General features: G+C 39.9%; 3 long non-coding RNA genes across 3 annotated transcripts; all 3 read right to left on the bottom strand.

The window, feature by feature from the left end:
* Positions 1-20,777: 20,777 nt before the first annotated feature.
* On the bottom strand, positions 20,778-22,472 carry LOC108948938 (uncharacterized). Its single transcript, XR_001973722.3, has 3 exons — positions 22,338-22,472; positions 22,166-22,250; positions 20,778-21,038 (listed from the first exon to the last, which is right to left on the bottom strand). It is a non-coding gene; the product is annotated as an uncharacterized lncRNA (long non-coding RNA).
* Positions 22,473-33,451: 10,979 nt separating this feature from the next.
* Positions 33,452-35,271, bottom strand: LOC104106602 (uncharacterized). Its single transcript, XR_011415785.1, has 3 exons — positions 34,268-35,271; positions 34,074-34,179; positions 33,452-33,984 (listed from the first exon to the last, which is right to left on the bottom strand). It is a non-coding gene; the product is annotated as an uncharacterized lncRNA (long non-coding RNA).
* Positions 35,272-39,468: 4,197 nt separating this feature from the next.
* On the bottom strand, positions 39,469-42,304 carry LOC104106601 (uncharacterized). The gene is made up of 2 exons (XR_688610.3): positions 42,105-42,304; positions 39,469-40,093 (listed from the first exon to the last, which is right to left on the bottom strand). It is a non-coding gene; the product is annotated as an uncharacterized lncRNA (long non-coding RNA).
* Positions 42,305-72,089: the final 29,785 nt, after the last annotated feature.

The raw sequence follows: 72,089 nt of genomic DNA on the forward strand, positions 1-72,089 counted from the left end.
TTTATCTTGTACTCTATCAAATCGAAGCATGCATGAACATTTTTCATAGCTTCATCATGATTATTCGAGGTCAAGAGGACAAATGCATTGACTTTGGACATTGAAGCTTTGTCTGAGGGGTCTTTGCTTTCAACGGTTGACCTCTTTCCTCTCAGGTAAAATTTTCACTGATTTCCCCTCTGTCTCTTAGATTTTCACTCGTCTTCGTTTGCATCATCTGGTAGTCGTCACTCTCCACTACCATTGTTTGAATCCGCTGAAATCCTAACCTTTTAGTCCGCATAACTCTTTTGGCTGGACTGAGCTGTACGAAGTCGCTCCTGAATCACCTTAACGTTTTTGAAAGCCTCACGGACTAAATCTGTGCGCAATAATCTAGCCTCATAAGGCTCAACCAACCAACTGATGACCGACATCAGACTCCCATCCAAAGACTTGTACGGAGCTATTTGGATGCTCGACTAATAGCTGTTATAGTAGGCGAACTCCGCTAAAAGTAAAAACTGGTCTCACTGACCTCTGAAATTCATAGAGCATGCCCACAACATGTCCTCCAAAATATGAGTAATACGCTCGGTCTGTCCGTCCGTCTGAGGATGAAATGTGGTACTCAGCTTGACCTGCGTGCCCAACTCACGCTGCACGGCTCTCCAAAAATGTGATGTGAAATGAATGTCCCAGTCAAGAATGATAGAAATGGGCACGTCGTGCAGGCAGATAATCTCTCGGATGCAAATCTGAGCCAACCGCTCTTAAGAATAGGATGTCATCATCGGAATAAATTATGCGGACTTAGTCAACCGGTCCATCATAATCCAAACTGCGTCATATTTCCTCAAGGTCCGTGGTAAGTCTACCACAAAATCCATAGTGATGCGCTCCCACTTCCATTCTCGTATCTCCAATCTCTTAGTCAACCCACCCGGTTTCTAATGCTCATACTTCACCTATTGACAATTTAAACACCGAGAAACATGACTAACAATATCTTTCTTCATCTTCCGCCACCAATAGTATTGTTTCAAGTCACGGTACATTTTTGTGACACCTGGGTGAATGTAATATCGCGAACTGTGGGCCTCCTCAAGGATCAACCCTCTCAACCCATCAACATTCGAAACACAAATTCGGCCTTGAAGCCGCATAACACCATCATCACCAATCACAACCTCTGTGGAACCATCCCGATGCACCGTGTCTTTCAACACCAACAAGTAAGGATCATCAAACTAGCAAGCCTTGATACGTTTCAACAAAGATAAATGTGCCACAACACAAGCAAGAACCCGGCTAGGCTCTGAAACATCCAACCTCATGAACCGATTAGCTAAAGCATGAACACTGATCCGAGGTCGTTTACCAAAAACGTTGATCGTAGTCAACTCAAGTCGTTTTTAAAGCCAAAAATCATATTTTCTTCAAAATTCCACATAATAACTTTCCGAAAAATGACACGGACCACGCACGCAAGTCATAAATCATCAAATAGAGCTGCGGGAGTTCTCGGAACATAGAAAAAGGATCTAGTACTCAAAACGATCTATCAGGTCGTCAGATATATTTTTTAAATAAATTATTCGAGTAAGACAAAAGGCTGGCCAGATCCAACTTAACCTTATTAGGCGTGTAATACAATCTAGTAATACGAACTAATTCGTTATATCCCTATAGGCATAATTTCTTGATTGTGATAGAGGCTGATTGAGATTATATTAAATTATACGGACATAATTTCTAAATGTGAAAACATGTAGAACGTTGGAAATACACTTAGTCTTATAAGCATACATTCTAAATAGAATAAGAGAATGTTTGAAAAATCACCTTGGAATTGGATTTGTGTGTAATTGAGTGTAATTGCACAGTTTGATATGTTTTCTGGCCAAGTAAATATTTGGTTAGCATAGAATTTGATGTAATTGGGGGAGTGTAATCACACTCTTCAATTTTCAAGGGGAGGTGAGAATTGGTGGTAATTACACCATGTAATTATAATGTAACTTTTTAATCTTTTTTATTACAAATATATTATTTCCCTTTTATTTTCTTCTTCTCATTTTCCAACTTTCCAATTTCAGACGTGTTCTGCTTCCAGGTCTGCTTCTTCCTTTATTATTTTTCTTTTATTTTTTATAATTCTTAGTTGTGCTATTAAATATTTTATGAGTTTCTTAGCGCATTTTTTGCTTCTTGATTCGTTTTACCTTAGCTCTTGGAATGAAGAACTACATACTCTAAAGGCCTAATTAACTTAATTAGACCTTTCTTCATTAACTTAATTAGACCTTATTATTTCACTTAGCTAACAAACTCATAACAAAGCTTAATAAAGGTACTTGCATTTAATAGGTGGCTATTTTTCCTTGACCACAAATTTATCGCCTGCGAATTCACGTAAACATTAATAGTGTAGCAAATTAAACTTTCCTTCTAATAACACTCACTAAATAATTAGATAAAAGACGATCTTACATATTATTTAATTGTTTATCAGTTTATAGTTCTTTAATATATTTTTACAAAAATATTTATTTAAATACCTTATAATAAACTAATATTTGGTTATATATATATATATATATATATATATATATATTTGTGACACAAAACCGTATCTATATTTAATCTGAAAATTTTGTCTAAATATAATTACACTTGTCCAACCAAACATGACAGCGAAAATTACAATGTAATTATATTTTTGCAAATAAACAGGTCATTATAAATACTATACTGTGTATTATCTGGCTATGTAATTACTAGGATAGTAATTACACAGTCAAGTAATTACACGTAACTTTCCCAGCAGACTGTAAAAGAAATCCATTGAAGTTGCATTAGTTCCTACATATATGATTTTTAGGTGTAATTGAGGCTTGTTATATTGGGACCTTATAAGCAGGATATCTAAAAACATAACCACATAAGTTAAGTCCTATAGGCAGGATATCTAAACATGAAACATACACATTGAATTCTAAAGGCATAATATCTTGGGGCGCTTATCAGGTGGATAATTATGCTTAACGGTTCGACTTAACAGTTATCGGATTATAAATGTAGTAATCCGCTAGCCATCCATGAGACAACGGGCGGATTGGTATCATATTAACAATTATCGGGCGGCTTATCGGCTAAACCAAATAGAAAATTTTTTAGCAATCATTCAATCAATACCAAACAGTTTCAAATCAATACCAAATTTTTGATACCATCTAAGATCTAACCAAATGGTATTTTTTAATTGAAGAGTCTTCAAGACTACTCATTCTGTCATACACATATTAAATAAATTTTTAATACCATCGAGACTACTCATACAGACATACACGTATTAATCATTGAGATTTCAATTTTTCGACTTCTTAGTTCAAGAGAGACAAAACTGACGACTTCTCTGTCTCTAGTGGCTGCAGACAATTGAGAATTAGAAAATACAAATTAGAGATTTAGCCATTTAGGGTTTTAATAGTACTTTATATACATATGGATAAAAGTATAAATATAAAAATTCTTAACGGGTTAACGGTTTATCCGATAAGAAAATTGAGTAATCCGCCCCCAAACCATTAAGCCATTAATTATAAAATCTCAATCCGTTCACCATCCATTACCCCAATAAGCCAATAAGCCATCGGTTCAGTTCGGTTAACGGTTTTGGTTCGGTTTTGAACACCCCTAATGATATCTACCCATTTGAATCATGTAGTGTCACGACCCAAAATCATACCTGTCGTGATGGCACCTAACCCAACCCACTAGGTAAGCCAATTACCAATTATCTAATTCTAATGAAATTAATAAGGCAATTAATTAGAAGAAAATAGATAAAACTAATACATTTTCCCAAGAACTGGTAGTACAAATCATGAGCTTCTAAGATTAGAATTTACAAAACTGGTATGAAATAAATACATCATCTGTTTGAAACGTACATAAACAGATTTTTATAAATCTAAGGCTACCATGAACAAGAGGCAACTATAGCCAGAACACATGTACATCTTCAATTCCAGCTCCCGTCGAGTACAGCAACATCAACATCCAATATATACACGCAAGGTGCAAAAGTGTAGCATGAGTACAACCGACCTCATGTACTCAATAAGTAACAAACCTAACCTTAGGTTGAAAGTAGTGACGAGCTTGTACCAAGGTCGGGTCCTAACTTCAATAACCAATAATAGTTCATAACAACTTAAATAAGTAATACCAAAAGTAACTCAACAATCAAATGCTCAGCAAAAACATGATTTCTGAAAATAGTTCTGCCTTTCAAGTACATCAATGAAAACCCAAATCGTTTACCGAAATTACCAAAAATATGAATAAGTTTGAAAACAATAATTTTCCTAAAATCCTTTCAATAATAAATAAGATATTTTATTTTTCTTTCCAGATTACCAGTGTAAAACAAATGCATCACTATGCCCATCTGCCAACATGTGTGAGAAATCATGAATGACGTAATATCGTACAGCATGAGGAAAAATACATCTTTATGCATGTATGTCATGTGTGCATGTCAATGCAATATATCTCATAGATGAACTCATATGCATACTCTCAGAGTATCAATTCACTCAGTCCTCCCCATAACTCAGTCCTCCCAGTCACTCTGTCATCACAGTCACTCTGTCTTCCCAATCACTCGGCACTCGCACTCAGTAGATACCTGCGCTCACTAGGGGTGTGTACAGACTCTGGAGGGGCTCCTTCAGCCCAAGCGCTATAATCTGCACGGATAACTCATGTGATGCACGGACAACTCACGTGCTATAGTATCAATATATGTATCCGCACGGACAACTCACGTGCTATAATAAAACATATAAGACCTACTGCAGGCGGGCAGCCTCGATCCACATAATAATAAAGTATATAAAGCCAATATGTCTTGCTGCGGTCTGCGACCCGATCCCATAATTACCCTCACAATCAGGCCCTCGGCCTCACTCAGTCATCAATCTCTCCAGTCTCTCTCTCATGGGCTCACAATGTCATAAAAATAGCCCGAAAATGATGATATGATATATCAACAAATAACAACAGAGACTGAGATATGATATGTAATGACATGAATATGACTGAGTATGAATTTTCAATTTAAAACAAATAATTCACAGCAATATGACCTCTGTGTGTCCCGATAATACTGACACATAGCCTCAACATGATTTTTAATATGATTCTCAGCTCAATTTCTTCAACACATAAAATTACATAGAAAATGCCAAGATTATTTGACTACAAAATTTTACGGAACCAATTACGTCATAATTGTTATAGTGCACGCCCACACGTCTGTCACCTAGCATGTGTGTCACCTCCCAACAATTCACATAATACATATATTCAGGGTTCATACCCTCAGCTCCAAGATTAGAAGAGTGATGTACCTCTAACAAGACGAATCCAATGCCGAGCAAGCTAAACAATGCTCCAGAAATCTCATTCTGCGCGTATCAACTCCTAAACAGCTCGAATCTAGCCACAATAAATTTGATTCAGCCCACACAATTTATAGGAATTAATTCCATATCAAAATACTAATATTTTCCCAAAAAATTCGAAATTACACTCCAAAATTTACCCGTGGGGCCCACATCTCAGAATCTGACGAAACTCATAAAATCCAACCACTCATCTAATTTCAAGCACAACCATATAAATTTTACTCAAATCCGATATCAACTCGACCCTCAAATCTTCAAATTAAACCAAGAGGGTTTTCACAATTTTCCAACTTAATTCACCAATTAAATGTTAATAAACAACCATGGATTCAGGTAATTTGACCAATATTGAGTTAAGAACACTTACCCTGTTGTTTTTCTTGAAAAACAACCGAAAATTGCCTCTTCCCGAGCTCCAATCCGTCAAAAATGGAAAAATGGGACGAAGTCCCATTTTCATAACTTAAACTCACTGCCCAGGCTCTTCTTCTTCGCGAACGCGGTCAGTACCTCGCGTTCGCAAAGCACAAAATTGTTCCCGTCCAAATTCCTCCTTCGCGATCACGACATACCCCTCGCGTTCGCGAAGCACAAAGTGTCTCTGCCTCAATGCCTTCTACACAAACACGCTCAACCAATCGCGAACACGATGCTTCGTCTCCCCCTCACTACGCGATCGCGACACCCCCCACGCGAACGTATAGATCAAATGCCTGGGGTCCTCATCTGCTTCCTCTCTTCTTCTTCGCGAACGCGTAACACCTCTCGCGTTCGCGATGCACACCCTATCCACCCTTCGCGAACGCGTCCTTCTCTTCGTGAACACGAAGAACCAATATTTCCAGCCTCTCATTTCCTCTTTGCGAAGGCGAGGCTCCACTCGCGAATGCGATGAAGGAAACCAGATGATGCATCAGAAAAATTCCAGTAGAGTTCCAAGTCCAAAATCCAACCCGTTAACCATCTGAAACTTACCTGAGGCCCCCGGGACCTCAACCAAACATACCAACAAGTCTCATAACATCATACGAACTTAGTCGACTCTTCAAATCACCTCCAACAACATCGAAAACACGAATTACACATGGATTCACGCCTAAGAAACTTCGAAATTCCCAAATTCTACAAATGACGTCGAAACCTATCAAATCACGTCCGATTGACCTCAAATTTTTCACACAAGTCACATTTGACATAACGAAGCTATTCAAATTTTCAGAATCGGATTTCGACCCCGATATCAAAAAGTCAACCCCTCGATCAAACTTCCCAAAAATTTAACTTTCGCCATTTCAAGCCTAATTCCACTACGGACTTCAAAAAAGATTTCCGGACACACTTCTAAGTCCAAAATCATCATACGGAGCTATTGGAATCATTGGAATTCAAATCCGAGGTCGTTTACATATAAGTCAACATCCGGTCAACTTTTCCAACTTAAGTTTTAGATTACGAGACTAAGTATCTCATTTCACTTCGAAATCTCTCCGAACCCGAACTAACTAATCCGATGGGTCATAATACAGCTATAAAGCACAAATAGAGCAGTGAATAGGGGAACAGAGCTGTAATACTCAAAATGATCGGTCGGGTCGTTACATTCTCCCCTACTTAAACATACGTTCGTCCTCGAACGTGCCAAGAGTTGTTTCCAAGCCATCAAATCATTATTCCATATTACCACGCACGTACCCGGGGGTGATCCCATGTCACCCTATTCCACATAGGCCTGACAACACAATACAACTGAAGATCCTTAATTTAACCTTAGCCCAAAAACCTTGGAAATCAATTTCCAACATTCAGAATTTCTTTTCAAGACCCGAATCTCACATCTACTCACCGTATGAGTCTGAACAAGCTGTATCAAGCCATAACCATAACCCCAGATATAATCATGTAACGTACAACACAACTCACATGCTCGTAACACCATTCCCTGTCACAGTGACTATTCCAAACTGACCCGGTACTAGTATTAAATCCCATATCAAACAAAACTTCATTCCAAAACCTTTGTACACTGCTGATAATGAAAGAAACACGCAGAAATCTCATGACCCCTTATCGGATCAACAAGTCATGGATCTCTCTCGCCCCAACCAGAACCATAATCACTTTCAAAGCCGACTTTCAATAGTGTCCTCCCGAATATACCGTAATCAAATTGATAGCACCCATTCTAGGTCCAATAACCTTATATTATTAAATACAACTATCCCACTGACATGCCACATCAACATAACTCAAGCTGCATCTGCGCAATCCGTGCACCCAAGTATGGGAGATATCTCAAGGAAGAGAACCATATTACAAGTTCAACAAGCACCACCACAACCACAATGTTACAACCAACTCCTCAAATTTCATGAAAAGGATAACTGTAGGCGCATGTGAACAATTGTAGAGGAATAAAATTAATGAATTAGATAAATTATCATAGAAATAAAATTCCCACACACGGCACAGACAACTCACGTGCCAATAATATGAATCGCCCGGCATGGTCATAGGCCTCCAGTCCCAGCATATCATACAGGAGCAATTAAACAAGTACACTTGTATATGATAATGAAATAAGATCCTCATGCTCCTGGACTGGTATAAATAACACGTCATAGTGTAAGCATGTGCAAAGTCTGCTATCATACTTCAAATCGGCCATTTAACGCAGAAATAGTAACTACCCCGTTTATTCAGTGAATTATCCTCTTTGCAACCTCAAGTGTAGCCAGATAGTTCTCAAAAAAGGTAAGAACATGAGAAACATTATAATTTTACGCTTAACAGTCAACTCTAGGCATATCATAGCCTAAGCATTCTTTCGAGTATAAACACCTGCCACGATGCCCGCATATTGGCTCAAACCTCACATATATGCACACTTATAGCGCGTAGTTATCACAAATAATTAACACAACTAGTGCCTCCACTGAGTTAAAATAAAATACTCACCTCAAATAGGCCGCAACCCGAAACAATATACTTCTGAGAACTCCCAGTCTCCAAATTTATTGAACACATGAATCACCGTAACTTATCCCAACTCCAGCACTAAAATGACTAACACATCTTTCATTCACGATAATCCCATGAGGAATACTTTCATAATTCTTCCGTGCCACATAGCAATAATTTGAATATCAGCAGTCTATCAACCAGGTGAGTACTGCAAGACCGATGAACATTCGTAAGTCAAAACACAACGCGCCTTCTGAAATGCGCACCCTTCTCAGGAATTACCGAGCAGTTATAACATTCATCGAAATATCTGAAATTGACCATGTTGTCCAACATTCGTTATCTTCTCTTCAAGACTGAACTGTCACTTTGTACGGGTAAATCCTAATCCCGCACAACATACCACATCTATTACGCCATCATGTGACAAGCACAAGAATCTCATTATCAACTTTGAGTCACCAGCAAATTACATACCCGGTTAGTTAGAAACCTTCCTATTGCTTCCTTCTAGGAGGAAATCATAATACACAACACGTTCCCCACACCGGTAGAAAATATCTGGTCCAAACCATGGTAGAAACCATCGAGAACACTTTAAAATCCATTTGCACATAACCAAGCTATTAGAGCTGAATTCCTCTAACTCGACCTGGCCACGCAGGTCACCAAACCCAAGAATATTGCCACCAAGACATCTGTAAAGTCTTACCATATCGTAATTACCCAAAGGACCGATCCTACCATTACCATACTGGTCCATTCTACTATCCAGTTGTCCTATTTCTCCGAGTCCCTTTCGAATTTGTCTTCAGATTGATACTTTTCCTTGCTAAAACACCACGATCTTTAACCACAACTCACCCTGCAAACCTTAGCATAGAACCACAATGCTCTACGGTATATAAGCAACTGTATTTTTCTTAAGCACCTCCATAAATACCATAATTATAACACTCACTCTGAAAGACCTTATATAAATTTAAAATTGTCCCTCCTTTGCTTTCTTATACTGAGATATAGAATCCATAGTCATATAGAATTACCGCAAGTCCCGACACCATCCAATGTAAATAATCGATTCTAGCGATATACGAATCCGAAAAATTTTCAATTGTCACTTATACGTCTTTGAATCCATTAGCACCTTCTCGAGAGTCACCCATTTTGCTCAAATCTAAAAATTGCACCGCCCAAATGGGCCGAAAGACACATGCCCCATTAGCACAACAACACCCAAAGAAGTAATCATGCCTTAACACCATCAATCAAATTCATACTTTGTGCGCACTACATTCTTCAAAGTGACAACTTAATCATTCCATGAATGTTTTCATATTTCCATAAAGTGTAATGTACCCCGCATTCCAAAATTTTCCTTACTCGAGTCATCTTCGATCTCAACCTCTGCAAGTCATAACTAAGCCAAAAGTATGCCTCAGACCAAAACTAAACTTTTACATATAACCATCACTTGAATTGTCAATAGCAGGCTCCCCCACTTGGCTCAAAGCCATAGATTTATATACTCCATAACTCACAATTACCCATATTTTATTATTGCCATAATACTGCAGTCGGTCCAACAAAAATTCTTTTCAAGCTCATGCAACACCAACCATAAAATACCTCAATCGTCCTCTAAGTTCGCATTCATTCCCTTAACACTCAAGTCAACTTTCTCAACCTGATTCAAATTCATATCTCAACACATACGCCCCACTGGTAGCAAAGAAACTCTCCATTCACATTATAAGGAACACAGCTACGTAGATTACTCTGCAAGGGATAATCCACCTGCTTAGCCTCAAATTGGTATCTTGTTATACCCTTTCGCAATTATAATTACTATGAAACCACTTAACCTTTCTGAGTCCAAACTCATTAACCAGACATGAGAATTTAATTTGTCCCAAAATTTAACAACGTGAAAGATCCTACAAAATATTCATACTCGAGACTGTACGTCACATCAAAAATGAAAATCAGGCACCTAATGGCCCTTACATTTAAACTAAACACTTCTCGTCACATTTAAATCGTCTTAACTCATCCCACAATTACATCATACTCATCACATGGCTATTCCACTGCTCATCGAGCCATAAATTCCACTCTTAGGGACATTACCAGATATATGATTCCAAATGTACAAATTACAACTAAAGCTACCGAGCCTATGTTGCGGTCTAAACGTGGCCTCAAGTCCTCCAGACTGGCCCATCACCGAAACACATAATACACATCTCGAACCTCATTCATAGAATCACAAGTCAGCAATGCATAGCTGATACCGAGCGCTCATGTGCGCATACGAATGTGTGGAAGGAATTCAAAGAGTTATGTTTCAAGCTGAATCAATTCTGCACGATAAGGAAAGAAGATGGGAAGTATATATCCTAAATTCCATGTAGCCTCTCGAAGATAAGTATGGACGTCATCATACCGATCCACAAGACTCTACTAGACACTTGCTCATGATTTGTAGAACCTATGAACCTAGGGCTCTGATACCACCTTGTCACGACCCAAAATCTCAACTGTCGTGATGGCACCTAACCCAGCCCGCTAGGTAAGCCAATTACCAACTATCCAATTCTAATGAAATTAATAAGGTAATTAATTAGAAGAAAATAGATAAAACTAATACATTTCCCTAAGAACTGGTAGTACAAATTATGAGCTTCTAAGATTAGAATTTATAAAACTGGTATGAAATAAATACATCATCTGTTCGAAATGTACATAAATAAATTTTTATAAATCTAAGGCTACCATGAACAAGAGGCAACTACAGCCAGAACGCAGGTACGTCTTCAATTCCAGCTCCCGTCGAGTACAGCAACATCAACATCCAATATCTACACGTAAGGTGCAGAAGTGTAGCATGAGTACAACCGACCCCATGTACTCAATAAGTAACAAACCTAACCTTAGGTTGAAAGTAGTTCTGCCTTTCAAGTACATCTATGAAAACCCAAATCGTTTACCGGAATTGCCAAAAATATGAATAAGTTTGAAAACAATAATTTTTCTAAAATCCTTTCAATAATAAATAAGATGTTTTATTTTTTGTTTCCAGACTATCAGTGTAAAACAAATGCATCACTATGCCCATCTACCAACATGTGTGAGAAATCATGAATAATGTAATATCGTACAGCATGAAAAAAATACATCTCTATGCATGTATGTCATATGTGCATGTCAATGCAATGTATCTCAGAGATGAACTCATATGCATACTCTCAGAGTATCAATTCACTCAGCCCTCCCCATAACTCAATCCTCCCAGTCACTCAGTCCTCACAGTCACTCACTCCTCCCAATCACTCGGCACTCGCACTCGGCACTCGTACTCATTAGGTACCTGCTCTCACTGGGGGTGTGTATAGACTCCGGAGGGGCTCCTTCAGCCCAAGAGCTATAATCTGCACAGACAACTCACATGCTGCACGGACAACTCACGTGCTTTAGTATCAATATATGTATCCGCACGGAGAACTCACGTGCTATAATAAAGCCTATAAGGACTACTGCAGGCGGGCAGCCCCGATCCACATAATAATAAAGTATATAAAGCCAATATGGCATGCTGCAGCGTGCAGCCCGATCCCATAATTATCCTCACAATCAGGCCCTCGGTCTCATTCAGTCATCAATCTCTCCAATCTCTCTCTCATGGGCTCACAATGTCATGAAAATAGCCCGGAAATAATGATATGATGTATCAATAAATGACAATAGAGACTGAAATATGATATGTAATGACATGAATATGACTGAGTATGAATTTTCAATTTAAAACAAATAATTCACAGCAATATGACCTCTGTGGGTCCCAATAATACTGGCACATAGCCTCAACATGATTTTTAATATGATTCTCATCTCAATTTCTTCAACACATAAAATTACATACAAAATGCCAAGATTATTTGACTACAAAATTTCACGGAACCAATTACGTCACAATTTCTATAGTGCACGTCCACACGTCTGTCACCTAGTATGTGCGTCACCTCCCAACAATTCACATAATACATATATTCAGGGTTCATACCCTCAGCTCCAAGATTAGAAGAGTTACTTACCTCGAACAAGACGAATCCAATACTGAGCAAGCTAAACAATGCTCCAGAAATCTCATTCTGCGCTTATCAACTCCTGAACGGCTCGAATTTAGCCACAATAAATTCGATTCAGTCCACATAATTTATAAGAATTAATTCTATATCAAAATACTAATATTTTCCCACAAAATCCGAAATTATACTCCAAAAATCGCCCGTGGGGCCACATCTCGGAATCCGACAAAATCACATAATCCGACAACCCATCCAATTACAAGCTCAATCGTACAAATTTTACTCAAATCCGACATCAACGCGACCCTCAAATCTTCAAATTAAACCAAGAGGGTTTTCACAATTTTCAAACTTAATTCACCAATTAAATGTTTAAAACAACCATGGATTCGGGTAATTTTGCCAGTATTGAGTTAAGAACACTTACCCCGTTATTTTTCTTGAAAAACTCCCGAAAATTGTCTCTTCCCGATCTCCAATCCGTCAAAATGGAATTCGTCCCATTTTCAGCACTTAAACTCACTGCCCAGACTCTTCTTCTTCGCGAACGCGGTCAGTGCCTCACGTTCGCGAAGCACAAAATTATTCCCGTCCAAATTCTTCCTTCGCGAATGCGACATACCCCTCGCGTTCATGAAGCACAAAGTGCCTCTGCCTCAATGCCTTCTACGCGAACGCATTCAACCAATCGCGAACGCGATGCTTCGTCTCTCCCTCACTACGCGAACGCGACACCCCCTACGCGAACGCATAGACCAATTGCCTGGGGTCCTCAGCTGCTTCCTCTCTTTTTCTTCGCGAACGCGTAACACCTCTCGCGTTCGTGATGCACACTCAGTTTCTCTTCGCGAATGCGAGGCTCCACTTGTGAACTCGATGAAGGAAACCAGATGGTGCATCAGAAAAATTCCAGCAGAGTTCCAAGTCCAAAATCCAACCTGTTAACCATCTGAAGCGTACCCGAGGCCCCCGGGACCTCAACCAAACATACCAACAAGTCTTATAATATCATACGAACTTAGTCAAATCTTCAAATCACCTACAACAACATCGAATACACGAATTACACATGGATTCAAGCCTAAGAAACTTGAAATTCCCAAATTCTACAAACGACGCCGAAACCTATCAAATCATGTCTGATTGACCTCAAATTTTGTGCACAAGTCACATTTGACATAACGAAGCTATTCAAATTTCAAGAATTGGATTTCGACCCCGATATCAAAAAGTCAACCCATTAGTCAAACTTCCCAAAAATTCAACTTTCGTCATTTCAAGCCTAATTCCACTACGGACTTCAAAGAAAATTCGAACACGCTCCTAAGTCCAAAATCACCATACCGTATGGAATTATCAGAATTCAAATCCGAGGTTGTTTACATATAAGTCAACATCCGGTCGACTTTTCTAACTTTAGTTTTAAATTACGAAACTAATTGTTTCATTTCACTTTGAAATCTCTCCGGACCCGAACTAACTAATCCGATGGGTCATAATACAGCTATAAAGCATAAATAGAGTAGTGAATGGGGGAACGAATCTGTAATATTTAAAATAACTGGCCGGATCGTTACAGTTGGCATGATATCTAATGGAATAAAATAAAGCGCACAACCCCAATTTCGATATACTCTAATAGTCGTTTACAAGTAATTAATACAGAACAAATGAATATAAGTGAAAAATGAATTAACTTTGGATCTATTGCCGAAATTTACAACTCCAGCAACTTCCAGGGACGCAATGAGATGAGGCAGGCAACCCTATATTCCAACCAAATACCCATTCTGGCCCAACACTTTTTAGGGCAATTCATTATACCCTTTTTACTAGTTATGCTCGACTAACCAGTAAAAATAGGGAGGTGAAACAGATTCTCTAGGTGCAGTTTGACTCAAACACACCAGTTAAAGCAAAGATAGACATTTATACATGTAAGGCTTGCTTTCTATTCTACCAAATTAGCCAATCAACAAGAAAGAAAGAAAGAAAAGAAAGAAAGAAAGAAAGAGAAGGTATCCTTTAACTTATAGTAAATACATGTCAAAATAGTAGAGGGAAGAACACATGGAGCTTTGCAGAACTCACATATATAAACATAGATGAGCGTAGAATCTTATGGATAGGGTTTCTATTAAATTCAAAGATAGCATAGAGAGGATGATAAAATTCCAATATAAACACAAAAGGATCTTATAGGCATGAATTCTAGCATGAGTTGAAAGCCAGGATAGAGAGGATATTCAAAGATGCAAGCTTCAGGCATAGAAGAACCCTAAGTGCATGCTTTCTAACATGAATGTGAGAGAAACACCAGTCGAATATATAGGATTCAATCATATAATACCCCTAGAGTCATAATGTTTAATGTGAACTTAAGGAAAGTGATCTAAATATGCAGGGTTTTAATCACACAAGAAACTCCACAATCATGATTTTAACAGAGGTATTACTGCAAAGAGTATTAATATCAAAGATGACTAAATTTCCTAGTTAAAGGGCTAGACTCGAACAATATGGCATAGTTAAAGTGATACAAGAAGAATTAGATTGAACCAAAATCCCTCAAGTTCTAAATAAGCAATATAGCTGTCAAGATCCCAAATTCCACTTTAAGGATCGTGATGGCACCTAGTCTTTACTAGGTAAGTCTATCACACAACAATATTGAACAAGATATAACAACTTGATATTAAATAAAAGTGAGAAAAATGCTCAGATCATAAAATTTATAGTAATACAACAATCAAATTCCAAAACCCGGTAATACGAAGTCATAAGCTCTACTGAGAATACACTAAAAGTCTTGAAATACAACATTGTTTGGAAATAAAGTAAACAGTAGTAAAGAAACTAAAGAAGGTGACTTTGAGGCCTGCGAGCAGACAGTAGGTATACTTTGAAGTCTCTGCAACTCTAGCTCAATTCAAAACTCTACCATCCGGCACGATCCGAAGTACCTGGATCTGCACAAAATTGTACATAAGTGTAGTATGACTACACCACAACCGGTACCCAATAAGTATCAAGACTAACATGGTGGAGTAGTGACGAGGTTTAAGTCAAGACACTCACTAGACATAAAACTTGTGCAGAATATCAATATAAAGCTAACAACAGAAAGCAAAACCAATAAATACCAACAAAAAGTAACATGTAGTAACATAGCGAATTAACCCAAACATACTTAAAATGCAAGTGAATTTAAGAAAAACAATGATAGTTCAAATCCTCAAGTTGTTCCAACATAAGAATTATATTAAGAATCATCCTGAGGTACCACACTTCATAATCACAAGTCCCCCTTATGACGCTGCGTGAGTTTCACATTTCTAAAATATTTTCCCGAAATAGCTTCACGCGTATAAGCCCCCTTATCTCGCCGCGTGTGCTTCACAATAAAGTATTTTCCCTTATTAGCAACACGCGCATAAGCCCCCTTATCTCGCCGCATGCACATCAATATACACATCACCCTTATTTTGTTGCATACGCATCTCAATCACAACACAACAATAACAATCACCAGCACCTCACATATACATGTGCCACAACATTATCACAATAACAATACCAATGCTACAACAAGATATAGCCCAAGGTTCAACAACAATGTGTACAAGAGTCATCACCAATAATATAAGGGTGTGGGGAGTAAAATATAAAATAAAAGAATGTTTCATATGACAAACATCTCCAAATCAATGCATATTAATAGCCTAAGGTCTAATCTGGTCATAACCAACACATCTGCCTGTGTACACACTCGTCACCTTATGTACATGTCGTTTCACATAACACAAATATTGCAAATCAGACCAAATCCTAAGGGAAATTCCCCCTATCCCTTCCCCACAAAGTTAGGTAAGATACTTACCTCAAATAAGCTAAATCAATCCACTAATAAGTCTGTCACGTGCAAATCAACCTCCGGACGGCTCGAATCTAACCAAAATAACTTAATATCATAAATAAAAGTCATAAAAAATAATTTTGGATAATAATACTTCGATATTTAACTAAAACCAAAATTCAACCCGAAGCCCGCCCTCCAAAATCCAACAAAAATCACAAATTCCGAACACCCATTCCGATACAAGTCCAACCATACCAATTTCATCCAATTCTGACCTCAAATCGACCTTCAAAATATCAAATTTTATTTTAGAAATGTTTTTACTAAAATCCCCAAGTTTTTCAATTAGATTCTTCAATAAAATACTAAAATCGAGGTTGGAATCATGAAATATAAACAAATCTGAGTCAAAAACACTTACCCCAATCCAAATCGTGAAATTTCCTCAAAAATCGCCCAAATCCAAGCTCTCTAACTCAAAATGTGATAAATAAAATTAAACCCCTCGTTCAACATATATTTGTCCAGCCCTTTTGCTTCTGTGGTCCATTAGTCGCATCTGCGACACCGCATCCGCGAAAATATCATCACAGGTGCGGACTCCACTAAAATCCCAACATTTTCGCTTCTGCGGACCTTCACGCACTCCTGTGAAGCTGCTTTTGTGGACCAAAGCGCGCATATGTGGATCCACTTCTGCAGACCCAAGCGTTCATCTACGAAAACCTCTAATCTCAACCAATATCGCATATGCGGTCCCCTATCCGCTTTTGCGTACTCGCACCTGCGGGCCAAAAGTCGCAGGTGCGAAAGAACCAGAACTGAGCTGCGAAAACCACCCCAAATGATTTGAAGCCCATCCCAATCTCACCTGAGGCCTCTGGGACCTTGTTCAACCACACCAACCAATACCAATACATAACAGGGACCTACTTGAGGCCTCAAATCACACAAAACAACATCCAAACCACGAATTGCACCTCAATTCAAACTTAATGAACTAATGAACTTTCAACTTCCAAAACTCATGTCGAACCCTATCAAATCAACGAGGAATGACCTCAAATTTTGCATGCAAGTCCCAAATAAGACAACGGACCTATACCAACTCCCAAAATCGCAATCCGAATCCGACATCAACAAAGTCAACTCCCAGTCAAACCTATCAACCTTCCAAACCTTTAACTTTTCAACTTTTGCCAATTCAAGTCAAAACAACCTAGGAACCTCCAAATCCAAATCTGGACATATGTCAAAGTCCATAATCACCATTCAAAGTTATTGGAACTATCAAAATACCAATATGTAGTCTTCTATCGCGCCCTGTTTTCTCGCGAAAGCAGGTTTCGACGTGTGACAACTCTTTTAAATGGGTATTAAAAGAGACCAGTCGCCACCTAATAATTTTAAGGTGTATCAGGGTACCTATTTGCAAATAACTCTATTTAACTAGTCTGTGTTATCAAATACCGGGTAAGGGCTCAAATTACCTTGAAGAGAAAGGGTTAGGCACTCTTCAAGGTCCACAACTATGGTTCCCGGCAGAATTTTATTCTATGTGGGATTATTGGATTATAATTATCCTATGTGATCATATAAGTTAAAGAAAGATAGTGAGTCTAAATAGCTAACTACAATGTGAAAAAATCATAAAAGGGATTGCACATATGAAGGAAGTAGATTATATATTAATAAGTGATTGGTACAATCTTTTGAGGATTACAAGGTACAACCTAGTCTGATCTAAATTCAAATAAACAGGGGTGAAAGTAGTAAACATATATGGGGGGGTGTCCTAAGTTTTTTTAGTCTAAAGAATTACCCCGTACAACATAAATAATACTTCGCAACTCCCTTAAAGGTAGGGGTTGTTCATATTATTCAGTGGCCACAGACTATCATCCCATACTACCCAATTACTATCTTAAAGTTTTTTATTTAAAGCGTTCTAGCTCAATTCTAAACCGCGTCCTATGCGTGCTTTACCTGTCCTATGCCTATGGTCCAAGAGGCTTTGAACCTGCTACTTTGGTAGTTCTAGACTTTACTTAGGATGCTCAAAATGGTAAAACTAAGCAAGCAATCAGAAAACACATAGGGTTGCACATAATTGTCAGCTAAAGGCTCAAATTGGCCTCCTCACATATGCATGCAACAGTTATGCTAACAATGTTCTAAATTATTAAGTGAACGACTGTAGGTAGCAAAACTTGATATGGAGCAGTGTTGAATGGCGCAATACTTATAGGCATAATTTCTAGATGATTAAACTTAGACAGTTTAAAACCAAGTTGTTCAGTAATGCTGATTCTCATTGTATTTAACCCTAAAGACATGATTTCTAAGCAGGCAACTCAATTAAAGAGGATATCAGTGTAAAAAGTCTCAAATAGTCCACATGGAGTTCTATAGGCATGATTTCTAAATGGTCAAACATGGACAATTTTAGGCATATAGTTGTTGGAAGGCGCGAGTTTGTTTCATTGATCCTATAGCTATGATTTCTTGGCGAACCATACGATTGAAGGAAATTCCAATGTAAACAGTCTAAAATACTTAAAGTGGAATCCTATAGGCATGCTATCTATACGCGAAAGTAAAATAGGTTAAGCAAGTAGCAAAAAAATTCAATTTGAATCCTATAGGCATATTTTCTAATTGCGAGTCTTATTGATATGGTCATTATTAGAATTAATTAAGGTCCTAAATCAAGTTCTTTAGGTGAATATGCGAGGTTGATGGCCTATAAGCATGTTGTCTATATGCAAATAGTTCATAGGAATAGAACATGGCAAACAAGATAGCAAATAAAGTATTTAGACCCTATAGGCATGTTTTTTTACCTTTCATGCAAAAATAGAATATACCCATTCCCCAATTTCACTAATTCCCCAACTGTTTTATTTACAAATTATTACAGGCCTAAAATAATAAATACAAGTGCAAATAGTACACACTGAAATACTGCAAGCCCAATAAACAGAGCAGGTCCAAAGGAAAATAACCCAGTACTACTTGGGCCTTCAACATGCTCACTTTTCACACAAATAGCAGACCTAGATCCAAACACACCTCAAACAGGAGAGTGTATCCATTGCACAGCTCGGGGCCACACATGAACTCATACCAGGCCTAGATAGAGGACCCATTTACCTAGCAATTGTAGATTAACCACTCAACCACATAAGTTAACAAACCACACATGAAAACCAATTAACATCTCTGAAGTATATTAACAGTAATACCTCGTAGGGACAAGATTACAAAAAGCATATTGGCACTTGCATTTAGAAGCTAAGGTAACAAAGCAACTAGGAGAACCAGCAGGACTCTGTTTCAACATGGCAAGTTTGACATAGAAAACTAATAATATAAGTTCATCATTGAGCAATTATTCAACAAAAGAAAGAGTGAAGTATGTTGAACATAGTCACACATTAGGAGGACTTAAGAGGCATGTCTATTGAGTTATCAGAGTGAACACACACACATGCCAAATTTTCCAGAAATCAAGTTTAGAGTAAGGCATGATCCTGAATTAGTCAAAAGGGACTTTAGACCTAGGAACTTTAATCATAGAAGTCTGATAGAGTTATAGTCAGGGGAATAGCAATTTTCACATGCAATTTCAAACATGACACTACTACAAAAAAAGCCTTTGGCAGCAATACAAAACTGCTTTAGCGGCAATAATAATAGCCGCTATATCTTTTACCAACCTTTAGTGTTTTGCCGCTGATGTCGGGGTCGGCAAAGCCTTTAGCGGCATTTCTAGAAAAAGCTGGTAAAAGGTATGGTTTATTGCCGCTAAAAATTATTATCTTTAACGGCAATTATTGGCGGCAATTATAATGGCTACTAAATCCAATCCAAAACGGCTAACTATATATCTTTAGCATCTATTTTTATAGCTGCTAAATTCAAATTAATTGCCACTAAATTCAAATTAATTGCCGCTAAAAATTTGCATCTCTAACGATAATTATTTGCGGTAATTATAATGGCTACTAAATTCAATCCAAATAGCTAGTTATACTTCTTTAGCATCCATTTGTATAGCCGCTAAATTCAAAATAATTGTCGGTAAAAGTTCGCATCTTTAACAGCAATTATTTTGTGGCAATTAAAATGGCTATAGTATCCCTTATTAAAAAATATTAGTTTACCTTTTAGTGTCCATTTTAATGGCTAATATGTTTAACTAATTGGCTGCTAAAAGTCAATAACTTTAACGGCAATCTTTTTACATCAATTATAATGACTGCAATATCCCTTGTGAAAATATCTTAATTTATCCTTTTATCATCCATTTTTATAGCTGGTATATCAAACTAAATTAGCACTAAAAGTCACAAGTGATAATAGAAATAATTTAGCTACAATTAATAATAGTTACTACATTTGTATAGAATATGACCCAAATAATAAAATATATTAATATTAATTCAAAAAAATATAATATATCTCATTAAATCTTAACAAACAAAAGGAAGTACTAATCAAAAATATTAATATCACAGTAACTTAAAACATAAAAATATTTTATTTGGACTAAATAGCTAATATTATCATATTACTAATCCAGACGAATGATGGTCTTCAAATGATTTTCGCAACTTTCCATCATTTTGAAATCTTCCAACTGCTAAATTATCGAACATCAGACTGTATGACCTGAAATTATAAAATAACTGTGTTAAAGGATAAATTATAATATGAAAAAATATCTTGAAGATTCCATCACCTTGGATTCCATTATACAAAAAAACAAAGAAAGCTCTGTAGACATCAGCCATTATTCTTGTCTGATCAATAACCTTAGCACAAAGGTCTAGAAAGAAGAAATCAAAATCAAGACTCAATGAGACTTGTTGTTGACGAACGAAATGGACTGATGTTCCTGTTGATCGTGCCTTAACTAGGATGTTTTCAATTAGTTAGTCCAAAGTGCCTGGCATTGATGCAATATGTATCGAGGACACATGTTTGGTTGTTGAGCACTTCATTGAACAAATAGAAGAAGAAAACTTCATTAGTTTGGTAGTGGTACAGTGGCAAAAACCAGATATTGAAGCAACAGATATTGTAGGCAAGACTTCAATTTTGAAAGGATTTGAATTACATGATCGACCTGTTACTGCATCTGTTGAACCAGTTGAAAAATCAGTTATGGTGGAGAAGCACGAACAGGAGTTACGAGTGGAAAATCACAAGTGCAATGAGCAGACTGCTAAGCTAGGCACGAACACTTCTCATATTGTAGCTACATGTGATGGTGAGGTGAATTTAGGTGAGGTCGTTGCTACAACAGTTGGGAAAAATTCTAAGGATCAGGGCCAGTATATTAAGGAGGTAAAAATAACTACTGTAACAGGTACACCAAATGTATCTGCTACTGTTGAAGTTGGTGCACAAACAACTTATTTGGAAGTTGCATCTGTTAATGTTGAGGACCGGGACCACATTTCAAATTCATCTAATGGTGAGGGATTACATAGAAGTGCAGCTGGGGTGGATTGGACACTGGTGGTAAGGTCACCTACCAAGTAGAATACAACTCCAAACCCTAGGAAACAGTAGTAGAAACTCCTAGGTAGACTGTAATATAAATGTTCAACACATACTAGTGTGTCTTGTACTTCTAAAAATTATCACAACCTTTACGACATCAACAACAGTGAGAAAAGGAAATATATAAAAGCAAGAAGCGTCCAAGGTAAGCCCAAATACAACAACAAACTAAAAAAAATCGAAGGAGGAAAACTCAAATAGTAGCGACGAAGGACAAAGATGAGTAGTACCATGAGAAGGTTGAGCATTTTCAGCAACACTATGCATTCTTGATGTTTGTGGTACTCATTCATGTCCACTATTGGCATCGGGGATCTAATAAATATTAACATGTCAGATAACAATACTTTTATATGATTAGAATTTTATTAAAAATATCTAAAGTTTATGAAATGGAGTTACCTGTTCACCTAAGGTGTCATTGCTACTTTGAGGCATAGATGCATTAGGAGCATATTTGCACATTAATTGTCTCATTTGGAGTAATTTTGATTGCATGTTCTCCTGATTTTGTTTCATCATATTCATGTCTTCTTTGTTTTTTCTCATTTAACTCGATTATCAAATTTATTCAAATTTCTGCATTAAAAAAATCCCTAGAAGCTCTTAATAAAAATTGCAAGAAAAATATTCTATAAGTTCCAAATATCTTATCCAGAATCACATTTATTTTCAACATCATTTCCTCCCTCAACATTAGATTTACCACCATTTATATAAGCTTGAGAATGTACGTTTGTATCAATTATTACCCCATCGACACCACTTCTTACCCAATCATTATACTCATCTTCTGGAACTGTAACGACCCGGCCAGTTATTTTGAGAGTTTAAGTCACGTTCGGCACCATAAGGTCTTAAGCAGCTTCATATTATGTATATTAACTTGTGTGCATGGTTGAATTCAGTTATCGGACGATTCGGAGTCAAATCGGACGGAGGATTCAAGTTTTGGAAGCTTAAGTGGTAAGAGTTGATCGGAATTTGACTTTTATGTAAACGGCTCCAAAATGGGTTTTGGATGATTCCAACATCTTCGAATGGTGACTTTGGACTTAGGCGTGCGTCCGGATTTGGATTTGGAGGTCCGTAGGGTAATTTGGAGCATTTCGGCGAAAATTGGAAAAGTTGAAGTTTTGAAGGTTGAGAGGTTTGACCAAGAGTTGACTTTGGTGATATCGGGGTCAGAATTTAATTTCGAGAGTTGGAACAGCTTCGTTATGTCATTTGGGAATTGCTTGCAAAATTTGACGTCATTCCGGGTTGATTTGATAGGTTTCGGCATGAGTTTTTGAAGTTGGAAGATTTGAAAGTTCATAAGTTCTATTCATGGCGCGATTTGTAGTTTCAGCATTGCTTGATGTGATTTGAGACCCCAAGTGAGTTTGTGTTAGGTTATGGAACTTGTTTGTGTGTTTAGACGGGGTCCCGGGGGCCTCAGGTGTGTTTCGGATGGGCTACGGGCCAATTTCTTCTATTTTTGGACTGCTGATTTCTGCCATCTGGTTTCCTTAATCGCGTTCGTGTCACTTCTTCCGTGTTCGCGTAGTGAAATTTGTGGAGAATGAATTATTGTTCTTCGCGTTCGCGTAATTCCATTCGCGATCGCGAAGGTCTACTTTTTCCTTCTTCGCCTTCGCACCCATCTCTTTGCGTTCGCGTAGCTCAGTTCCTGGGCCATCAATTTCATTATTCGCAATCGCATATGTTTGTTCGTGATCGGTAGCACTAATTCTGGGCAGTAATTATTTCTTCTCTGTGTTTGCGAGCTTGTCTTCGCGTTCACGAAGCACTTCTTGGCAGCCTCATTTTTCTTCTTCGCGAACGCGATCCTTCCTCCGCGTTCACGATGCATAATAATCTGGACAGAATATAAGATCTTCAAATCGAGGGTTAGGCCATTTTTATCATATCTTAACTTGTAAAGCTCGGTTTTGAGCGATTCTTTGTGGGTTTTTCAAAAAAATCGATTGGGTAAGTGTTCTTCACCTAGAATTTATTATATTCAATGATTTTATATTTATTTTTAGCATTTAATTTGTGTTTTGAGTTGAGGAAAATGGAGGTTTTTGAAGAAAGTTTTCAAAATAAAAAATCATGATTTGAGGGACGAATTCGTATCGGAATTTGATAATTTTAGTATGGTTGAACTCGTATCAGAATGGGTGTTCGGGTTTTGTGAAATTTTTTGGGTTCCGAGGTGCAGGCCCGGGGGTCAACGTTTTGGCCCGGGGGTCAAGAGGTTCATTTGTGCTTTGAAGTTATTTTGGTTAGATTTGAGCCGTCCGAAGGCCATTTCACCCGAGAAGTTCATTTTTGAGTATCCGTCTATCTTCTTTGAGGTAACTATCTTGCCTAACCTTGTGTGGGGGAACCTACCCCTTAGGATTTGAGTTTTCTATGCTAATTGTAGTCCATGTACGCGAGGTGACAAGTACGTGCTCGGACTTATTTGTGGAAAATTGGCCTTTTAGGGTTCTTAGGTCCTTGTATTCACTGAATATGTAGTTGTTCTCATTATGATCACGTTTCTTAATTACTAGTCTACCTCTACCTGCTTTAATTAGAATTAATTGCTTCATGATCTACTCTTGTTGCTTATTTGATCTATCTGTGCCTTAACTGAAATTGTTATCTCTTCTATTGCTATGTTTTCCTTTCCTGACTGCTTATCTTTATTTGAAGTATAATTATCTCTTCTACAATTGTTCACCCTTTATTGAGGCTATGATTATCTTTCTGATGCTTATTCTTATTGAATTTGTTGTATCTCTTCCCTAATTGCCCAACCTTAAAAAGAAGTTAGCCATCATATAATTTAGTTGACTTGTCCTTATTTGAAATTATTCGACTTGTGTTAAATCCCTCGTTGTCTAATTGTATATTGTGGACCGTTGTTACATAGTAATTCCTTTCTTGTTGAGTTGTTCTTATTATGACTAGCATTCTCTGTTGTGCCTATCCTTGTGAATTAGTTCCTCTATTTTTTGAGTTCTGGTATCTCTGAGTTGACTTATTTGTCGTACCCTTGTATTATTGTTATTGTTGTTATTGTACTAGTTGTTGTGATGCACGAGGTTTCTGTCGTGCGGTTGTTGTTATTGTAATGCATGAGGTTTTTGTCGTGCGAGTGTTATTGGGTTGCACGAGGTTTCTGCCATGCTATTATTAATATTTATGATTGCACATGCGGCGTGACAAGGCGGGCTATATATATATGTGGGTTGCGCATGTGGTGAGACAAGGTGGGAACATTATTATGCACATGTGGCGAGACAAGGCGGGCATTCACTTTCCTATTGCACATGTGGCGAGACAAGGTGGGCTGTGTCAGGGATTGATTTCTGATAACTTGTGATGGCCTGGGGGCATTCTTGTTGTTGATATTTGCGCAATGGTACACTTACCTGTGTGAGCTTTATCTTGTGGAAAGTTGTGGGAAAACATTCTATGTGCTGTCCATTTATTTTTCTATACTTACTAGCTGGCATGAACTATGTTAGGACAATTGCACAAGCATACACGTAGTTAAGCACTCTTATCGGTTAAGAGGTTTTCTTGATATTGTTGAGTATAGATGCACACCCTTGTTTACTTGCCTTCTATGTGAGAATGGCTCTATTTGGCACGTGAGTCGTCAGTGCGGTTATAAATTGTAATGAGAGCACAGGATGCTAAGTGTTAGGGTTCAGGAATTGAGACCCGTGAGTTATGAATATTCTGAGGTTCGGTACCTCGTGGAGGTTTTTGGATAAAACCCGGTGTGAAAGCGGTCGTTTTGTTAAGCTGTTATTTGCCTTTCATTTATTTGTGGTCGCCGGATTTAGACCGTGTTTCTGTACATCTATTGTGTCATTATCATGGTATTCCGCTGATAGTTGTTATTTTCCTTTCTTGCTGAAATTACCGAATTATTTGCCATTTCGCGTAGCCCTTATGTAGATATCATACTCTGTTGTTCCTATACTTATACTTGTTCAGGTTATTTAGTCCAGTAAGTATCTTGATTGTACCTCGTAACTACTCCATTGAGGTTAGTCTCGATACTTATTGGGTACCACTGTGGTGTACTCATACTACACTTCTGCATATTTTTTATGCAGATCCAGGTATTTTTGAAGTCAATTGATCATTAGCTAACTGTGCGGATTGTTGCTGTGGAGACTCAAGGTAAACCTGCTGCTGCGTTCACAGGCTTCGTAGTCACCTCTGATTTGTATTAACACTATTTACTTTATTTCAAACAATTGTATTTAGAAAATTTTAACAAACTCTATAGAGCTTATGACTTGTACTACCGGTTTTGGGAATTATAAATTTTATAGAGATTTCTATTTCAAAAATATTGTTAGATATTATTTAATTATTGTTGTTATTCAATAAATCTTAGGCTTATTTGCCTTTCATTTATTTGTGGTCGCCGGATTTATACCGTGTTTCCGTACATCTACTGTGTCATTATCATGGTATTCCGCTGATAGTTGTTGTTTTCCTTTCTTACTGCAATTACCGTATTATTTTCCATTTCGCGTAGCCCTTATGTAGATATCATACTCTGTTGTTCCTATACTTATACTTGTTCAGGTTATTTTGTCCAGTAGGTGTCTTGACTGTACCTCGTCACTACTCCACCGAGGTTAGTCTTGATACTTGCTGGGTACCGCCGTGGTGTACTCATACTGCACTTCTGCACATTTTTGTGCAAATCCAGGTATTTTCGAAATAAGTTGATCATTAGCTAGCCGTGCGGATTGTTGCTGTGGAGATCAAGGTAAACTTGCTACTGCATTTGCAGGCTTCGGAGTCGCCTTCTGATTTGTATTCACACGGTTTACTTTATTTCAAATAGTTGTATTTAGAAAATTGTAACAAACTCTGTAGAGCTTATGACTTGTACTACCGGTTTTGGAAGTTATAAATTTTATAGAGATTTCTATTTTTAAAAAAATTTAGAAGTTATTTAATTATTATTGTTATTCAGTAAATGTTAGGCTTACCTAGTCCCTAAGACTAGGTACCACCACGATACCCAACGAAGGGAAAATTGGGTCGTGACAAGTTGGTATCAGAGCCCTAGGTTCATAGGTGCTACGAGTCATAAGCGAGTTTAGTAGAGTCTTGCGGATCGGTACGGAGACGTCTGTACTTATCTATGAGAGGCTAGAGAACTATTAGGACAGTTTCACTTTCTTCATTCCTATCGTGCGATTTTATTGATCTCGAAGTCTGAAGCTTTTATCATTCCATTCTCTCATAGATGGTGAGGACACGAGCTGCAATTACTGATGATGCTGCCCCAGGAGCAGATGTCGCTAGGGGTAGAGGCATAGGCCGAAGAGGAGCACGCGTTACAGCTAGAGCATCCACCAGAGCAGTAGTTGAGGAGTCGTCAGTAGCTCCGGTTGGGGGACAGGTACCGGAGATGCCTGTTATTACCCCCGGACTTCAAGAGACCTTATCACAGTTCCTGAGCATGTTTGGTACATTGGATCAGGCGGGGTTGATTCCGGTTGCACCAGCTACTTCACAGACCGAGGCGCTGCCCACACTCCAGAGTAGCGAGTTCACGTTGGTCCAGTTCCAGGTGTCATGGCGACAGAGCATGTGGTTCCAGTTCAGCTAGTGGTTAGGGCAACAACATCTGAGGAAGAACAACTTAGACTTGAGAGGTACAAGAAGTACCACCCTCCTACCTTCAGTGGGTTGACGATAGACGATGCCTAGTGTTTCTTGGAGGAGTGTCACCGCATTTTTCATACTATGGGTATTGTGGAGACGAGCGGGATAGCTTTTGTTATGTTCCAGCTCAAGGGAATGGCTTATCAGTGATAGCGGGCATATGAGTTGGGTAGCCCGGCCGAGTCAGCTTCACTTACATGGGTTCAGTTTTCAGAGAGTTTGTACCTCAGTCCCTAAGAGATGCATGGTGTGCGAAGTTTGAGCAGCTACGCCAGGGTACTATGTCAGTGTCAGAGTATGCCGTTAGATTCAGTGATTTGGCCAGACATGCACCTGCTTTGGTCGCTATAGTTAGAGAGTGTGTCCGTAGATTAATTGAGGGGCTTAGGCATGATATTCGGTTCAGCATGGCTGGGGAGTTAGAGTCGGATGTTTCGTTTCAGTAGGTGGTAGGGATTACTTGCCGGGTGGAGGGAATGTGGGATCAGGAGAGAGAGGACAGGCGGGTTCATGAGAGAGAGGTCAGGCGAGGTCAGGAGAGAGAGGACAGGGAGGCTAGGAGGCCTCGTAGACCGGAGAGATCTACTGGTCCTTATTTTGGAGGCAGGGTACGACAAGATAGAGGTTTTGTGGGTCAGCCAGTTCAGCTTGCACTTCAGGCTTCACACTATGTTTCAGGTACTCATGGGTCTCAGAGTACTCGTATCGCACAGTTCCCAAAGCCACGTCAGCTGAGGGGTTGCTTTGAGTGTGGAGATACCAACCACATGGTGAGAGATTGTCCCAGACTCCACACAGATGTGTCACAGCAGGGTATTCAGGCGAGTAGAGGGCGCCCAAGAGGGGGAGACCCGGCCCGTTGATATGTTTCATATAGTAGGCTTCAGGCCGCTGCGCCAGATGATGCCATACAGGTATGCTTTTGATTTGTTACAGAGGGGCACCATTCGTATTTTATTTCGGTTCTGCTTATCGGGGCGAATTCCTTTATTAGTTGCTTCATTTATGGGTGAGTTTCGTGATTAGTAATCTGCTTATGTGTTTACCCCTGTTGGGAGATTCTATGAGTGGTAGCCTGTGTCTATCGTTTATTTTTATTCATTATTGAGAGTTACGAGGCTAGAAGTGAATTCCTGTTGTCCATTATGGTAGGTTTGATGTGATTCCTAAGTAATATAGTTATGATTTGTGATTTGATACTCTACCGGGGTGAGAGTTTAGTAAGTGTTGTGATTTTATTTGCAGAATTGAGTTAGTGGAAGATTTCCATTGGTATGATGTGTATTCGACTTGTGATTCAGAGTTTAGGGTGAGACCCTCGCGATTCCATGTGATTTGATATGTTTGAGCCGGGCTGTGTGCCGCAGTGGAAGTTATATCAGGATGAGATCCTTGTGATTTGTTCATATACTTTAATTTTTCCTTTTAAATTGATTTGTAGGATGGTACTCATAGAGAGTTGTGCATGTCGGGCTTGTTTGATATTTCTCTTATGTGTTTCTCTTTACATATTCAGTCATTTTTCATTCTGTGCTTCTTGAGTTTTATCTTGCGGGGTGTGTGCCCGGTGGTGTTAGTTGTGACTTGTTGATTCGGGTGTATAGTTAAGAGGTCTTCATGTTTCTTGCATCGTTGTTAGTGTTGTGGAGGTTTGAAATAGGGTTCTAACGGATATGAGGCTAATTACCGATGCTGGTTTTGATTACGGGTAGCTATTGTGATCAAAAATGTTATTATGGGCCTATGTGTGGCATGTTATGTTGAGTGGTGGTACCTTGTGGGTGTAGGCATGAGTTGTTGCAGCTGGTTGAGACAGATACCGGGTATGGATTTAGAATCGGAACTTTTGGAGATGAATGGAAGGTGAGAATTTTAACTCTAAGGCTTATCGGTGTTGGTAGAGAGGATAAATTACAGTTGAGATGATGTCGTCGGGCTTATGTGGATTAGGGTGACGTGGGGTCACCCGCGGGTGCATGTTGGATATGTGCATTCAGTGATTTGAAGACTTCGAGGCATTTCTTGCACGTTAGAGGACGAACGTTTATTTAAAAGGGGGAGGATATAATGACCCGGTCGGTCGTTTTGAGAATTTAAGTCTCGTTGGGCGGCCTAAGGTCTTGAGAAGCTTCGTATTATGTGTATTGACTTACGTGCGTGATTGAATTCAGTTACCGGATGATTCGGAGTCAAATCATAAGGAGGATTCAAGTTTTGGAAGCTTAAGCGGTAAGAGTTGACCGTAATTTAACTTTTGTATAAACGGCTTCGGAATGGGTTTTGGATGATTCCAACAGCTTAGAATTGTGATTTTGGACTTAGGCGTGCATCCGGATTTGGATTTGGAGGTCTGTAGGGTAATTTGGAGCATTTCGGTGAAAGTTGGAAAAGTTGAAGTTTTGAAGGTTGAGAGGTTTGACCAAGAGTTGACTTTGGCAATATATGGGTCGGAATGCAATTCCGGGAGTTGGAACAGCTCCATTATGTCATTTGGGACTTGCCTGCAAAATTTGACGTCATTCCGGGTTGATTTGATAAGTTTCGGCACGAGTTTTTGAAGTTGGAAGATTTGAAAGTTCATAAGTTCGATTCATGGCGCGATTTGTAGTTTCGACATTGTTTGATGTGATTTGAGACCCCGAGCGAGTCCATGTTAGGATATAAAACTTGTTTATGTGTTTAGACGGGGTCTCAGGGGCCTCAGGTGTGTTTCGGATGGGCTACGGGGCAATTTCTACTTTTTTTGGACTGTTGGTTTCTGCCATTTGGTTTCCTTAATTGCGTTCGTGTCACTTCTTCCGCATTCGCGTAGTGCAATTTGTGGAGAATGAATTATTGTTCTTTGCCTTCGTGTGATCCTATTCGCGATCGTGAAGGTCTTCTTTTCCCTTCTTCGTGTTCGCACCTGTCTCTTTGCGTTCGCGTAGCTTAGTTCCCGGGCCATCAATTTCCTTATTCGCGATCACATATGTTTGTTCGCAATCGCGTAGCACTAATTTCGGGCAGTAATTATTTCTTTTCGGCGTTCGCGAGCTTGTCTTCGCGTTCGCGAAGCACTTCTTGGCAGCCTCATTTTTCTTCTTCGCGAACGTGATCCTTCCTCCGTGTTCGCGATGCATAATCATCTGGGCAGAATATAAGATCTTCAAATCGAGGGTTAGGCAATTTTTATCATATCTTGACTTGTAGAGCTCGGTTTTGAGCGATTCTTTGTGGGTTTTCAATCAAATCGATTGGATAAGTGTTCTTTACCTAGCGTTTATTATATTTTATGATTTTGTCTTTATTTTTATCATTTAATTTGTATTTTGAGTTGAGGAAAATGGAGGTTTTTGAAGAACATTTTCAAAATAAAATATTATGATTTGAGGGACGAATTGGTATCGGAATTTGATAATTTTAGTATGGTTGAACTCGTATCGGAATGGGTGTTCGAATTTTGTGAAATTTGTTGGGTTCCAAGGTACGGGCCCGGGTGTCAACTTTTGGGTCGATTTTTAGATTTTGATAAAGATTGAGGCTTTATGATCCGGAATAGTTTCTTATGAGTTTTATTTGTGCTTTGAAGTTATTTTGGATAGATTTGAGCCGTCTGAAGGCCATTTCACCCGAGAAGTTCATATTTGAGTATCGGTCTGTCTTCTTTGAGGTAAGTATCTTGTCTAACCTTGTGTGGGGGAACCTACCCCTTAGGATTTTAGTCTTCTATGCTAATTGTAGTCCGTGTACGCGAGGTGACGAGTACGTGCTCGGACTTATTTGTGGAAAATTTGAGTTTTAGGGTTCTTAGGTCCTTGTATTCACTGAATATGTAGTTGTTCTCATTATGATCATGTTTCTTAATTACTAGTCCACCTCTACCTGCTTTAATTAGAATTAATTGCTTCATGATCTACTCTTGTTGCTTATTTGATCTATCTGTGCCTTAACTGAAATTGTTATCTCTTCTATTGCTATGTTTTCCTTTCCTAACTGCTTATCTTTATTTGAAGTATAATTATCTCTTCTACAATTGTTCACCCTTTATTGAGGCTATGATTATCTTTCTGATGCTTATTCTTATTGAATTTGTTGTATCTCTTCCCTAATTGCCCAACCTTAAAAAGAAGTTAGCCATCCTATAATTTAGTTGACTTGTCCTTATTTGGAATTATTCGACTTGTGTTAAATCCCTCGTTGTCTAATTGTATATTGTGGACCGTTGTTACATAGTATTTCCTTTCTTGTTGAGTTGTTCTTATTATGACTAGCATTCTCTGTTGTGCCTACTCCTTGTGAATTAGTTCCTCTGTTTCTTGAGTTCTGGTATCTCTGAGTTGACTTATTTGTCGTACCCTTGTATTATTGTCATTGTTGTTGTTGTACTAGTTGTTGTGATGCACGAGGTTTCTGTCGTGCGGTTGTTGTTATTGTGATGCATAAGGTTTCTGTTGTGCGAGTGTTATTGGGTTGCACGAGGTTTCTTCCATGCTATTATTAATATTTATGATTGCACATGCGGCGTGACAAGGCGGGCTATATATATATGTGGGTTGCGCATGTGGCGAGACAAGGTTGGAACATTATTATGCACATGTGGCGAGACAAGGCGGGCATTCACTTTACTATTACACACGTGGACAGACAAGGTGGGCTGTGTCAGGGATTGATTTCTGATAACTTGTGATGGCCTGGGGGCATTCTTGTTGTTGATATTTGCGCAATGGTACACTTACCTGTGTGAGCTTTATCTTGTGGAAAGTTGTGGGAAAACATTCTATGTGCTGTCCATTTATTTTTCTATACTTACTAGCTGGCATGAACTATGTTAGGACAATTGCACAAGCATACACGTAGTTAAGCACTCTTATCGGTTAAGAGGTTTTCTTGATATTGTTGAGTATAGATGCACACCCTTGTTTACTTGCCTTCTATGTGAGAATGGCTCTAATTGGCACGTGAGTCGTCAGTGCTGTTATAAATTATAATGAGAGCACAGGATGCTAAGTGTTAGGGTTCAGGAATTGGGACCCGTGAGTTGTGAATATTCTGAGGTTCGGTACCTCGTGGAGGTTTTTGGCTAAAACCCGGTGTGAAAGCGGTCATTTTGTTGAGTTGTTATTTGCCTTTCATTTATTTGTGGTCGCTGGATTTAGACCATGTTTCCGTACATCTACTGTGTCATTATCATGGTATTCCGCTGATAGTTGTTGTTTTCCTTTCTTACTGAAATTACCGTATTATTTGCCATTTCGCGTAGCCCTTATGTAGATGTCATACTCTCCGTTGTTCATATACTTATACTTGTTCAGGTTATTTAGTCCAGTAGGTGTCTTGACTGTACCTCGTCACTACTCCACTAAGGTTAGTCTCGATACTTGTTGGGTACCGCCGTGGTATACTCATACTGCACTTCTTCATATTTTTGTACAGATCCATGTATTTTGAAGTCAGTTGATCATTAGCTAGCTGTGCGGATTATTGCTGTGGAGACTCAAGGTAAACTTGTTGCTACGTTCGCAGGCTTCAGAGTCACCTTCTGATTTGTATTCACAGTGTTTACTTTATTTCAAACAGTTGTATTAAGAAAATTATAACAAACTCTGTAGAGCTTATGACTTGTACTACCGGTTTTGGGAATTATAAATTTTATAGAGATTTCTATTTCAAAAAAATTGTTATATGTTATTTAATTATTATTATTATTTAGTAATTATTAGGCTTACCTAGTCCCTAAGACTAAGTGCCATCACGATACTCAACGGAGGAAAAATTGGGTCGTGATAGGAACGCGAGCATTTTCTAAGAGAGATAAGTCAGTGGCATCACTCTGCATTGATGACTCAAACTACAAACTATTTTCCTCTCCCATATTAAAAATATCTCGAGGTTTAATTAACCTAGGGACAAACCATTCATGATCTTCAGGATCTTGTACAAATATTACTTGTTGAGCTTGTTCTGCAAAAATAAAGGGCCCATGACATTCTCGATCGCCAGAGTCTGTTAGGCGTGAGAAATTCACAAGTGTGAAACCCAAGTCATCTTCCTTAACTCCCCTACCTTTGGTTACATCAACCCAATCACACTTAAATAAGACAACCTTAAATTCTTCATAGTAGTTTAACTCCACAATATCATTCAATCTGCCATAATATATGATATTTACAGACTTTGGAGTATTGTCACTTGTACTTGCATAACTTTCAATCTTTGAAACGACCATAACAACACTATTTTGTGTCACCTTAAATTCTTCACTTTGCTTCGTTCAAAACCGATACCCGTTATTTACATCGAATGCATGAAATGTTTTTGCAATGTAACTCGGCCCTTGTGCAAGGACTTTAACATCCTTTAAGATGTTAGATGTGGCTTCAAGCTTCTTTACCTAACCAAATAAAAGATACAACCATCAATGTGGATATCTGTACAAGGACAATAATTTAACGTAACCAATGAGTTAGTCCTACTACTTACTTGCTCCTTGAACCACTCATGAAATGTATCGAAATGCACACGATCAAGTTGATGTTGTGTCAAACGACACTTACGAAGTGATCTCTTGATTTCAGCAATATGTTCCCTATTCATGTAACTCGCATATATTAATTTTGTTATCAATTAAGTAATATATATATATATATATATTAAATAATAGATATAACATTTACTTTTTATAATTCTCAACCACTTCTGACTCGCAATTGAAAAGCACATGTCGATGTGCTTGCAACCATGTTTTCTCATCTAACTCAAATACATCTACTCTACCGTACGACTCCCAATAGTTGGAAAAAGACATTCTTCTTTACTAGTCTCATGCTCAATCTCAGCACTGTATTTTCTTGAACAATAAGACCTTGAATCTCCACCCTCCAAATAACGTGACCAAAATGCATACACTCATTTGCTATGTATGCTTCAACTATCGAACCTTCTGGACATGCACGATTACGAACATATGATTTTAAAGTACCCAAATACCTATGGAATAAAATAATGGTATTAGTTTGATATTATAATATTTAACAACTAAAGATATATAATAAAAATTCAGTGATATTCTTCATACCTCTCAATTGGGTACATCCAGCGATAATGTACAATGTACTGGCCCCGCATGTTTAGCCTCAGTTGCCAAGTAAATTATCAAATGTATCATAATAGTAAAGAATCCTGGGAGGATAAGTTTCTCCATAGTAGACAATATTTCTGGAATTTTTTCTTCAAGTAACTTTAATTCTTCTACTTTTAGTTCTTTGCTACACAGAACACGAAAGAATGTGCATAGTTCAATTAAAGTGGAACTAACTCTTTTATCTACTGATCTTCGCAAGGCAAGAGGAATAAGTTCTTGCATTATAACATGACAATCATGAGTTTTTAGCCCAGATATCTTCCGTTTGCGAATGCAACATGAGATATTAGACGCATAGCCATCTGGAAACCTGGCATTTTGTAGTACTTCATAAAACAACTCATTTTCCTTCTGAGACATTGTGAAAAAAGTAGGAGGAAGATATGCTTTCCCACTAGCTCGATATTGAGGCCATAAACTTGGTCTTATTTTCATCTCCTTCAAGTCCAATCGAGCTTCTAAGTTATCTTTAGACTTTTTACCAATATCTAATAATGTATAAATTAAGTTATCACACTGTAACAACCCGACCGGTCATTTTAAGTATTACAACCTTGCTTTCCCCTTTACTGCTCAAATTATACTTTACAGCTGTTGTGTGAATTGTCGGGGTAATTGGTTCGGATCCGGTGAGGTTTTGGAATGAATTGGAACACTTAGTTCCAAGGAATAAAGCTTAAGTTAAAATAGTGATCGGATGTCGACTTATATGTAAACGACCTCGGAATTTAATTCTGATGATTCCAATAGCTCCGTATGGTAATTTTGGACATAGGAGCGTGTCCGAAAAATTATTTGGAGGTACGTAGTGGAATTTGGCGTGAATTGCCGAAAGTTAAATTTTTGGAAAGTTTGACCGAGGAGTTGACTTTTTGATATCGGGGTCAGAATCCGATTCTGGAAATTTGAATTGGTCTGTAATGTGAAATGTGACTTGTGTGCAAAATTTGAGGTCAATCGGGCGTGATTTGATGTGTTTCGACGTAAGTTATAGAATTTGAAGTTTCAAGGTTCAATGATTTCGGATTGAGGAGTAATTCATCGTTTCGATGTCGTTAGGTGTGATTTGAGGCCTCGAGTAGGTCCGTGTTATGTTATGGGAATTGTTGATACAATTGGTTGAGGTCCCGGGAGCCTCGGATGAGTTTCGGACGGTTAACGGATCAAATTTGGACTTAAGGAAATGCTGGAACTGCTGCCTACTGGTGTGATCGCACCTGCGAAGATTTTGATCGTAGGTGCGAAGCCGCATGTGCGTGAAATAAGCCGCAGAAGCGGCCAAGAGTGGGACTGGGCAGTGCTCGCAGGTGCGAGGAATTTGCCGCATCTGCGAGGCCGCAAGTGCGAAAGGGAATGCGCATCTGCGAAGCCCGCAGATGCAAGAATATCACCGCAGATGCGAGTTTTTAGAGGGCCGGCTGTTTTCCGCAGGCGCGCATTCTTGTCCGCAAATGCGGATGCGCAGGTGCGAGCCCAAGCACCGCAGGTGCAGAAATGCCTGGGTAGTGTTTAAAAATGAGGGTTCCGAGAATTTTTCTCATTTTGGATATTTTGGAGCTCGGTTTGGGCGATTTTGGAGAGGAAATTTTTCACACAACTTGGGGTAAGTGTTTTTAACTCCCTTGTGATTATATTCCATGAATTCATCGTCATTTTTGGTGTAAGATTATTGAATCTTCAAGAGAAATAGAAGGAAATTTCTATAATGTCACAAAACGAACTTTTCAAGTTTGAATGCCGATTTGGAGTCGGATTTGAGTGAAATTAGTATGGTTGAACTTATAATTGGATAGGTTGTCGTATTTTGTGAGTTTCGTCGGATTGCGAGACATGGGCCCCACGGGTGATTTTTGGGGCGTAATTTCGGATTTTATAAAAATATTAGTATTCTGATATGGAATTAATTCCTATAAATTTTGTGGGCTGAATCAAATTAATTGTGACTAGATTTGAGCCGTTTGGAAGTTGATACGCACATAATGGGATTTCTGGAGCATTGTTTAGCTTGCTCGACATTGGATTCAACTTGTTCGAGGTAAGTAACTCTTCTAATCTTGGAGTTGAGGGTATGAACCCTAAATATATGTATTTTGTGAATTGTTGGGAGGTGACTCACATGCTAGGCGACGGGCGTGTGGGCGTGCACTATAGAAATTGTGATATAATTATTTCTGTGGAATTTTATAGTTAAATAATCTTGGCATTTTTCATGCGGTTTTATGTGTCAAAGAAATTGAGCTGAAAAGCATATTAAAAATCATGTTGAGGCTATGTGTCAGTATTATTGGGACCCACAGAGGTCATATCGCTGTGAATTATTGTGTTAAATTAAAAATTCATACTCAGTCATATTCATTTCATTGCATATCATAACTCAGTTTTATGACTCTATTTTGATGCATATAAATGTTTTGGGCCGAATGCCCTGTTTTACTGAAATGCCCGAGTGGCTTGATTTGTGAGGATGAGTGTGGATGGGGGCTACCCGCCTGCAGCATACTTTATGACTGAGTGAGGCCGAGGGCCTGATTTGTGAGGATGAGTGTGGATCGGGGCTGCCCGCATGCAGCATACTTTATTATTATGGCACGTGAGTTGTCTGTGCAGATTATAGCGCTTGGGCTGAAGGAGCCCCTCCGGAGTCTATACACACCCCCAGTGAGCGCAGGTACCTACTGAGTGCGAGTGCCGAGTGCCGAGTGCTGAGTGACTGGGAGGCATGAGTGATTGTGAGGTATGCCCCGAGTGGCAAGAGTGATTGTGAGGTTTGCCCGAGTGTCAAGAGTAATTGTGAGGTATGCCCGAGTGGCACGAGTGACTGTGAGGTTGCTCGAGGGGCTGTATATGAGTGATGTTCTGCCTGAGGGGCTGTTTATGATTTTATCACTGAATTGCATCGCATTGGCATGCACACATGACATACAGGCATAGAGAAGTATTTTTTCTCATGCTCACATCGTTCATGATTTCTCACATATTTTTGACAGATGGGCATAGTAATGCATTTGTTTTTACACGGGTTATCCGGAAGGAAAATAAAACATCTTATTTATTATTGACAAGATTTTGGAAGAAATTTATTGTTTTCAAACTATTTATATTATTGGAAACTTCGGCAAACGATTTGAGTTTTCACTGAGATATTTGAAAGGAAGAACTATAATTTTTGAAATCATTATTTGGCTTAGTATTTTATCCCTGAGTTATTTCTGGTATTATTTGCTTTATGTTGTTATGGATTATTGTGGACTATTAGTTTTGGACCCGACTTGGTGGAAGCTCGTCACTACTTTCAACCTACGGCTAGGTTTGTTACTTACTCAGTACATAGGGTCGGTTGTACTGATACTATACTTCTGCACATTGTGTGCAGATGTTGGCTGCTATTGTTGCAGTGCTCGATGGTTGCGGGACTTGAAGATGTACCTGCGTTCCTGTTGTAGCTGCCTTTTGTTCAGGGTAGCCTTAGATGTTTTGTACTACCAGTTCTTGGGAGATATATAAGATTAAGATGTTTATTCACTTAAATTACTTTAAATAATTATTATTGGAATTGGATAGTTGAAAGTTGGCTTACCTAGCAGGTTGGGTTAGGTGTCATCACGACTAGTTGGATTTTGGGTCGTGATACACACATATTCTTTTCTATGTGTACCACATCAAGATTATGGCGCACCAAGTTAGACTTCCAATAAGGAAGATCGAAAAAAATACTCCTCTTTTCCATGTGTTTTTCATCACTCCACTTACCCCTTCACTCGACTGGCCGAGAGTAAATCTTATATCTTTAACTTGATTCAACACTAATGACCCAGATACTGGACAAGGTGCACGTCATGTTTCTTTAGTACCATCAAACGATTTTGCATCATTCCGATATTTGTGTCCCGACTTCAAGAAGCGTCGATGCCCCATGTAACAAAACTTTCTGCCATGTGTGAGCCTTCTAGATTGAGTGCTTATGTTACAAGAAGGGCATGCAAACCGATCATAAGTGCACCATCCAGAGAGAGTACCATATGCTGGAAAATTATTTATAGTCCACATAAGAGTTGCTCGCATTTGAAATATCTCCTTAGTAATGGCATCGTATGTTTCTATCCCAACATCCCATAATTCATTTAAATCTTCTATTAAAGGTTGCAAAAAGACATCAATATTATTGCTAGGCACTTTTGGTCTGGGAACAAGTAAGGACAAAATGAAGAACTCTTGTTTCATGCACATCCATGGTGGAAGTTTATATGGCATTAAAATCACTGGTCATATACTGTGTACCGTTCGCATTGTGCCAAATGGATTAAACCCATCAGAAGTTAATCCTAGGCGCACATTGCGAGGATCTCCAGCAAATTTGAGATATTTACTATCAAAATTTTTTCAAGCTTCTGAATCTGCAGGATGTCGTAGAACTCCATCTTTGCTGCGCTTTTCATGATGCCATCGCATTGCTTTAGAAGTTTCTGAAGACATAAACAATCTATGTAGCCTTAGTTTTAAAGGAAAATACCGTAGGACCTTTGCTGGAATTTTTCTAGCATCATTTTTCTATCTAGAAGCCCCACAAAATTTGCATTCATTAACATTTTTATTAGCAAACTCTTTTCTAAAAAGCATGCAATCGTTGGGACAAGCATGAACTTTTTCATACTTTAAGCTCAAGCCTTCAACTATCTTTTTGGTCTCATAGAAAGAAGGAGACAATTTTTCTCCTTCAGGCAACGCATCTTTCAATAGTCCAAGCAAAGAATTAAAAGATTTATTTGACCATTTGAACATGCATTTTATACGATACATATGCAGCAAAAAGTACAGTTTGCTAAATTTCTTACATCCATGATATAGTTCTTCATTTGCCTCCTTCATGAGCCATTCAAACTTATCCACCTCTAGATGAGGTTGATTTCTAGATGAATGAGCAGTATTCTCTTGTACGTTTTTCTCCTTGCCACCACTTTCACTAATGTCAGTATCCATGAATTGTGTAATACCTCCAAATGTATCATGTATCATTCCTCGTATATCATCGCCCCTTAGAGTTGACTGACTGTGGTTATTTTCTCCAGCATTATTTGATCCCTTTAGAGACTCCCCATGACAAAACCAAGTATGATATGACGGTACAATACCATTAATCACAAGATGATCATATGTTGTAGCCCGATTTACTTGATGGATGAGCACACACTCCGTACAAGGACATGAAATTTTTTCTCTACCATGTTTCTTAGAAAAGGCATGATTTAAAAAATCACCTACTCCATCCAAATATTATTTATTAACTCTATCACAATACATCCATCTTTTATTTTTAGGATTGTCCATGACATTCAAGAAATTCCTTTTTTTTCAATAATTACTGCAAGAGCTACAAATTCGTTAGTAAAAAGGAGGAATTAATCAAAAAGGTAGTTCAAAATAAAATAACCATCTTATTAGTAGGTAATTCCATAGCTCAAAGATATCATTTTAACAATTGAAACTATCAAACATAAATCTATTAAAACTATCATTTTAACAATTCAACTATCAAACAGTTATACTCTCTCTAATTTCTTCTATGATTTTCACATATTGGTTCAATTTTTTTTAAGAATAAAATTATTAAACTTATAAATTACACTTCTTCTATGGTTTTCATATATTGGTTCATAAATCTTTTAAGAATAGAACTATTAAACTTATATTTTATAGAAGAACCATATATCATATATTTTAAAAATTTTAAAACTTACTACTCCTATTTGTTGACTTTCCAGATATATACTCCATTTTTACCAATTTATTTTTAACTCTTTTGTTCATTGAGCGTTAGTTTAACTAGCTCTACAGCTAAATGGAATATAAGTTAGTTTATATATTAAAAGTCTACACTTATATTAAAATAACCAATATAATTGCGATGAAATCATCTATCTAAAGTTTCAATTAAAGACTACTTAACCAAACATGACAAGAAAGAGACAAAGTAAATAAACTTGAAAAATTCAACAGATTATGCAAAGCCTAAAAGGGTGTGGACTTTTTTTAACAATACGGCGATAATTGCAGTGACATGGGGCTACTACATGGGACTGGATTGATATGGAATATTTTTCTATTTATAAACAGATCGTAGTCATCATAGAACAAACATGTAAATGAGAAAGAAATCTAGCCAAAGACAACTTGCCAATTTTCACCATATTAGTTCATAAACTTTTTAAGAATAGAATTATTAAACTTATAAATTATACAAATTTTTAAGACTGGACATTCTGACTATAACTACCAAGAAACTAATGGCTACTGATTGTCGAAGGATTCTTAATTTTGCTAACAATCCAAGTTGTTTCTTAACAAACGAATGAATTACTATGGTTGAGAGTCCTATTGGCTATTGAGATTTTACATAGTGAAAAGTAGTGTTAGAAAACATACAGGGAACCAATTCATAAAACAATACCAGAACAGAGGAGGAATGAATTCAATCAATCGACTATCAATCTATCAGCAACCAGTTATCACAAACGACTTAGCAAACACAGAAAAAGCTATACTTTCACAAATTCACATCCTATTTAAAGATCTATAGCCAAACATGAACTCTTGAAATCAAAGTTTCCTAAGCAAATATAAGTTCCTAAGATGCAATGCCTATCATATCATTATATGAATTCGAATAAGCCGTCATTCCTTACCATGATGACAGAAAAGAAACAAAAATACCACAGCTTGCTTAATTAGCTTATTTACTATCTTAATGAAATTCTCTCTAAAGGATGGAATTTTGTACTACTACTCTAACTAAAATCTTAAATGTTCTGCTTAGTATAGGTTCATAATCACTTACAAATTACTAAAGCCATGTTATTTCTTTTAACTCAATAGCACACTAATTTATAGATTATTCATAATTGCTTCTCTAGCAAACCTCACACCTATGACATGAACCTTTAACACATAAGAGAAAAAGTCATGGCAGTAGTATATCACGCCAAAGATCATCTGTGAACTCATGAGGCAAATTAAAGGGCAAAAGAAATTATTTTAGGTTCAGTCTTAATCACTGGTTCATAAAGAATAGGTTCTTACTTTTAACAGGAATTAAACAATCGAGCAAAATCAATCCATTGTAAATCAATCCATATAAACAATCGAGCAGTATCAATCCATATAAATAATCGAGCAGCATCAACACACTATAAATCAATCCGTATAAACAATCGAGTAGCATCAAGCATCAATCCACTGTAAATCAATCCATATAAATAATCGAGCAGCATCAATCCAAAATCTATTGAAAAACGATTGCAAGCAACCGATTTAACAAGGGAAGAAGAGAAGTTAACAGGGAAAAAAGAGAAGTTAACAGGGATGAGAGAACTTACTTGGGAAAAGAATCAACGGGACTATGGCAGGTTATTGACGCATAAGCGATTTAGGTTTTCTATGGCAGCGATGGTATTCTTTCGATTAAAGGGAGTATGTTTTCCTAAACTTTTCTAATTGGAGGGAATCGATAATTCTCGGCCCAAAATATTGGAGGGAAAGATGTTTCTCTTTTTGTGCTGAGGGAAAAGTTAAAATAAAAAAAAAAATTCAATTAGTAATGTTTAGTGGTAATTTTTTTTATTGCCGGTAAAAGGATATCTTTTACTGGCTAATGGTCATGTGCCGCTAATTTTTTAGCTTAAATAATTTATTAGCGATAATTGCCTTATTACCGCTAAAAATTACCGTCAAAGGCCTTTTTTGTAGTAGTGTGAGAGCCTAAACAATACAACAAACAGACTAGTGAGCATGGTCTACAACAGTCGACAATCAGCCTATCTTGCTGAGTATAACACAAAGATTCAAAATCCAAAATAACTCATGGTAGGTAAGGAAAGAATATCAATTTAAGGTTAATAGGACAAGCAGACTTCAAGGATTATGCCAATTGACCATGCATAACAGAAGGAGCTAAATATATTGAGATTCAACTAGAAATCTTTGGCAATACTAAAGAATGCAGGATTGAACAAGTCGAAGCACAATATTAAAGTTCTCCAACAACATAGTAACATGTTTAGCTAAATATTAAGACAGTATTGGACACATAAGATTCATGTAGACATAGATCAGGGAAATCAATATCTAAAACATAAAGGATTCAGTAGAAAGGGACTTGTTAAGGCAGATTATGGGCAAAGACTAGTTCCTTAGAAGTTTCAGTACAACAACCCAAATCTAAATATGAGAAAAAACTCTTAAAAGTCAGAAGTTTCCCAAATTGAATATGCAAGATGAACATATGTAAATTATACAGATTCTAATAAAATTACAGAGTCACAAAGAAACTTCAAGACCAAGGTCGACATAATGTCATATTGATTCACAAAGGTTCAAGTAGCACAAATGCACAGAAGCATAAATACAAACAGGGAGAGAATTGAATTGCAAAAGTCTAATCACTCACCAATTGCACATTAACGAACAAGTAGATGAGAAAATTAAGTTCCAGCAGCAGCTCAAGTAGCAATAGCAAAGAGAGAACAACAAGACTCCCAAAATCTCAGTGCGTCAAAGTTCTCAAGGGTTTCAAGCGAACCCCGGGCAGTGCTTGCACTGAGAAAAGAACAACAATCGAATTCAGGTGGCCTTGGCTTTTAGCCGGCCAAGATCTCAAGTTTTAGAACAGTAGAATGAGTGAGAGTGAGAGAGTAATAGTAGTGATTAAGGTCCGTTTTAGGGGGATTGGGGAAGGGTTTATATAGTAGCAAAATTAAATGGACAAATAAGAAAAAACAGTCGATCAAACATAATAAAGGAAAGAAGAGCATGCAAAATCGATTTAGAATCAAATTAGGAGAAAAATCAGGCAAACCCTAGTTTGACCGGAATCAAAGATTGGCCGAAGATCTTGGTAAATCAGACCCATATAACCTTGCTATGAATGTACACAGACGAAATACCGTCTGGATCTGGAAGATTAAGGACGATTGTTCTTGATTCAAGACCTGGTACTTGCCAAAAATAGGCAAGTACTAGGTGATACCATAACCATATAAGTAACAAAGAGATAGAGCATATATAGAAGGGAAATCACGGATAGATTCCATATTAGGGTCGGAATTGGAGAGGATAAAGGAGGCGGCTGCTAGGATTTTACATGAGAGGAAAAGAGGAGGATAGGGAGCATTTGGGGGGGGGGGGGGCGTCTCAGAGAAAATGGTTAGGGTTTCAGGGGGTTTGGGTAATTAAAGGGGTAGGGTAGTTGTGGGCCACGATTGAAAATTGAGCAGAGCGGGTTTGTTTAACGGGTCGTGACCAGTTTATTTAAAAAGAGGGTCATTTGGTTTGGGCTAAAGGGATTAGGCCAGGGATTTGGGGCATTTGGGACATTAAATTGGTCCGAAAATTAACCTATTTTCGGCCAGCTTTTAAAACACCCAACATTAGTTAAAATAAAATTATTAAAACATCTAATAAATAGTAAAAAAAATTATTTATGAAATAAAATGATTAAAAATAATAACTCAATATTATAAAAATATAAAATATTATTTTAGCATAAATAATATAATAAATGCAATTATTTTATAGAATATAGGCTATTATTGCAACTAATATAGAGAATAGGTAAAAATGCAAATGCAATGATGTAAAAAAGGAATAAAATATTATAAAATACATGTGGGTAAAAATAGTAAATTTGGATGATTAGATCACCCCAAAAATAATTTAAAGGGATAAATAATAAATATTTGAGTAATTAAAATGCAAGAAAATCAATTTTAAGGCTTTGAAAATTATAAAAATACTTATATGACCCCTATAAATTGGGTAATAGTGCAAAAATGATCTTTGAAAGTATATGGAACACTTTATAAAATGAGGGCAAAATTAGGTATTAACAACTGCCCCTATTTACTCGGGAATGATGAAAGAGTTGTCGGGTAAAGAAAATGATGACCAATTTTGTCCGAATGAACGAGGATGAGATGTTTTGAAAAAATGGGAGCCGAACCTTGGTTCCTGAGTTACCTACATAGTCCTGGTATTACGAAAATTAGGCCGTGTATAGTTCTGGATCCAACGGTGAACAGAACCGATAGAGTTATTATAAGAAGGGTGTGCGCTTCAAAGAAGGATCTTTTCTGGATATGATAGTGACATAAGTAACACATAATTTCAGGTGGGGCTATGAATGCAAATTTGAATGTTATGGATGTAAAAGACAAGTGTTTGAGCGGTTAAGGGATGGAACGATCATTGCTGGTTGTTGGTTACATTGGAGGTAATCAAAGGATGTGAACATTGTGAACGGAAATCGGAGTGAGAATTGCTCCTATTTGTAGAACGATTACCTCCCGAGTTACCTGCAAAACTTAAAACACGATGCACATAAATATATGTAGTTATTACGAAAATTTAAACATGATGCAAATTTCCTTAGACCATGACTTCCTGGGCCATGAAGCGTATGGTAGGGATTCGCAGGCCATGAAATTGTGTCTTCGGGTCATGATGATGGTACCTCTAGGCCATGAAATTGTTTCATCCCATGAAATGCACGGATGCATTGATATTGATTGCTTGACAGAGGGAACATGTGATGCTTAGTCATATGTAAGAACGAGACAATGCAGTGCTTAGACTTCAGTAGACATTAGCACAGTTCCTGAGCATGTTTGAAACATTGGCTCAAGCGAGGTTGATTTCGGTTGCACCAGCTATTTCACAGACCGGGGGAGGAGCTCAGACTCCCGCCGCCCACACTCTAGAGCAGCGACTTCGTGATGGTCAGGTGCTAAGTGTCATGGCGACACAACCTGTGGTCCCAGTTCAGTCTGTGATTAGGGCAGCAGCATTTGAGGAAGAACAGATTAGACTTGAGAGGTACAAGAAGTACCACCCTCCTTCCTTCAGTGGATTAGCGACAGATGATGCTCAGGGTTTTCTGGAGGAATATCACCGCATTCTTCGCATTATGGGTATTGTGGAGACAAGAGGGGTTGCTTTTGTTACGTTTCAGCTCAGGGGAGTGGCTTATCAGTGGTGGCGGGCATATGAGTTGGGTAGTCTGGCCGAGTCAGCTTTACTTACATGGGTTCAGTTTTCAGAGATGTTCCTGAGAGAGTTTGTACCTCAGGCCCTTCGAGATGCATGGCACGCGGAATTTAAGCAATTGCGCTAGGGCACTATATCAGTGTCAGAGTATGCCGTTTTCGCCAGACATGCACCTGCCTTGGTCGCTACAGTTAGAGAGCGTGTTCGTAGATCCATTTAGGGGCTCAGGCATGATATTCGATTCAGCATGGCTCGGGAGTTAGAGTCGGATGTTTCGTTTCAGCAGGTAGTAGGGATCTCTCGCCAAGTAGAGGGCATGTGCGATCAGGAGAGAGGAGACATGCGAGGTCAGGAAAGAGAGGACAGGGAGGCGAGAAGGCATTGTAGACCGAAGAGATCTAATGGTCCTTATTTTAGAGTCAGGGTATGCCATGGTAGAGGTTTTGGGGGTCAGCCAATTCAGTTGGCACTTCAGGCTTCGCACAGTATTTCAGGTGCTCATGGGTCACAGAGTACCCGTACCGCACAGTTCCCACAACCACATCAGTAGAGAGGTTGCTTCGAGTGTGCAGATACCAGCCACCGGGTGAGAGATTGTCCTAGACTCCGGACAGGTGTGTCATAGCGGAGTATTCAGGCGAGTAGAGGGCGCCCAAGAGGGGAAGGCCCGACCCGTTGATGTGTTTCATATAGAAGGCTTGAGGCCACTACGCTAGATAATGTCATACAGGTATGCTTTTGATTTGTTATAGAGGGGCACCATTCGTATTTTGATTCGGTTCTACTTATCGGGGCGAGTTCCCCTATTTGTTGTCCTACCTATGGGTGAGTTCATGACTTAGGATCATGTATATGTGTTTGCCCCTGTTGGGGGATTCTATGAGTGATAGTCGTGTCTATCGTTGTTTTAAATTCATTATTGAAAGTTACGTGACTAGAAGTGAATTCATGTTGTCCATTATTATAGGTTTGATGTGATTCCTAAGTAATTGGTTACGATTTGTGATTTGATACTCTACCGGGGTGAGAGTTGAGTAAGTGTTGTGATTTTATTGGCAGAACTGAGTGAGTGGAAGATTTCAATTGGTATGATGTGTATTCGGCTTATGATTCAGAGTTGAGGGTGAGACCCTCGCGATTCCATATGATTTGATATGTTTGAGCTGGGCTGCGTGCCGCGGTGGAAGTTATATCAGAATGAGATTCTTATGATTTTTTCATATACTTTGATTTTTCCTATTTAAATTGATTCGTAGTATAGTACTGTTAGAGAATTGTGCATATTGGACTTGTTTGATATTTCCCTTATATGTTTCTCTTTACATATTCAGTCATTTTCGTCTTGTGCTTGTTGAGTTTTAGCTTGTGGGGTATATGCCCGGTGGTGTTAGTTGTGACTTGTTGATTTGGGTGTATAGTTAATAGGTCTTCATGTTTCTTGCATCGTTGTCAGTGTGGTGGAGATTTGAAACAGGGTTCTAACGGATATGAGGCTAATTGTTGGTGCTGGTTTTGATTACGGGCAGCTATTATGATCAGAAACGTTATTATAGGCCTATGTATGGCATGTCATGTTGAGTGGTCGTACCTTGTGGGTGTAGGAATGAGTTGTTGCAGCTGGTTGAGGTTGATACCAGGTATGGATTTGGAATCGGGTCCTTTGGAGATGAAAGGAAGGTGAGAATTTTGACTATAAGGCTTATCGGCGTTGGTAGAAAGGGTGAATTACAGTTGAGATGGTGTCGTCAGGCTTATATGGGTTGGGGTGACGTGGGGTCACCCGCGGGTGTATGTTGGATATGTTCTTTCAGTGATTTGAAGACTTCAAGGCGATTCTTAGCACGTTCGAGGACGAACGTTCATTTAAGAGGGGAAGGATGTAACGACCCAGCCGGTCGTTTTGAAAATTTAAGTCCCGTCCGGCGGCATAAGGCCCTGAGGAGCATCGTATTATATGTATTGACTTGCGTGCGTGGTTGAATTCAATTACCGGGTGATTCGGAGTGATTTGGGACACTTAGTCCCTAAAATGGAAGCTTAAGCCGTAGGATTTTGACCGTAGTCGGAACTGTGTGAAGACAACTCCGCAATGGAGTTTCGTCGATTCTGTTAGCTCCCTTGGGTGTTTTTGGACTTAGAGGCGTGTCCGGATTGTGTTTTGGAGGTCTGTAGCACATTTAGGCTTGAAATGGCGAAAGTCGAATTTTTGGAGAATTTGACCGGAAGTGGACTTTTTGATATCGGGGTCGGAATGTGATTCTGAGAGTTGAAATAGCTCTGTTATGTTATTTGGGACCTGCCTGCAAAATTTGACGTCATTTCGGGTTGGTTAGATTGGTTTCGGCACGAGTTTTTGAAGTTGGAAGTTTTGGAAGTTCATAAGTTCGATTCATGGTGCGATTTGTAGTTTCGGCGTTGTTTGATGTGATTTGAGACCTCGGGTGAGTCCTTGTTAGGTTATGGAACTTGTTTGTGTGTTTAGACGGGGTCCCGGGGGCCTTGGGTGTGTTTCGGATGGGCTACGGGCCATTTCCTTCTATATTTGAACTGTTGTTTCCTATCATCTGGTTTCCTTAATCGTGTTCGCGTCCCTTCCTTCGCGTTCGCGAAGAGTAATTTTGGAGGAGAAATTCATTGTGCTTTGCGTTCGCATGATCATGTTCGCGATCGCGAAAGTCTGCTTTCTCCTTTTACGCGTTCACATCTATTCCCTCGCATTCGCGTAGTAGAAACTAGGAGCTGGGAGCTGGTGACCATTGCCTCTACATGTTCGCACTGCTCTATCCGCGTACGCGTAAGTGTGTTTTCCCCTCATTCGCGTTCGTGTGCCGCTTCACGCGGTCGCGTAGCCCAATTCCTGGGCCATTATTTTCCTTCTTCGCTACCGCATATGCTTGTTCGCGATCGCACAGCACCAATTCCGGGCAGTAGCTATTTCCTTTTCGCGATCGCAGCTCCCCTTCCGCGATCGCGATGTACAAATGCCTGGGCAAAATATAAGATCTTCAAATCGAGGGTTAGGCCATTTTCATCATATCTTGACTTGTAGAGCTCGGTTTTGAGCAATTCCTTGTGGGGTTTTCAAGCAAATCGATTGGGTAAGTATTCTTCACCTATAACTTGTTTTATTCCATGATTTTATCTTTATTTTTATTATTTAATTTGTGTTTTGAGTTGAGGAAAATGGAAGTTTTTGAAGAAAATTTTAAAAATAAAAAATCATGATTTGAGGGACGAATTGGTATCGGAATTTGATAATTTTAGTATGGTTGAACTCATATCGGAATGGGTGTTCTGGTTTTGTAAAATTTGTCGGGTTTCGAGGTGCGGTCCCGGGGGTTGACTTTTGGGTTGACTTTTAGATTTTGATAAAGATTGAGGCTTTATGATCCGGAATAGTTTCTTATGAGTTTTATTTGTGCTTTGAAGTTATTTTGATTAGATTTGAGCAGCCCGGAGGTTATTTCACCCGAGAAGTTCATTTTTGAGTATTTGGTCTCTCTTCTTTGAGGTAAGTATTTTGCCTAACTTCGTGTGGGTTATATTCATTGAATATGCAGTTGTTCTCGTTACGATTACGTTTCTTAATTTCCAGTTTCACTTCTACCTGCTTTGATTGGAATTAATTGCTTCAAAATCCACTCTTGTTGTTCATTTGATTCATATGTGCCTTAACTAAAATCGTTATCTCTTCTATTGCCGTGTTGTCTTTTCCCTAACTGCTTATCCTTATCTGAAATTATAATTATCTCTTGTGTAATTGTTCATCCTTAATTGAGGCAAATGATTATTCTTATACTGCTTATCCTTAATTGAAGTTGTTGTATCTCTCTCTTAATTGCCCAACCTTAAAAGAAGTTAGATATCTTATATTTTAGTTGAATTGTCCTTAATTGGAATAATTCGTCTTGTGTTAGCTCCCTCGTTGTCGAACTGTACATTATAGACCGTTACATATTATTTCGTTCCTTGTTGAGTTGTTCTAATTATGACTAGCATTCTCTATTGTGACTACTCCTTGTGAATTAGTTCCTCCGTTTTTTTGAGTTCTGGAATTTTTGAGTTGACTTATTTGTCGTACACTTGTGTTATTGTCATTGTTGCTGTTGTACTTGTTGTTGTAATGCACCAGGTTTCTGTCATGCGGTTGTTATTATTGTGATGCACGAGGTTTCTGCCGTGCGAGTGATAAAGAGTTGCACAAGGTTTCTGCTGTGCTATTGTTACTATTGATATTTGCACATGCGGCGTGACAAGGCGGGATATATATATATGTGGGTTGTGTATGTGGCGAAACAAGGTGGGAACATTGTTATGCACATGTGGCGAGACAAGGTGGGCACTTACTTTATTATTGCACACGTGGCGAGACAAGGTGGGTTGTGTCAGGGATTGATTTGTGATGATTCGTGATGGACTGGGGAGCATTCTTGTTGTTGATATTGTGTAGTGGTACACTTATCTGTGTGAGCTTTATCTTGTGAAAGCTGTGAGAAAATATTCTATGTGATGTCCGTTCTTTTTCCTTATACTTATTTGATGGTATGGACTATGTTAGGACACTTGCACAAGCATACACGTAGTTAAGCACTCTTATCGGATAAGAGGTGTTCTTGATATTGTTGAGCATAGATGCTCATCCTTGTTTACTTGCCTTCTATGTGAGAATGATTCTATTGGCACGTGAGTAGTTAGGAGCAGTTATAAGGTGTTATGAGGGCACAGGATGCCAAATGTTAGGGTTCAGGTATTGAGACCCATGAGTTATGATTTGTCCGAGGTTCGGTACCTCGTGGAGTTTGTTGACTAAAACCTGATGTAAAAGCGGTTGTAGTTGCTGAGTTATTACTTGTCCCTGATGTATTTGCGATTCCGGATTTAGGCTGTGTTCCATTCACTTTTTTGTGTCATTTTTATGGTATTCTGCTGATACTTGTTGTTTCCTTTCTTATTGCCATTACTGTATTGTGAGCCATATTGCATAGTTTTTATGTAGATGTCATATTTCTGTTTTCATATACTTATACTTGTTCAGTTTATTAGACCAGTGGATGTCTTAATTGTTCCTCGTCACTACTCTACCGAGATTAGTCTTGATACTTACTTGGCACCACTGTGGTGTGATCATTCTACACTTCTGCACATTTTTGTGCAGATTCAGGTATTTGTTCGTTAGTAGTTGTGCGGGTCGTTGCTGTGGAGACTCAAGGTAAACCTGTTGCTGCGTTCGCAGGCTTTGGAGTCACCTTCAAGTTTTCGTTTTGCATTGTTTATTCTTATTTCTGGACAGTTGTATTTAGAAGTTTTCTAGCAAACACTCTGTAGAGCTTATGACTTGTACTACCGGTTTTGGAAATTGTAAATTTTAAGAGAATTCTATTTCAAATTGGTAGATGTTATTTAAATAATGTTGTTGTTTCAATTAATGTTAGGCTTACCTAGTCCCTAAGACTAGGTGCCATCATGATACCTAAACGGAGGGGAAATTAGGTCGTGACAAGTTGGTACCAGAGCTCTAGGTTCATAGGTGCTACGAGTCATAAGTGAGTTTAGTAGAGTCTTGCGGATCGGTACGGAGATGTCTGTACTTATCTTCGAGAGGCTACAGAACTATTAGGATAGTTTCACTTCCTTCATTCCTATTGTGCGAGTTTATTGATCTTGAAGTTTGAAGCTTTTATCATTCCATTCTCTCACAGATGGTGAGGACACGAGCGACATTTACCGATGATGCTGCCCCCGCAGTAGATATTGCTAGGGGCAGAGGCAGAGGCCGAAGAGGAGCACGCGTCGCAGCTAGAGCATCTACTAGAGTAGTAGTTGAGGAGCCGCCAGTAGCTCCGATTGGGGGACAGGTACCGGAGGCGTCTGCTATTAAGCCCAGACTTCAGGAGACCTTATCATAGTTCCTGAGCATATTTGGTACAATGGCTCAGGTGAGGTTGATTCCGGTTGCACCAGCTATTTCATAGACCGGGGGAGGAGCTCAGACTCCCACCGCCCACACTTCAGAGCAGCGAGTTCGTGATGGTAAGGTTCCAGGTATCATGGCGACACAGCCTGTGGTCCCAGTTCAGCCCGTGATTAGGGCAGCAACATCTGAGGAAGAACATCTTAGACTTGAGAGGTACAAGAAGTACCACTCCCCTACCTTCAGTGGATTGGCGATAGATGATGCCCAGGGTTTTCTGGAGAAGTGTCACCACATTTTTCGCACTATGGGTATTGTGGAGATGAGCGGGGTTGCTTTTGTTATGTTTCAGCTCAGGGGAGCAGCTTATCAGTGGTAGCATACATATGAGTTGGGTAGTCCGGCCGAGTCAGCTTCACTTACATGGGTTCAGTTTCCAGAGATGTTCCTGAGAAGTTTGTATCTCAGTCCTTCGAGATACATGGCATGCAGAGTTTGAGCAGCTGCGCCAGGGCACTATGTCAGTGTCAGAGTATGCCGTTAGATTCAGTTATTTGGCCAGACATGCACCTGCTTTGGTCGCTACAGTTAGATAGTGTGTCCGTAAATTCATTGAGGGGCTCAGGCATGATATTCGGTTCATCATGGCTTGGGAGTTAGAGTCGGATGTTTCATTTCAGCAGATAGTAGAGATCGCTCGCCGAGTAGAGGGCATGTGGGATCAAGAGAGAGGATACATGCAAGGTCAGGAGAGAGAGGATAGGGAGGCGAGGAAGCCTCGTAGATCGGAGAGATCTACTGGCCCTTATTCTAGAGGTAGGGTATGACATGGTAGAGGTTTTGTGGGTCAGCCAGTTCAGTTGGCACTTCAGGCTTCGCACAGTGTTTCAGGTGCTCATGGGTCTCAAAGCACTTGTAACGCACAGTTCCCACAACCACGTCAGCAGAGAGGTTGCTTCGAGTGTGGAAATACCAGCCACAGTGTGAGAGATTGTCCTAGACTCTAGACAGGTGTGTCACAGCGGAGTATTCAAGCGAGTAGAGGGCGCCCAAGAGGGGTAGACCTGGCCCGTTGATGTGTTTCATATAGCAGGCTTGAGGCCACTGCGCCAGATAATGTCACACAGGTATGCTTTTGATTTGTTACAGAGGGGCACCATTCGTATTTTGATTCGGTTGTGCTTATCGGGGTGAGTTTCCCTATTTGTTGTCCCACCTATGGGTGAGTTCATGAATTAGTATCATGTTTATGTGTTTTCCCTTGTTGGGAGATTCTATGAGTGATAGTCATGTCTATCGTTGTTTTAAATTCATTATTGAAAGTTACAAGACTAGAATTGAATTCATGTTGTCCATTATTGTAGGTTTGATGTGATTCCTAAGTAATTGGTTATGATTTGTGATTTGATACTCTAGCGGGGTGAGAGTTCAGTAAGTGTTGTGATTTTATTGGCAGAACTGAGTGAGTGGAAGATTTTAATTGGTATGATGTGTATTCGGCTTGTTATTCAGAGTTGAGGGTGAGACCCTCGCGATTCCATGTGATTTGATATGTTTGAGTCGGGTTGTGTATAGCGGTGGAAGTTATATCAGGATGAGATTCTTGTGATTTGTTCATATACTTTGATTTTTCCTATTTAAATTGATTCGTAATATGGTATTGTCAGAGAGTTGTGCATGTCGGGCTTGTTTGATATTTCCCTTATGTGTTTCTCTTTACATATTCAGTCATTTTCGTTCTGTGCTTCTTGAGTTTTAGCTTGCGTGGTGTGTGCCCAGTGGTGTTAGTTGTGACTTATCGATTCAGGTGTATAGTTAATAGGTCTTCATGTTTCTTGCATCGTTGTTATTGTGGTGGAGGTTAGAAACAGGGTTCTAGCGGATATGAGGGTAATTACCAGTGTTGGTTTTGATTACGGGCAGCTATTATGATCAGAAACGTTATTATGGGCCTATGTGTGGCATGTCATGTTGAGTGGTCATACCTTGTGGGTGTAGGCATGAGTTGTTGCAGCTGGTTGAGGCTGATACTGGGTATGGATTTGGAATCGGGTCCTTTGGAGATGAACGGAAGGTGAGAATTTTGACTCTAAGGCTTATCAATGTTGGTAAAAAGGGTGAATTACAGTTGAGATGGTGTCGTCAGGCTTATATGGGTTTGGGTGACATGGGGTCACCCGCGGGTGTATGTTAGATATGTGCTTTCAGTGACTTGAAGACTTCGAGGCGATTCTTAGCACGTTCGAGGACTAACGTTCGTTTAAGAGGGGAAGGATGTAACGACCCGGCCGGTCATTTTGAGAATTTAAGTCCCTTCCGGCGGCATAAGGCCCTGATCAGCTTCTTATTATGTGTATTAACTTGCGTGCGTGGTTGAATTCAATTACTGGGTGATTCGGAGTAATTTGCGACACTTAGTCCCTAAAACGGAAGCTTAAGCTTTAGGATTTTGTCTGTAGTCAGAACTATATGAAGACGACTCTGAAATGGAGTTTTGTCGGTTCCGTTAGCTCCGTTGGGTGATTTTGGACATAGAGGCGCGTCCGAATTGTGTTTTGGAGGTCTGTAGCTCATTTAGGCTTGAAATGGCAAAAGTCGAATTTTTGGAGATTTTAACCGAAAGTGGACTTTTTGATATCGGGATCGGAATGCGATTCCGAGAGTTGGAACTACTCCATTATGTTATTTGGGACTTGCCTGCAAAATTTGACATCATTCCGAGTTGGTTAGATTGGTTTCGGCATGAGTTTTCGAAGTTGGAAGTTTTTGAAGTTCACAAGTTCGATTCATGGCGCGATTTGTAGTTTCGGCGTTGTTTGATGTGATTTTAGACCTCAAGCTAGTCCGTGTTAAGTTATGGAACTTGTTTGTGTGTTGAGACGGGGTCCCGGGGGCCTCGGGTGTGTTTCGGATGGGCTACGGGACATTTCCTTCTATTATTGAACTGTTATTTCCTGTCATCTGGTTTCCTTAATCGCGTTCGCGTCCCTTCCTTCGCGTTCACGAAGAGTAATTTTGGAGGAGGAATTCATTGGGCTTCGCGTTCGCATAATCACGTTCGCGATTGCTAAAGTCTGTTTTCTCCTTTTATGTGTTCGCATCTGATCCCTCGCGTTCGCGTAGTAGAAACTAGGAGCTGGGAGCTGGTGACCATTGCCTCTACGTGCTCACACTGTTCTATCCGCGAACGCGTAAGTGTGTTTTCCCCTCATTCGCGTTCGCGTGCCGCTTCACGCGGTCGTGTAGCCCAGTTTCTGGGCCATTATTTTCCTTCTTCGCTACCGCATATGCTTGTTCGTGATCGCACAGCACCAATTCCGGGCAGTAGCCATTTCCTCTTCGCGATCGCAGCTCCCCTTCTGCGATCGCGATATGCAAACGCCTAGGCAGAATATAAGATCTTCAAATCGAGGGTTAGGCCATTTTCATCATATCTTGAATTGTAGAGCTCGGTTTTGAGCGATTCCTTATGGGTTTTTCAGGCAAATCGATTGGGTAAGTGTTCATCACCTAGAACTTATTTTATTCCATGATTTTATCTTTATTTTTATCATTTAATTTGTTCTTTGAGTTGAGGAAAATGTAGGTTTTTGAAGAAAATTTTCAAAACGAAAAATCATGATTTGAGGGACGAATTCATATCGAAATTTGATAATTTTAGTATGGTTGAACTCATATCGGAATGGGTGTTTGGATTTTGTAAAATTTGTCGGGTTCCGAGGTGCGGGCCCGAGGGTCGACTTTTAAATTTTGATAAAGATTGAGGCTTTATGATCCGAAATAGTTTCTTATAAGTTTTATTTGTGCTTTGAAGTTATTTTGATTAGATGTGAGCCGCCCGGAGGTCATTTCACCTGAGAAGTTCATTTTTGAGTATTCGGTCTGTCTTTTTTGAGGTAAGTTTCTTGCCTAACTTCGTGTAGGGGAAGTACCCCTTAGGATTTGACTCTTCTATGCTAATTGTAGTCCGTGTACGTGAGGTGACGAGTATGTGCCCGGACTTATTTGTGGAAAATTGGCCTTTTAGGGATTCTTAGGTCCTTATATTCATTGAATATGCAGTTGTTCTCGTTACGATTATGTTTCTTAATTTCCAATTTCACTTCTACCTGTTTTGATTGGAATTAATTGCTTCATGATCCACTCTTGTTGTTTATTTGATTCATATGTGCCTTAACTGAAATCGTTATCTCTTCTATTAACGTGTTGTCGTTTCCCTAACTGTTTATCCTTATCTGAAATTATAATTATCTTTTGTAATTGTTCATCCTTAATTGAGGCAAATGATTATCCTTATACTGCTTATCCTTAATTGAAGTTGTTGTATCTCTCTCTTAATTGCCCAACCTTAAAAGAAGCTAGATATCCTATATTTTAGTTGACTTGTCCTTAATTGGAATTATTCGTCTTGTGTTAGCTCCCTCGTTGTCGAACTGTACATTGTGGACCGTTGTTACATATTATTTCTTTCCTTGTTGAGTTGTTCTTGCTATGACTAGCATTCTCTATTGTGACTACTCCTTGTGAATTAGTTCCTCCGTTTCTTTGAGTTCTAGAATTTCTGAGTTGACTTATTTGTCGTACACTTGTACTATTGTCATTGTTGTTATTGTACTTGTTGTTGTGATGCACGAGGTTTCTGCCGTACGGTTGTTGCTATTGTGATGCACGAGGTTTCTACCGTGCGAGTTTTATGGGGTTGCACGAGGTTTCTGTCGTGCTATTGTTACTATTGATATTTGCACATGCGGCATGACAAGGCGGGATATATATATATGTTGGTTGCGTATATGGCGAGACAATGTGGGAACATTGTTATGCACGCGTGGCGAGACAAGGCGGGCACTTACTTTATTATTGCACACGTGGCGAGACAAGGTGGGTTGTGTCAGGGATTGATTTGTGATGATTCGTGATGGCCTGGAGGCATTCTTGTTGTTGATATTGTGTAGTGGTACACTTACCTGTGTGAGCTTTATCTTGTGAAAGCTGTGAGAAAATATTCTACGTGTTGTCCGTTCTTTTTCCTTATGCTTATTTGATGGTATGGACTATGTTAGGACACTTGCACAAGCATACATGTAGTTAAGCACTATTATCGGATAAGAGGTGTTCTTGATATTGTTGAGCATAGATGCTCACCCTTGTTTACTTGCCTTCTATGTGAGAATGGCTCTATTGGCACGTGAGTCGTCAGTGCGGTTATAAGGTGTTATGAGGGCATAGGATGCCAAGTGTTACGGTTCAGGTATTGAGACCCGTGAGTTGTGATTTGTCCGAGGTTCGGTACCTCGTGGAGTTTGTTGACTAAAACCTGATGTAAAAGCGGTTGTAGTTGCTGAGTTATTACTTGTCCCTGCTATATTTGTGATTCCGGATTTAGGTTGTGTTCCATTCACTTTTCTGTGTCATTTTTATGGTATTCCGTTGATACTTGTTGTTTCCTTTCTTTTTGCCATTACTCTATTGTGAGCCATATTGCATAGTCTTTATGTAGATGTCATATTTCTGTTGTTCATATACTTATACTTGTTCAGTTTATTAGACCAGTGGGTGTCTTGACTGTTCCTCGTCACTACTCTACCGAGGTTAGTCTTGATACTTACTTGGCACCGATGTGTTGTGATCATTCTTCACTTCTGCACATTTTTGTGTAGATTCAGGTATTTGTTCGTTAGTAGTTGTGCGGGTCGTTGCTGTGGAGACTCAAGGTAAACCTGTTGCTGCGTTCGCAGGCTTCGGAGTCACCTTCAAGTTTTCGTTTTGCATTATTTATTCTTATTTCTAGACAGTTGTATTTAGAAGTTTTCTAGCAAACACTCTGTAGAGCTTATGACTTGTACTACCGGTTTTGGGAATTGTAAATTTTAAGAGAATTCTATTTCAAATTGGTAGATGTTATTTAAATAATATTGTTGTTTCAATTAATGTTAGGCTTACCTAGTCCCTAAGACTAGGTGCCATCACGATACCCAAACGGAGGGGAAATTGGGTCGTGACAGGGCAGTGCTTAGCCCTATGTAGAGAAAGGCAGCGTTTAGCCTTATGTAATGATGAGGGCAGTGCGTAGCCCTATGCAAGTAATGAGGGCAGTGCTTAGCCCTATGCAGAGGAAGGCAACGTTTAGCCTTATGTAATGATGAGGGAAGTGCTTAGCCCTATGCAAGTAATGAGGACAGTGCTTAGCCCTATGCAGGCGAAGGCAACATTTAGCCTTATGTAATAATGAGGGCAATGCTTAGCCTCATGCAACGTAATGAGGGCAGTGCTTAGCCCCATGCAGAGGAAGTCAGTGCTTAGCCTTATGCAATGATGGAGGCAGTGCTTAGCCACATGTAATGTAATGAGGGCAGTGCTTATTCTTATACAGAGAAAGGTAGTGTTTAGCCTTATGCAATGATGGAAGCAGTTCTTAGCCTCATGCAATAATGGAGGTAGTGCTTAGCCTTATGCAATAATGGAGACATTGCTTAGTCTCATACACCCGGATGAATGGAATACCGCGAATTATGGGCCTCCTCAAGTATCAATGCACGCAACCCATCCACATTGGGCACTAAAATCTCAATACCCCATCATCACCAATAGTCACCTCTTTGGCATCACGGTGCTGCACCATGTCCTTAAGGACAAGCAAGTGGGGATCATCATACTGACGTGTCTTGATGCACTCAAACAATAAAGACTATGAAACCACGCAAGCAAGAACTCGGCTAGGCTCCGAAACATCCAACCTCACGAACCTGTTGGCCAAAGCATGAACATCCAAAGCTTACGGTCTCTCCCTAACTGGAATAAAAGCAAGACTCCCCATGCTCTCAGCCTTCCTACTCAAAGCATCGGCCATCACATTGGCCTTCCCGGGATGATAAAGAATGGAGATATCATAGTCCTTTAATAGCTCCAACCACCTTTGTTGCCTCAAGTTCAGATCCTTTTTCTTGAATAGGTGTTGTAGACTCTTGTGATCCATAAACACCTCACATGACACGCCATAAAGATAATGCCTCCAAATCTTCAGCGCGTGAACAATGATTGCCAACTCCAAATCGTGCACTGGGTAGTTTTTCCCATGGGGCTTCAACTGACACGAAGCATAAGCAATCACTCTACCCTTCTGCATCAACACACACCCAATTCTAATCCGTGAAGCATCACAATAAACTGTATAAGAACCTGATGCTGAAGGCAAAACCAGAACTGGAGTTGCAGTCAAGGCAGTCTTGAGCTTCTAAAAGCTCTCCTCACACTTATTGGACTGCCTGAATGGGGCAACTTTCTAGTTCAATCCAGTCAAAGGAGCTACGATGGATGAAAATCCCTCCACAAAACAACGATAATACTCAACCAACCTAAGGAAACTCCGGATCTTAGTAGCGGTAGAAGGTCGGGGCCAACTCTGAACTGCCTCAATCTTTTTCGGATCCACCTTAATCCCCTCACTAGACACCACGTGGTTGAAGAATGCCACCGGATCAAGCCAAAACTCACACTTGGAGAATTTAGCATATAGTTTCTTCTCCCTCAAAGTCTGGAGCACGATCCTCAAGTGCTGCTTATGATCATCCCGTCTGCGAGAATACACCAACATATCGTCAATGAACACAATAATGAAGAAATCAAGATACGGCTGAAACATGTTGTTCATCAAGTGCATAAAGGTTGCTGGGGCATTGGTCAGCCCAAAAGACATCAGCAAAAACTCATAGTGGCCATAAGGGGTCTTAAAAGCCGTCTTTCGGAATATCTGAAGCCCGGATCTTCAACTGATGGTACCTTAATCTCAAATCAATCTTTGAGAATACCCTAGCACCCTGAAGTTGGTCAAATAAATCATCAATACATAGTAGTGGGTACTTGTTCTTGACTGTAACCTTGTTCAGCTGCATGTAGTCAATACGCATTCTCATAGAACCGTCTTTCTTCTTCAAAAATAGAACTAGAGCACCCCAAGGTAAAACACTCGATCTGATGAAACCCTTATCAAGCAACTCTTGAAGTTGTTCCTTTAATTTCTTCAACTCCACTAGTGCCATGCGATATGGTGGAGTAGAGATAGGCTGAGTGCCCGGGCACTAAGTCAATATCAAAATCAATATTCCTATAGGGTGGCATGCCCGATAGGTTTGTTGGAAATACATCTTGAAAATATCTCACTACCGAAACTGACTCAATGGTAGGAGTATCAGCACTAACATTTCTCACAAAGGTTAAGTGTGCCAAGCACCCCTTCTCAACTGTCCGTTGTGCCTTCAGGAAAGATACCACCCTACTAGGAACATGACCCAATGAATCTCTCCACTCTAACCTCAGCAACACCGGCAGAGCCAATATCATGGTCTTAGCATGGCAATCAAGAATAGCATGATATGGTAACAACCAATCCATGCCCAAAATCCACCATATTGAGTAGCAGAAGGCCAACCCTAGTCTCATAACCCCCGATAGTGAACAAACACAAACGATAAACACAGCCTACCATAATCGAATCCCCACAGGAGTAAACACATAAACAGAAGTACTGAAGGAATCACGATACATATACAAATATGGAGCAAAGTAAGATGGCACATGTCACGCCCCAAACCTGGGGATGCGTGGCCGGTACTCGGTGCCATACTCGGCCTGAGCATACCACTCTGTAACTATGAACTCTGGAGGGGTAGCCCTCAACTTAGATTGGCGAGGCCTACCTTCAAGCTAACCATACCAGTCAAGGCCAATGAGACCATATTCTGAATCATCTGAAAATAACGTCCACAAATAGCAATACCAAACTGAACATCTACATAGTGCTGGAAAGGACACAATACCGAGATACAAAATGCACAGGACTCATCTACAAGCCTCTAGAGATAACTTAATTGTATCATGGTCGAGACAGGGCATCGACCTACCCATCAAACTTGTATATATAAAATGGACTCCAAGGTCTAGACCTGGTAAGTCTGAGGAAGTGGAGCTTACCAACCAAGCTTGTGTTTGACTCTATCTATTAGGAAGGTCTAGCTAGCTGTCTATCAGGACATGCGGGCATGAAATGCAGCATCCCCGGCAAAAGGGACGTCAGTATGAAATAATGTACCGAGTATGTAAGGCAATAGAGTAACTGAAAGCTGAAACTGAACTGATAATATAATAACTTAATGTAATTGAGAGTCAAAGATGATATGAAGATATGCTTACCTGCTGATACTGACCCAAATATCTCAATATAGTAAGTAAAATAGTTGTCCGGCCCTATAAAGCTTGGTACGTGTAACTGCTCTGTCGTAGTAGGCTCACTCATAGGCGCTCGGCCAAACTAGGCTTTGTATCTCGGCCATTCTAGGCTCGCTCGTAGGTGCTCGGCCATAGTAGGATTGGTATATAACTTACCATCTGATCTGAGGTTGCCCAATAGGGGCCTGCCCACCGATTATAGATCGATGGTGGTGAAAATATTGTAATACTTCCCAATAGGGGCCCACCCACCGATTATAACTCGATAGTGGTGAAAATACCGTAATACTGTATATATATACATAGACCCTCTATTGACTAGAAGAAGATAATACTTAATTGAATATAAAGTCTCGATAAGGAAGAATAATGTAACTTATGAGACTAGGATAATGTACATAAGTTCAAGAATATGAACTTCTCTTTATGTCTCGTTATCAAACACATATAGTTACGGGATAATGCCAAAATAAGAAAAGGTTTAGCCATAACATACCTTGTTGATAATGACTCAATATACACTACTCGTAGTACTTCAACCTACATCAAGGTATGAACTTGTCACGATCCAAATTTCCCTCTGTAGGATATCATGACGGCACCTAGTGTTTATGACTAGGTAAGCCTAACATTTGTACGGAACAACAGAATATAAACTGAACTCAAACCTCAACACATGAAATATAAATAAAAAAACTGTGATTCAAATAATTACAACTCCCAAAACCCGGTAGAAATAAGTCACAAGCTCTAAAGAGAAATGCTTAGTGTCTCTATACATCAGAGTCTAAGGAAAAATAAGGAAGGAAACAACATAACAAGAATAGAGGGGAACTTCGAGGTCTGCGGATGCTGGCAGAAGTACCTTGAAGTCTCCACGCACGGCTATCTCACTGGTATCTGGCTTGGTAGGAAGAACCTAGATCTGCACAAAAAGATGTGCAAAAGTGTAGTATAAATACACCACAACGGTACCCATTAAATGTCAAGCCTAACCTCGGTAGAGTAGTGACAAGGTTAGGTCAAGGCCCTACTGGAATAAAAAGGAAACAAGGCAGAAGATATAACAATATAATGGAATGATTGAGAATTGAAGAATGAGAAACTATAGAGAGGTACAACACAGTAAATAGAGGTAAACAACAGGGGCACTCCCGAGGTACCGCCTCGTAATCCCAAATGTAAATACACAATAAGGGAGCTCTCGAGGTACCGCCTCGTAGTCCCAAAAGTAAATATGCAATAGTGTGAGCTCCCGAGGTACCGCCTCGTAGTCCCAAAAGTAAATACACAACTCGTAACCTATGGAACAACGAATTTACAGCGAGGAATCCTACAATTAAAGACTGAATACAAGAATCAAGGGAGCAAGTAATTCAACTAAGCATGTTGCACAAATTTCAAGTAAGAGTTAAGATACGTAGACATGTGACATTAGGCTAAGCATGATGACTACACAGGCTAGAGCAACTCAGTTAAGGATTAAAAAGAAAACTACTCAGCAAGAACCGGGGTTTTCAACATTTAACCTGAGTACGCACTCGTCACCTCGCGTATGCGGCCTTCACGTATTTCAAATATGTCATGACCCCATTTTCCCCTCTGTATGGTGTCGTGATGGCACCTAGTATCTAAGACTAGGTAAGCCTAACAATTTGTGAAATCAATGAGTAATAAACTGAACTCTCATCTCAAAACATGATATATAAATATAAAAATGCCATTCAATAATTACAACTCCCAAAACCCGGTGGAAACAAGTCACAAGCTTCTAAGAGCAAATACTAAGTGTCTCTATACATCAGAGTATAAAGAAAAATAAGGAATACAACATAGTAAGGATAAAGGGGGACTCCGAGGTCTGCGGACGCTGGCAGATATACCTAGAAGTCTCCACGTACGGTCCGGCTCACTGGTATCTGGTCTGGTGGAAAGAACCTGGATATGCACAAAACGATGTGCAGAGTGTAGTATAAGTACGCCACAACGGTACCCAATAAGTGCCAAGCCTAACCTCAGTAGAGTAGTGATGAGGTCAGGTCAGAGCCCTACTGGTTTAAAAGAAAAGTAATGCAGAGGATATAATAATATTTTGAAATGACTGAGAATTTAAACAATAAGAAGTTTCAGTAAATATCAGCACAATAAATAGAGGTACACAGTAGGGGCACTCCCGAGGTACCGCCTCGTAGTCCCAAATGTAAAGATGCAGTACAGGGGGATCTTCTGTGGAACCGCCTCTTAATCCCAAAGTAAATATACAGTACAGGGGGATTTGCCGAGTAAACGCGTAGTAGTCCCAAAGTAAATATGCAGTACAGGGGGATCTCCCGAGTAAATGCCTCGTAGTCCCAAAGTAAATATGCAGTAGGTAATCGAAGGAAAACACAATTTTTCAGCAAGAATCTTACAGTTAAAGATTTAATTCAAATCAAGGAAAGCTGGTAATTCAACTAAGCATGTTGCACAAATTGCAAGTAAGAGTTAAGGCACGTAGACATGTGATGCTAGACTAAACATGATCACTACATATGCTAAGGCAACTCACTTAATGTATTTTAAAAGAAGACAACTCAGTTAATGTATTTTAAAAGATGACAAATCAGCAAGAACCGAATTTTCCATAATCAGCTCGTGTACGCAGTCGTCACCTCGCGTACACGGTGCTCACATATCACAAATTGTTACAACAGTACCAAATCCTAAGGGGATTCCCCCCCCCCCCTCCCACCCCACAAGGTTAGAAAAGTCACTTACCTCAAATGCCGCTCAATCAATCGGTAAGAATGCCTTTCCCTCGATTTTCTAACTCCGAATGGCCCAAATCTAGCCAAAAGCAATTTCATAATATGAATACAATTACAAGAAACTAAATTAAATCATAAATCTACGAATTTAGCAAGGAATCGAAAAATCGCCCCAAAATGTCGACCCGGGCCCACGTCTCGGAATCGGGTAAAAGTCACAAAATACGAACACTCATTCAACCATGAGTTCACCCATACTAAAATTACCAATATCCGACACCAAGTCGCCACTCAAATGCCCAAATTACCCTCTCCAAATCCCTAGCCTCAAACTCCCACATTCTACCTTAAACACGCATAATCTAGGTGGGAAACTCAACGGGTAAACAAGATTATTGATAAAACAATAAGCACAAGGGACTTACCTCAAGAAATCCCCCAAAACTGCTCTCAACAATCGCCAAACCCGAGCTCAAATGTCCAACAAATGATAAAAATCCCGAGCCCTTGAATTAATAGAATCTTCCTAGGCTTTCCACTTTTGCAGACCAAATTCTGCTTCTACGGTACCGCTTCTGCGGTGAAGTCTCTGCATCTGTGGAGTTCACTTAAATCCCCAGGTTTCGCACATGCGCGCAAATCTCCACATCTGCGGATGCGCTTCTGCGGTCACTCGTCCGCTTCTACGGAAGCCTCCCTAAGCACTCGCCCGCTTCTGTGATCGATCCCCCGCAGAAGCGACTCCGCTTCTGCGGCCCTCTCACCTCACCTGCGACCACTGGCCAATTCCCTTAGCCCCGTACCTGTGCCCCATTGCTCGCACCTGCGGTCAACCTTGCGTAGGTGCGATTACACCAGAACCAACCCAGCACCAGAAAATCTTCTAAGTCCAAAAATGATCTGTTAACCATCCGAAACTCACCCGAGGCCCCCGGGACCTCAACCAAATATGCCAACCAGTCATAAAACATCACACGACATCAAACAATGCTAAAACACGAATTACACATTGATTCAAGCCTAATGAACTTCAAAGTTTCAAACTTCTACATCTGACGGCAAAACCTATCAAATCAAGTCTGATTGACCTCAAATTTTATACACAAGTCATAATTGACATTACGGACCTACTCCAACTTTCAGAATCGGAATCCGACCTCGATATCAAAAAGTCTACTCCCGGTCAAACTTCTCCAAAATCATCATTTTTTCCAACTATCGCCAATTAGCGCTAAAATGACCTACGGACCTCCAATTCAACATCCGAACACGCTCCTGAGACCAAAATCACCCTACGGAGCTATAGGAACCGTCAAAACTCCATTATGGAGTTGTCTTCATACAGTTCGAACTACAGTCAATTCCTATGACTCAAACCTCAATTTTAGGGACTATGCATCCCATTTCAATCTGAAACCAAAACAAATCCTTCCGGCAAGTCACAAAACCCAAAAATGAATTAGAGGGAACAATAAATAGGGGTTTGGGGCTAATTTCCTCAAAAAGACCGGCCGGGTCGTTACATCCTCCCCCTTTTAAAACATACGCTCGTCCTCGAACGAGTATAGAGACATACCTGAAGTGGTGAAAAGATGAGGATAATTGTTGAGTATATCATACTCGGTCTTCCAAGTCGCCTCCTCGACTGGACGACCCCTCCACTGAACTTTTACTGAAGCAATATTCTTTGACCTCAACTTTCGAACCTGCCTGTCCAAAATAGCCATTGGCTCCTCAACATAAGATAGATCATTGTCCAACTGGATTGAGCTGAAGTCTAACACATGAGACGGATCGTCGTGATACTTCCGGAGCATGGAAATATGGAACACTAGATGAACTGCAGAGAGACTAGGTGGCAGTGCAAGCCTGTAAGCCACTTCTCCAACCCTCTCAAGAATCTCAAAAGGTTTGATATACCTAGGGCTCAACTTGCCCTTCTTTCCAAACCTCATTACACCCTTCATGGGCGAAACCCAGAGCAAGACCCGCTCCCAAACCATGAATGCAACATCGCAAACCTTCCGATCTGTATAACTCTTCTGCCTGGACTGACTGTACGAAGTCGATCCTGAATCAATTTAACCTTCTCCAAGGCATCTTGAACCAAGTATGTACCCAATAGTCTAGCCTCACCTGGCTCAAACCAACCCACTGGGGGTCGGCACCCTCTACCATACAAAGCCTCGTACGACGCTATTTGAATGCTCGACTGATAACTGTTGTAGTAGGCAAACTCCGCAAGTGGCAAGAACTGATCCCAAGCACCTCTAAAAGCAATCACACACGCACGAAGCATATCCTCCCAATATATGAATAGTACGCTCGGAATGTTCGTCCATCTGAGGGTGAAATGATATACTCAACTCCACACGAGTACCGAACTCACTCTGTACGGCTCTCAAGAACCGTGATGTAAACTGCGTTCCCCAGTCAGAGATGATAGATACCGGTATGCCATGAAGCCTTACAATCTCGCGGATGTATACCTGAGACAGATGCTTCGAAGAGTAAGTAGTAATCACAGGAATGAAATGAGCTGACTTGGTCAATCTATCCACAATCACCCAAACTGCATCGAACTTCCTCTGATTTCGTGGGAGCCCAACAACGAAATCCATAGTGATCCGCTCCTATTTCCACTCTGGAATCTCTAATTTCTGAAGCAATCCACCCGATCGCTGATGCTTATACTTCACATGCTGACAATTTAGGCAACGAGCTACATATTCCACTATGTCCTTCTTCATCCGCCTCCACCAATAGTGCTGCCTCAAATCCTGATACATCTTCGCAGCACCTAGGTGAATGAAATACCGCGAACTGTGAGCCTCCAGGAGAATCAACTCACGCAAACCATCTACATTAGGCACACATAGCCTTCCCTGCATCCGTAATACACTGTCATCTACAATAGTGACTTCCTTGGCATTACTGTGTTGAACTGTGTCCGTAAGGACAAGCAGATGGGGGTCATCATACTGACGCTCCCTGATGCGATCATAAAGAGAAGACTGAGAAACCACAGAAGCCAAAACTCTACTCAGCTCGAAAACATCCAATCTGACAAACTAGTTGGCCAAGGCCTGAACATCCTAGGCTAAAGGCCTCTCCGCTACTGGTAGATATGCTAAACTGCCCAAACTCTCTGCCTTGCTACTCAAGGCATCGGCCACCACATTGGCCTTCCTGGGATGATAGAGAATGGTGATGTCTTAATCCTTAAGCAACTCCAACCATCTCTATTGCCACAAGTTAAGATCCTTCTGTTTAAACAGATATTGGAGACAACAAGGAACACCATATAAGTAGTGCCGCCAGATCTTCAAGGCATGAACAATAGCTGCTAACTCGAGGTCGTGGACAGGATAATTTTTCTCATGCACCTTCAACTGTCTAGATGAGTAGGCGATCATCCTACTGTCCTGGATCAACACCGCACTGAGACCAATGTACGACGCATCACAATACACCGTGTAGGACCCCGATCTGTTAGGCAATACTAATATTGGGGCTGTAGTCAAAGCAGTCTTGAGCTTTTGAAAGCTCTCCTCACACTCCTCAGTCAACCTGAATGGAGCTTCCTTGTGGGTCAATCTGGTCATAGGTGATGCAATAGATGAGAAACCCTCTACAAATCGACGGTAATAACCCTCCAAGCCAAGAAAACTCCGGATCTCCGTAGCTGAGGACAGTCTGGGCCAACTCTACACTGCTTCAATCTTCTTCAGGTCTACCTTGATCCCCTCACTCGATACTACATGACCCAAAAATGCCACTGAATCTAGCCAGAACTCACACGTTGAAAATTTTACATACAATTTCTTCTCCCTCAAGGTCTGAAGCGCAGTCCTCAGGTGCTGCTCATAGTCCTCCCAACTCTGGGAGTACACCAGAATGTCGTCAATAAACACAATGACGAAGGAGTCAAGATAGGGCTGAAATACACTATTTATCAAGCGCATGAATGTTGTTGGGGTGTTGGTCAGCCCAAAAGACCTCACAAGGAACTCGAAATGACCATACCGAGTCCTGAAAGCAGTATTCGGGATATCTGGCTCCCGAATCTTCAACTGATGATAGCCTGAACGCAATTTGATCTTAGAGAACATTCTGGCACCCTGAAGCTGATCAAATAGGTCATCAATACGTGGTAATGGATACATGTTCTTCACTGTAACCTTGTTCAACTGGCGATAATCAATACACATTCGCATAGAACCATCCTTCTTCTTCACAAACAAGAGAGGAGCACCACATGGCGACACACTGGGCTGAATGAAGCCCTTATCCAGCAAATCTTGCAATTGTTCCTTTAACTCATTCAACTCTATTGGGGCCATACGATAAGGTGAAATAGAAATGGGCTGAGTGCCCGGTAACAAATCAATGCCAAAGTGAATATCTCTATCAGACGGCATGCCCGGAAGATCTGCCGGAAATACGTCTGCAAAATCCCTAACTACCGGAACTGACTCGACGATAGGAGTATCAACACTAACATCTCTCACATAGGTCAGATACGCATCACACCCCTTCTCAACTATTCGTTGAGCTTTAAGAAATGAAACAACCCTGCTAGTAACATGATCCAAGGTACCTCTCCACTCTAGTCGCGGTAGACCTGGCATAGCAAACGTCACCATCTTGGAATGACAATCAAGGATAGGTGATAGGGCGACAACCAGTCCATGCCTAAAATAACATCGAAATCCACTATACCGAGCAATAATAAATCAGCTCTGGTCTCAAAACCACTAAGAACAATCAAACACGATCAATACATACGGTCAACAACAATGGAATCACCCACAAGTGTAGATACATAAACAGGTGAACTCAGATAATCACGGGATACACACAAATACAAAGCAAAATAAGATGACACATAGGAATAAGTGGAGCCTGGATCAAATAAGACTAATGTATCTCTATGACAGACCGAAACAGTACCTGTGATAACAGAATCTGATGCAACTGCCTCTGTCCTAGTAGGAAGGGTGTAATATCTGGCATGACCTCCCCCTCTAGGGTGACCTCTACCTGTCTGACCTCCACCGCTAGCTGATTGTGCAGGTGAGGTGGTAGCTGGTGCTGTAATCATAGCCTGAGGACCCGATGGAGCACGAGGTGCCTGAGAAATCTGTGGAGGTGCACCCCTCCTGAATTTGGGGCAATCCCTCACCAAATGACTAGTGTCGCCATACTCAAAACAAGCTCTTGGAGGACGTGGCTATTGCGACTAGCTCGGGCCTGATCAACTGGACTAACCACTGGAAGCACCTCATATAGGAGACACACTAGACATTAGCAGAACATAATAAGGATCCTGGGGCCTAGTAGAGGCCAGAGCACCACTGGCGACTGGAAATGTTGAATGAATAGGGCGACCCATATAACCTCTACCCTGACGAGTTGTAGCTCGGGCACGAGTGCCATTGTAAGTGCCAGACTCTCGAGACCTCTTGGCCTCTCTCTCCTCTCTATCCCGAGTCAGCATACCCTCCAACCTCCTAGAAATCCCTACTACCTACTGGTACATAATATCCATCTCCAATTCGCGGTCTATGCTCAATCTGATACTGGGGTTGAGCCCCTCAATGAACCGACGAACCCGTTCTCGAACTGATACTAGAGTCTCCTGGAGAGCTGATGCCGTAACAGGTATCTCGGGTGCCTATCCTCCAACTGGAGCTACTGGTGGCTCCTCTGTAATAGCTCGTGCGGGAGCTCTGGCTGCACCACATAGATGTCCTCGGCCTCTACCCCGACCCCGGCCTCTCGCGGATCTAGCAAGGGGCGCGGGTGTCTGATCATCCGATCTAGCTATACGTATCCTCACCATCTGTGAGAGAGAATAGAAAGCAAAAGTTTAGAGTCCGAAGTCAAAATCTCGCACGAAAAGGAATCAAAGAAAGTGAAACTTTTCCTAAAAGTTCCATAGCCTCCCAAAGATAAGTACAGACATCTCCGTACCGATCCGCGAGACTCTACTAAACCTGCTTGTGACTCATAACACCAATGAACCTAGTGCTCTGATACCAACTTGTCACGACCCGATTTTCCCCTCCGTAGAGTATCGTGATAGCACCTAGTATCTAAGACTAGGTAAGCCTAAAAATTTGCAGAATCAATGAGTAATAAACTGAACTCCCATCTCAACACATGATATATAAATATAAAAATGCCATTCAATAATTACAACTCCCAAAATCCGGTGAAAATAAGTCACAAGCTTCTAAGAGCAAATACTAAGTGTCTCTGTACATCAGAGATTAAAGAAAGATAAGGAATACAACATAGTAAGGATAGAGGGGAAGTCCGAGGTCTGCGGACGCTGGCAGATATACCTAAAATTCTCCACGTACGGTCCGACTCACTTGTATCTGGTCTGGTGGGAAGACCCTGGATCTGCACAAAAAGATGTGCAGAGTGTAGTATGAGTACGCCACAACGGTACCCAGTAAGTGTCAAGCTTAACCTCGGTAGAGTAGTGACGAGGTCAGGTCAGGGCCCTACTGGTTTAAAAGAAAAGTAATGTAGAGAATATAATAATATTTTGAAATGACTGAGAATTTAAACAATAAGAAGTTTCAGAAAATATCAGCACAATAAATAGAGGTACACAGCAGAGGCACTCCCGAGGTACCGCCTCGTAGTCCTAAATGTAAAGATGCAGTGCAGGGGGATCTCCCGAGGAACCGCCTCTTAGTCCCACAGTAAATATGCAGTACAGGGGGATCTCCCGAGGAACCGCCTCGTAGTCCCAAAGTAAATATACAGTACATGGGGATCTCCCGAGGAACCGCCTCGTAGTCCCAAAGTAAATATGCAGTACAGGAGGATTTCCCGAGTAAACGCCTCGTAGTCCCAAAGTAAATATGCAGTAGGTAATCGAAGGAAAACACAATTTTTCAGCAAGAATCTTATAGTTAAAGATTTTATTCAAATCAAGGAAAGCAAGTAATTCAACTAAGCATGTTGCACAAATTGCAAGTAAGAGTTAAGGCACGTAGACATGCGATGCTAGACTAAACATGATCACTACATATGCTAAGGCAACTCAGTTAATGTATTTTAAAAGAAGCCAACTCAGTTAATATATTTTAAAAGAAGACAAATCAGCAAGAACCGAATTTTCCATAATCAGTCCGTGTACGCACTCGCCACCTCGCGTACACGCCGCTCACATATCACAAATTGTTACAACCTCAAATGTCACTCAATCAATCGGTAAGAATGTCTTTCCCTTGATTTTCCGACTCCGAATGGCCCAAATCAAGCCAAAAGTAATTTCATAATATGAATACAATTCCAAGAAACTAATTTAAATCATAAATCTACGACTTTAGCAAGGAATCAAAAAATCGCACCAACAAGTCAACCCGGGCCCACATCTCAGAATTGGGTAAAAGTTATAAAATACGAACACCTATTCAACCACGAGTTCACCCATACTAAAATTACCAAAATCCAATACCAAGTCGCCACTCAAATCCCCAAATTACACTCTCCAAATTTTTGGCCTCAAACTCTCACATTCCACCTTAAACACACATAATCTAGGTGGAAAGATCAACAGGGAAGCAAGATTATTGATAAAAAAATAAGCACAAGGGACTTACCTCAAGAAATCCCTCGAAAATGCTCTCAAAAATCGCCAAACCCGAGCTCAAATGTCTAACAAATGATAAAAAATCCCGAGCCCTTGAATTAATAGAATCTGCCCAGGCTTTCCGCTTTTGCGAACCAAATTCCGCTTCTGCGGTAAAGTCTTCGCATCTGCGAAGTTCACTTAACTCCCCAGGTTCCGCACCTGCGCGCAAATCTCCGCATCTGCAGTCCCTAGTCTACTTATGCGGAAGCCTCCCCAAGCACTCGCCCACTTCTGCGATCGATCCCCCGCAGAAATGACTCCGCATCTGCAGCCCTCTCACCGCACTTGCGACCACTGGCCAATTCCCTTAGTCCCGCACCTGCGCCCCATTGCTCGCACCTGCGGTCAACCTTGCGCAAGTGCGATTACACCAGAACCAGCCCAGCACTAGAAAATCTTCTAAGTCCAAAAATAATCCGTTAACCATGCGAAACTCACCTGAGGCCCCGGGGACCTCAACCAAATATATCAACCAGTCCTAAAACATCACACGAACTTAGTCGAACCTTTAAATCACATCAAAGAACGCTAAAAACAAGAATTACACATTGATTCGAGCCTAATGAACTTCAAAGTTTCAAACTTCTACATCCAATGCCGAAACCTATCAAATCAAGTCCGATTGACCTCAAATTTTGCACACAAGTCATAATTGACATTATGGACCTACTTCAACTTTCAGAATCGGAATCCGACCTCGATATCAAAAAGTATACTCCCGGTCAAACGTCTCAAAAATCATCCTTTTTCCAACTTTCGCCAATTAGCGCTAAAATGACCTACG

The sequence above is a fragment of the Nicotiana tomentosiformis genome, chromosome 4 (genome assembly GCF_000390325.3).
Source record: "Nicotiana tomentosiformis chromosome 4, ASM39032v3, whole genome shotgun sequence".
Classification (NCBI taxonomy): Eukaryota; Viridiplantae; Streptophyta; class Magnoliopsida; order Solanales; family Solanaceae; genus Nicotiana; species Nicotiana tomentosiformis.